The sequence below is a fragment of the Fistularia commersonii genome, chromosome 12 (assembly GCF_037954325.1).
Source record: "Fistularia commersonii isolate RoL2024-O1a breed Wild chromosome 12, RoL_Fcom_v1.0, whole genome shotgun sequence".
Classification (NCBI taxonomy): domain Eukaryota; kingdom Metazoa; phylum Chordata; class Actinopteri; order Syngnathiformes; family Fistulariidae; genus Fistularia; species Fistularia commersonii.
Window position 1 is genome coordinate 13,864,380 of NC_141295.1, and position 53,656 is coordinate 13,918,035.

At 41.6% G+C, this 53,656-nt stretch overlaps 1 protein-coding gene across 4 annotated transcripts; it reads left to right on the plus strand.

Moving 5' to 3' along the window:
* Positions 1 to 277: 277 nt before the first annotated feature.
* On the plus strand, positions 278 to 53,447 carry npnta (nephronectin a). Of its 4 annotated transcripts, XM_086157244.1 has the most exons (14): positions 278 to 733; positions 13,107 to 13,207; positions 20,197 to 20,247; positions 25,839 to 25,931; positions 30,039 to 30,134; positions 35,992 to 36,111; positions 37,314 to 37,433; positions 39,986 to 40,120; positions 41,034 to 41,156; positions 42,472 to 42,873; positions 48,647 to 48,736; positions 50,011 to 50,109; positions 51,359 to 51,618; positions 51,868 to 53,447. In XM_086157244.1, the coding sequence occupies exons 1-14, from the start codon at positions 663 to 665 to the stop codon at positions 51,976 to 51,978; spliced, it is 1,872 nt and encodes a 623-aa protein (XP_086013370.1). In that variant the 5' UTR covers positions 278 to 662; the 3' UTR covers positions 51,979 to 53,447. The 4 variants fall into 4 exon arrangements, with proteins under 4 accessions (XP_086013370.1, XP_086013374.1, XP_086013371.1 ...); XM_086157248.1 differs by lacking the exon at positions 30,039 to 30,134 and having other exon boundaries at positions 279 to 733; XM_086157245.1 differs by lacking the exon at positions 20,197 to 20,247 and having other exon boundaries at positions 279 to 733.
* Positions 53,448 to 53,656: the final 209 nt, after the last annotated feature.

The window sequence follows — 53,656 nt, forward strand, 5'->3', positions numbered from 1 at the left end:
CGGATAGATGTCTCTGTCTGGGTGGGCGACGCTACACCTGCGTGCCCCGGCAGGCGCGTTAATTCATTAACCCACTCCCCCCACTCCACTCCCTACCCCCCCCCCCCCCCCACACACACACACACACACACACTCCCACACCCCACGAGACATGCGCGGAAGTGCGCCTGCGCGCAACATCTGGCGCTGGGTGACGTCAGGTGCGAACGTCCCGCCGGGCCCGGTGTCCGCGGTTATTTTAAAGAAGGTGTGACGCGCGGAGGAGAGAGGCGAACTTGGAAGGAGAGAAAGAGAGAGAGAGTGGGAGAGAGAGTCAAAGAAAGAGTGAATGTGTGAGAGAGAGAGTAAGAGAAAGAGTGAGAGAGAGAGTGCGTCCAGGGCGCACGCACGATCCCGCGCACAGACGTCGGGATCCAAGCGGCGGAGCGATTTCCCCCCCCTCTCCTCCTCCTCCTTCTCCTCCTCCTCCTCCTCTTCCTCCTCCACCACCACCAACATCCCTCCGCACATGTAGGACGCGCGCAGAGTGAGCGCTCCACCTGCGCGCATTCTCCGCAGCTCCCCCGGTCTCTCTCCCACCCGACGCCGGGCTTTCGGATTTATCGGACCGGCGCGGGCGTCCGGCTGTAACACCCCCTCCACCCCCCGGCTCTCCTACAACCATGGACCCGTGGATAAAGTTGACGCTGCTGTGCATCTGGTGCCTCGGAGCGAGCGCGGAGTTTGACGGCAGGTGAGTGCGCGAAGCCCCGGTGCTCCTTCGCTGACCTCCAGAGTTTTGAAATTTTTAAAAAAGTGTGCGGATGACCATGTTAGAAGTCACTCACTCACAACTTTTAGCTCTCCGGACACGCACCGCTTTCCATTGAGAAAACAAACGGCGCGGCGCGACGCGCATCCAAGAAGTCTTTTTACGCGGGTTAAGAAAGAGCAGGGGATTGTTCGTCCTCCTTCTCCGTCTCCTGCACGCCGGGACGGAGCAGCGTGACAGCGCGCCGCCCGGTGCTTCGTGTTCCGACACGAATCCGGGGCAAGTTATGTAGAATCGGAGCGTGGAGACGCGCCAAACCCCCAGCAAGAATGCGCGCGTCCGTGATTTAGCAGCGTTTTTTTTTTTTCCTCCCACAATTTCTTAGTTGAGGGTTGATAGTTGATGCTTGTTTTAATTTCCAAAACCGTGAGGCGGGTTGTGATTTTAGGTCAAAATCCGGCGTGTTCCTGCAGAACAATCGTGCGCTATAAATAGTTTGAAATGGTTTTGGATCATTTGTTTTTCTGTCTGGGGGAGAAACCCGAGAGTTTCTGCAGCCTGGATATGTCCCGATCTCAGGGGCTCCGGGTTCAAATGAAGCGCATCCAAACTATATTTTACACAAACGGCCCCCTTCTGTTTCTCCAGCCGCCGCACCCCCCCAAAAAAATCCTCCCTCAGGTGTCATGATTTTCTTTTATATGAGCAAAAAGTTTGGTTTTTGAAAACAAGTGCCACCAGTGTTTGTATATCTATGTGTGAATTGCTATCTCGTTCCAAAGCCCTTTTTTATGGTTGCCACTTAAGGGTTTTCATCTGTTTTTCGTTGTTGCTGTTTTTAATTCAGCATTGCTCAAAAGTGTTTTCAAACGCATCTGTCTTGATATGAATGTATCAACAGTGAGAAAAAAGAAAACGAGAAGAAATGAGTTTTAGCGGAAGCGAGAGACTCAGAAAAAAATGTATTATGGAGATGCCAGCAAGACTGGAACAGGATTGCATTGTTATTTATGGTCATATATAGTTAATAGTGACTAATGTCTCAGTGGCAAACCGGGGTCCAATGATATGCAAAGGCCTTTAACTTTTATTCCATGCATTGTAATGATCATTTGCTTTAATGTAGCGGGAGCATATTGTACATTATTAACACCCCTGCTGATGGAGTGGCCTGTCAGCATGGCCATAATTTACCAATTTTTATGGGTATAAACTTTCCCAGGCCCGAGTCCCCCACTCTAATATTAATTCATTGAGAAATATCCCTTGAGACTGAGCACAACCAAAAAAAAAAAAGGCCATTTATTACCCATGTCACCGTCCCTTATTGCCTTTCAGAGAGCGTTTCTAACAGGCTTATCCATCCAGTCTTGAAAGGTCCTTTACAGGCATCATTGTCAAGATCATTTTCTCCTCACGCTGCTGCACACAGTACGCTCACCTGCAGCGTCGAACAAAAAGCTCTGTTGTGTGTCCCTTGTTCTTCACTCCTCACCAAGACAGCCAATTTCCTGTCATGTAGGCCAGAACGTGTTGCCAAACTCAAAAACAACACACTGTAGATACCCCCTCTCCGCCCCTCCAAGTAATGTCACTGGATTCTTAAGTCCACTGCAGCCAAGGGGCACATACCAGACTCCTTCAGTAATAATCCAAGGACTTCGGCCCGGTGCCAAACTGTGTTGGCATTGTATACCAGACCCACATTTTGGCTTTAGCAGGGTGAGAAAGGCTGCAGTGACCAAGTCAAACTAATCTTTTTAATAGACCTAATATTCCACATTCATAATAAATTAATGTATGCAGAATTTTTATTCTGGATTATGGAGATTAATGGTATTACCCAGCTGTAAGATAGCAGGGGCCTGACCAAGTATTGGAATTGGAATTGCTACTATATTTAGGTGTAAAGAAAATCCGTTTGATTTTAAAGCAGCATTTTCACAACCGCTTGTCGCCTCTCAGCGTGACATAAAAAGGTGTTTTACGTCCACAGTCGATTTGGAGTTTTCGGTTAACCTACTTTGTGCTTTTGGACCGTGGAGGGAAGGCAAAGCACCTGCAAATGAAGGTACTGAGAGAACATGCAACCCAACAAAAAAAGGCGCAGTAGACCCCATCGCCACCCCGCCCCGTTCCCACATCCCCATCTGCAGGGGAGAAAAAAAGTTATAGCTGGGGAATGACTGACTCAATAAATTGCCAACATCCCAATGGAAAGGTGGCACGGAGTATCATTGTGAAAGGAGGTATGACTGCCTCCTTGTTATTTGCTGCCAACCCGAACACATAAAATTAGTTACTCCTGTAAAAAGAATACATTAGGCGTTCTTCATGAAGAGAGGACGACGATCTGTGCCATTCACCACAAGGTCACATCTCAATTGGAACCGCTTGGCAGAGACAGGCAAACAATACCCTGCATGGCTACACACTTAAACAGTCCAATTGAAAAGCCATATAATAAATTCTACCTTTGTAAAATTAGATTTTAATTAACCGGTTCTAAAAAAAAAAAGGTGTTTCATTATCTCCCACAGAGGTGGATAAAAGTCATGATGGAGGTCAGGACAGCGGAGTGTCTGCAGGCTTATCAACCTCTCATTTCCTTTGAAACCCACAAAAGCAAGAGCAATAAACCTGCTCATATTGGTTTGTCTGGAAGGGATACACTCGCAGCCAGGGATGGCATCAGGCTATCAGAGCTTTGGAACTGATCCAATGTCAGTAATGACCAAACAAAAAATCACGTGAGAATTGTCATTTGTTTTTTTTTTGTTTTTTTTCAGGATTGTGACAATATTTTCTATTGCAGGACTGTCTGCGATCTTCATAATCTGATATATTGTGTAAATTCACCTGTTGAAAAATTACACATGAAAGCAGCACAGCTTGAGACTAACAAACATGAAGAAGAAGAGGCTCAAATAACTCAAGAAATAAATACATAAATACATAAAATGGATAACATAAGTAAATGAAATTACTTCAACTTTCTCAAGGCTTTTTACATAACCAGTGGCTGATCTATAGATCATTTTCTTCACACCATATTTATGTATTTATTTATTGCAATCTATGCTGATCCCTTAAGGCTATAAATGTTAAGTATCAAACAAGTAAATACATTTGGGGGCAAGTAAATTTTGGGGGCGGTGTGGCGTAGAGCAATCGTGTCTGGAACCGAACATTCCTGGTTCGATTCCCCGCTCCTCCCCGTGTGTTTTTGAGTAAGACGCTGCTCCCCTGGTGCTGGTGGACAGCATGCCGACTGCGCATGGTTCATCCGCGATGGGTTAATTGCAGGGAACGAATTTCCCCAGGGGGATTAATAAAGGATAAATTATTATTAAGCTATGCCACCATTGTCTTTGTAATATAATTTTATTTCATCAGTTTATTCGAAGTCTACATTAGCTAAGTGTTTCTTCAGTTGTCAATATTATATGGGTCAATTGTTCTAAATATTGATCATTTAGCAGACGTAGCAGCACGCTTGCTGATCTGTGTCACTGTTGGGTCATTACTAAACGTGCCCCCCGATAGCGGCTAAAGCTCACGCCTTCAGCTGAGCTCCTGCAGGCCCGTGCAAGTCTCTCACCCCCGATACTACAAACACGGCAATCGACATGTAGTGGTGTTGGCCGGGAATATCCATTAAACGGCCAATGATTTGAGAGAGGACAACTTTCATGGTCTGAATTATCATGCCTCACCCTATGCTACTACACAGGCTGCATTGTGGACTGGCTGCAACATAGTGCCGGGAGAGGAGGATCAGCTCGATGTCCTTCAGTGAAACAAAGGGATTCATTTTTTTCCAATCTGATAGTCTTAAGGGGAGTCGTTGATAATGTAATGACTTGAGGTTTTTCAAGCCATGGATAATTATGACTTTAGTCATTTAAGAAAAAATCATGTTAATTCTCATATTCTTTCAATATATCAGCTCTGCGTTCAGTCAAACTTCTCTTCTTTACTTTTTCATCGTTGCACACATTATTAAGGATGCAAGGGAAAATATCCAGAGAGAGAGGGCGATATCTGTCTTTGGCATTTTGGGGTTTATGTGCTGCATCAGTGTGCAGATGTATATGTATGTTAGGGCCCGGAGCTGCTCTGAGTTAAATTGGGCATGATGCGGACCGAGAGAAGCAGTAGGAACATGAAATGTGACTCAACGTTCACTGTTTTGTGCTTTTTTGGGCTCATAGCTACTGCCACAACATGTGCCCAAAGTCCAACGTCCATAGAGTAAAATATCATGTACTTTTGATCCTGCTACTACACTTTTATTCGCCGTACCTTATTGTTGAGATCTCAGGAGCGAAATAAGTATCAGCCTCTACACCATTTTTATCTTCCCTACAGGGGGAACGAACGAAAGAACTGAAAAGAAAGAAATTATCACATGGGTCCGAAGGAAACCGCAGGTGTAATTGTTAGAAAAGCCAAATGATTAATGGCGGCTGAATTCCATTTAGCCGTTTTGGGCTCCTACTTCATCACTGTCCGATGTCATGGCTTAGTGAGCCACTTGTACAAAACACAGCCATTGTTTGGGTTTGAAGTAGCTCTTGTTATTTTACCGCAAGTTTTAATTTACATTTGCATATTTTCTGCAACGCTATGAAGGACGTCTCATAGAGTTGAACACACACAGAAATAAAGGTGCTTAGCCCCGGCTCCACGTTCATGTAGGAACTGTTTGGAGCACCAGAATGACGAGAAGTTAGTCACTTTCAATTCACAGTGATAAGCTCACACATACACCGGCCTTTTATGCTTTCACATATTACATTAGAATAACGTTTGCCACATGAAACGTTTTCTAAAATGCAGCCTAAGGGCGGCACGGTCCAGTGTCGCCTTGAGCCGGTCCCAAGCCCGGATAAATGCAGATGGTTGTGTCAGGAAGGGCATTCGGCATAAAATTTTTGCCAAAACCAAACATGCAAATCAAACCTAATAATCTCATTCCAGATCGATCGAGGCCCGGGCTAACAACAACCGCCATTGGTACCGATGACCTGAAGGGTACCAATGGAAACTGAAGGCGTGTTTGGAGGCAGACATAAAAGAGGAAAGGCAAGAGTCTCGGACTTAGAGTAGGACTTTGAATATTGGGACTATGACAGGGAAAGGTAGAGAGTTGGTCGACATGATGCAGAGAAGGAAGGTAGATATCCTGTGTATCCAGGAGACCAGGTGGAAAGGTGGTAAGGCTAGAAGCTTAAGAACAGGCTTTAAGTTGTGCTATAATGGTACTGACAGGAAGAGAAATGGAGTAGGAGTTATCTTGAAGCAGGAGTTTGTTAGGAATGTTCTGAAGGCGAAAAGACTGTCGATAGACAGTACGAAACTGGCAATTGAAGGTGTGATGCTCAATGTTGTTAGTGCCTATGCCCGGCAGGTGGGATGTGAGTTGGAAGAGGTGGAGAAATTCTGGATTGAGTTAGATGAAGTGATGCAGAATATCCCCAGAGATGAGAGAGTGGTAATTGGTGCAGTCTTCAATGGGCATGTTGGTGCAGCCAATAGAGGGGATGAAGAAGTGATGGGCAGATGTGGTATACAGGGAAGGAACGCAAAGGGACAGATGGCGGTAGACTTTGCAAAAAGAATGGAAATAGCTGTAGTGAACACTTTTTTTCCAGAGACGATAGGAACATAGGGTAACTGATAAGAGTGGTGGTAGGAGCACGCGGGTAGACTACATCTTGTATAGACGAGGTACTCTGGTGACATGGAAGATCATGAGGCCAAAGGCAGAGCAGAGGACAAAGTGGTGGAAGCTGAAAAGGGAGGAGTGTTGTATGGTTATCAGGGAGGAGTTGAGAAAGGCTCTGGGTGGTCAGGGAGGGCTTCCAGATGACTGGACAACTACAGGTCATGTTATCAGGGAGACAGGTAGGATAGTACTCGGTGTATCATCGGAAAGGAAAGGTGTAAAAGACGGTGGTGAGGCCTGTGGTGCTGAATGACCTAGAAACACTTACAAAGATTAAAAGACACGAGGCAGAGCTCGAGGTCGCAGAGATGAAGATGGTAAAGTTTTGTTTGGGAGTGACCAGGATGGATAGGGTCAGAAATGAGTCTATCAGAGGAAGAGCACATGTTGGATGTTTTGAAGAGAAGTTCAGAGAAGCCAGCCTGAGACGGTTGGGTCATGTACAGAGGAGGGATAGTGAATATATTGGTAGACGGATGCTGGAAGGGCAGGGGGTCTTGTGGAAGACCAAAGAGAAGATTTCTGGACATAGTGGGAGAGGATATGAAAGCAGTTGGTGTGAGAGAGGAGGATCCAGAGAATAGGGCTAGATGGAGAAGGTTGATTCGCTATGGCGACCCTGAAGGGAAAAGGTAGTAGAAGACGTCAAACGTTTTTCAGACAGTGTTGGCAAAACTTTTGTGTCAGATGTCACGACACTGTTGCTGAACAAAGGGATTGAAAAATATTGTTTTTTTCCTTTACAAAGTCTATGTACAATGAATGGCAACAGCCGTGTATCTACGGAAAAAAAACTGCTAACCCTGCTGTCCTGTAGCTGACGTCTCTTTGAAAAGTAGGTCACTGCAACACCTTCTTACTTTGGCCAAAATGAAACTGAAAATCTCTTTACACTATCATTGCTATATTTGCACCAAGAAGGTAGTAATCTAATGTGTTGACAGGATACTGTTTTATCTTACACTAAAAAATGATACGGATTTTTAGATTTATATAAAGACACAAAAGAGTCTGTCTGGCAAATACAATGAAACCCAACAAGTACACATCCGCCTTAAAAGATCAGCCGAGTTGTTTTTGATGCTTTGGGTGTTTCTATCTTCACCTCTAAATGTGACAGTTGTGACTAGTTTAGACTCCTCGCTAGAACATTTGTCCATGCTTGTTGAGCCTTACTCATGCAAAAGCAACACACAGATGGGCTCTGAACTACGATGTCAAAATAAAAGCATCACTACACGCCGTATCTTAAGAATTTAAAACAACTGCCGTATATTATGTATTCCCTGGCCGTCAGCATTTTTAGATGCCAAAACAAAGTGTAGTTTTTGATTTTTTTTTCTTTAAACTATATTACAAATATTTTCCTTAACACATCTGTCTAAATTATACAGACTATTAGGGGCTTGATCGACCTCAAAATGAAAGACGCCTTATAGCAGCTGCTGTACTTGGAAACAGCGATGAATAGTTAAAGAGAGATAAAGGAATCGTGGGTGTCTGGAAATGTTTTTATTCACAGCCAACACTTTCCAAATTTTACAGAATGTTCTAAAATACGGGTGGCCTTGTGCGTTCCATCCATCCCTTGTCTCTGATATTTGTCATTCATTCATTGATTATTGAAACTACGTATCCTGGCTAGAGCCCAGCTGTCACTGGGCAAGAGGTTGGTTTCACACTGGACCGCCAGCCAGTCGATTACAGGGCCGCATATAGACGCGAACAAGCATTCACGCTCCCGTTTACACGACATATTTTTTTATTTATCATACTTTATTAATCCCATTGGGGGAGAGTAGTTAGGGATTCAGTGTCTTGCTCTACCCCCTGCGCCACACCACCCCACACATTCAGAGATAAGCAACCATTCGCTATCATATTCACATAAGAGAGAGACATGAAACCATTCACTGTCTCATTCATGTGTCATATAGACATGCTACCACTCATGCTCTCATTCACAGGTCATAGACATACCACCATTGACCCTGTCATTCACATGTCATTTAGAGACATGCAAGTGTTCATTGCCTCATACACACGCCTGGAGAAATTTGGAGTTTCCAATGAACTTACTGGGAGGGAGCCGGTGAACCCGGAGGAAACCCACACAGACACTTGAGAACATGCAACTGCCAAATATAAAGAGCCCCCTCCAGATTCCCCTGATGGAATTGAACCAGGGAACTTCCTGTTACGTACCCCTGCACCGCAATCTGATATTCATTCCTCGCAGAATGCATTTTCGCATCCGCCGGCTCTCGTTCATCATCTCACTTCACCAAAATGATGAACTGTCTAATAGTAAATATGGATAAATGAACAACTGGGAAAGAATAATCATTAGTCTTCCGTTGGCATTCCCTGCCTGTAAACACAGCTGGCCACAATGTTGTCCCTGCTGCAAGAATCGAATTACCATACAGATGTGAGCTTTGTCCTAATTTTTTTTACATTCTTCCATCCTTTCCATCCATCCGTCCTTTCACCATGAACTCGGTCCACACCCTCAGGCATCCCAGCACACAACGAATTAGTCAACCTACCATAGAGAGTGAATGAGTGTGAGTTTTATCGCCAGTCAGGCCACGTACAGTGGTGCAGCACCGTGACTGTGAGTGGTCGCCTAGTTGATGGAGCTCATTGGCATGGTAATGCACAGTGTGCTTGCGGTGGACACCAGCTGATTTAGACGTGCCATATAAATACAAATAGACGGTCAGAAATATATGTTATAATCATACTGTCTGAGTTCTCCTGATAACATATTTGGATTCAAGCTTGTTTCTTTAAAATCCCGAGATTGTGATCCATCTGTGTTGTGTAGAGGCACACATGAATATTTGTCAATTAAAAGTCATCCTATCTCATCTTGTTTTTTTATGATAATTGTTTTTCAATACAGATGTTTCCTAGAATCACGGAACATGAAATACACAAGCGAGAAATGACAGTGTATTATAAAAAAGGAAGAACAATCAGTGTACCATTATAGCTGTTTCTACGGGTAGATGTTTAAGATTCATTGTGATTGATAGTGTTCTTTTCATTCATTCATTTATTTAATGCTTATCCTGCAGGGACCGGAGCCGATTCTAGCTGTCGTTTGGCGAGGGGGCGGGGAGGGGGGTTTCCCCCTGGACCGGTCGCCTGTCGATCGCATTAGCACGTATAGGGACAGCTACACACTCTCTTTTACAAATCAGTGCAATTTTGGGTCTCCAGTGAACCTGCTGCGTGTCTTTGGACAGTGGAAACAAATCCACACACTGAATGGCCAAGTGTTGGAATGGAACTGCAAACTTTCTGGCCGTCAGGTGGATGTGGCAACCAGCCGTTGTGCTGCCTAGTGTTGTTGTTTCTGGTTTTTGTAAGCGAGTCTTATTTTGTGACATTACACATATTACACATATTTTGAAACCAATCCTGCTCCACTACTCATCATTTTCTGGCCAGAGATTCAATGTGTGAAATAACTTTTTTTTAAAAAAAGCACGCATATATTGTGGGATTAATTTAACTGGGCAAAGTAATTAGTACTATTTATTGTGGGATTGCAATTCATTTCCTTCTGAAAGTCACTTCAAACATGCATCCAAGTTTTTCCCTCATTTGAATTTCCAAGAGCTGTAGAGTGTGTCATTGCTTTTAATCCTATTAATTCAAAAAAGGTCTTTCTAGTGAAATACGTCTTTAGATAAAGTTTTTAAAATTTATATGCAGCAGTTACTGTCTCCCATCCAGCTCATTTTTAGCTTTACATGTCCAAATCAAGATGTGTCCAAAAAAAGTTGATAAATCCCGATACACATAAATGAAATGTGTTTTCCATTTTAAAGATCACTAAAAATGTCACTGAATATCACATTTTCTCAAAAATACCACCGGTATAATCCAAATGATGGTGTTTTGCTTCAGGCAGATTGTCTCTTGTGCCAAGTTTACAGTATCTAGGGACAATAGGTGGCATGTTTGTATCTGTGTGTGCGTGTGTTTGTGTGTGTTGGATGGTGTTTTAGTTACAGAGATAGCGGCAAACTTGGCTGCCATCTCTTCTCTTCTTCCTCCCTCCACCATGTGACTGGGCTTCCTTCTTTGCCTGTCTGCCCTCTTGTTTGCCAAATAGCAGACAAACATTTTCCCTGGATCTGCCACTCTCACTTAGGATCCATCTGTTTTTTGTTTTTTTTTCCAGTAAAGTGATTGACAGCGAGGCCAAGCATTAGCATTTCCTCATCTTGGCACGGAGACACTAACAGGGAGGGATAGCAGTGAAGGATGTGTCGTGCATACTGAGTGACAGGCATTCTGTCTTTGAGGCACAAAGACAACATTATGCGTAAAGGAAGTATATAGAGAGAACTTATTTTGTAACATCCTCTCTGCAACTTAAAACCAGCATATAGTTTTTCACAAGCTTTTTCTTTGATTGATTGAGTAATCTTTTAAAAACCTTTATACTCCCAAGACCTCTTCCAGTAAAAATAAAAGGTACACACCAGGTTATAGATAGTTCTTTTTTGTTGTGTTTTAGTGAAATATAGCAAAACTGGCCTTTCTTTGCCCCTGATTCATGTATTATTTGATGAATTTCAGCCATCCCGACAGCACCAGGCTCACAAAATATGCAGCTTGGATTTCGATATCCTTAAATGGACTCATTCCTTCACCGTTTTCCTCCACATAAATATGTGGTGTGTCTTAGTTCTGATAAAAAGGTTATCCATATGCGGATGTCTGCCAAGAAGCTGCAGCCTTCCTCGAGTGGAATGGAACATGATGTAACAGAAATATCCAACAATAATTTTTCCTTAGAGGAAGTTTATTGTTTTTTTTTAAAAAAATGGCACAAACAAATACTGGTGCATTTTCTCTGTAACAGTCATTTTCCTCTCCTGTGAAGAAATGTGGTTAAGACTAAGATCTCCAATGAAAAAGAAAGTGGCATAAATGAGACAAGATGAGTTTTTCAAGGGCACAGAACATGTTTTTTCCTCGTACGGCTTATGAATAAACAACCGCAATCTCAGATTTCATTGCCACTGTGTGTGCTGATCAACAATGACATTTATATTTGAACGGGCCCCGGTGGGCTCTCATCAGAGAGATCCATTTTACATCACCGTCCTCGACACGAACCGATGGTCTTCCTACTTCATTGACAGAAACATCATTTATTCAGCCAAAACGGAAAAATTCACTATTTGACAAACAACTCTCAGTTCTGCCTTGTATTTTACCCTGTGCATAATACACACAGCCATGGATGAAGAATGTGTGAAATCCCAGAGCAAGGTTGTAGCTCTCTCAGAAAAGTTAACTGAATGAAAATGAATCAAATATCTGCAAGGCATTATGGAAAAAAAAATAAATAAATAAAAAAAAAAAAAAAAAAAAAAAAAAAATATATATATGAACATTAGCCAGTAACATATGGTTGTTTTAAAAAAAAAATCTATAATGTGCAAATTGGCCAGTGTTTACTCGAAAGTTGTGTGTAACTATCAGAAAATCAGAAAAGTAATTTATATTTCTGTGCACTGGAAAAAAAAAAAAAAAAATCAATATATATATATATATTATGATTTTTTTTTATATTATTATTGTGTCTGTTAGATTTATATTATTTATATTATTTTTTGTGGCGCAGCTCTTCCGCCTCACAGCACTGGTTCGATTCCCACTTCAGGCCTTTCTGTTTGGAGTTTGTATGCTCTCCCCGTGTCTGTTTGGCTTTCCTCTGGGTTCTCTGCTTTCCTCCCGCTGTCCAAAAACCTGCGGGAGGCTAATTGGAATAGACTCGAAAAATTTCCCAGATGCATGAATGAGGGAATGAATGGCTGTTTGTGTCTATATGTGGCACAGCAAGCAACTACCATGCCGCTCATCCAATGACAGCTTGGATAGACTCCAGCATCCCCGTGACCCTTAGTGCAGAAAAAGCAGCAGATAACATATATATATGTGATCTGATTGGTAATAACTTGAAGGCTCGATGTTTTCATATGTGTGTATTTATGTATATATATATATATATATATATATATATATATATATATATATATATATGGTCTGATTGGTAATGACCCAGAATGTATTTATAATTTATGTATTTATGTAATATAACAAACAGAATTAATTTATATGTGAATGACCAATCAAAGCAATGATTAGGCATATTATTTTGATTTCCATTAAGAATGTATCATGTTTTCCAAGTAAAAACATCTCTTGGTTCCAGGTCCTTACATAGAAGTATGCGCTGGTGCTGTTTTATTAACTTTAAGTTATATTGAATTGGACTGTTGACATTTGCTCTTTGTTAAGGGGGATTTTACACAATTCCCCAATAATCACAGAAATAATCTACAGATTAGAGCATCTGCTTGCATATATTTGTTTGTTTCAAACTATGAATGATGTCACTGTCGCTGCAGCACGCTAATGTGTGTGTGACAGAATCTGGCCTTCCTTCAATAGAACACGGCACACTTAAAACGTACAAAGTTGCGTTCTCTCTCCGCAGCCAGGAAAAGAAAGTAATCTTGCTCTGAAGCCTCCCTTTCCATTTCAATATCTTAATTGGCCATGAACTAATTATCCCATCCAATTCCGTCACAGGTGGCCACAGCAGATGGCGTCGTCCAACGGCCTGTGTCGATACGGCGCCAGAGTGGACTGCTGCTGGGGATGGACACGCCGCTCCTGGGGTCACTGCCAGCGTGAGTGCTGCCGTGCCTGCGCTGCTGCTGGTGGGGGGCTAACGGGGTCAGCAGATTTCAAGCTGGGGCCAAAGATGCTTGTAGCCACAGAAGATGCTGCAACATTACCACAGTAGCCACACACATCACATGCGCATGTTGTCACAGCACAGGCACAGAGACCCAATGGTGCGTCACACCTGCCACTATCCTTCCATGAGGATTGATCGTAAAGGCTGGATTGTAAGGAAATGCACATTCATAATGTGAATTTCCATTACAAGGAGGAGACTATATCTGTAGGTGGACACATTGGAGGGTAGACGGTAGATTGATTCTGTTACAGCAGCTACTGCGCCACTGCCACATGCAGGAAAGTGGCAAACAGAGGTAGCACATCATGATTTTCACGTGTACAGACAGCTTCATATTCAGCAACACCATCACCGGCACATGGATTATGTGTCCTGCTACTTTCTCTTTTATCATCCCAGCACCAGACTCCAGTCCCAGTAACATTTTTTTCCCCCACATTAAATATTAACAGACATGTTGACATATTTACATTGTGTAAAAATGCTCCGCTCTTTAATAACTACATTGAAAATTCCCCAGGGGGCAATGAAGGTTTCACTCATTCATAAATTCAGGCAGTGTTTGTGGTTATAATAACACAAGTTCAAGACTGCCTCACAAATATGAGATCCTTTGCATGGCTTGGTGTTTATGTTGGGGTACAGCGGTTGCTTTGCTATGGAGCTCTGGTCAATGAGGAGTTTACTCACATATAGACCTTTCCCACTGCAGGAAATTACCAATACAAAACACAAAGTTAGGCCTTGAAAGCCAGAGAATGTGTTTATTGTATTTTGTCGAGAGGATTAGTTGTGAGCTGCCACCTTTTGTGGTGGAGAAGGCTTTGCGCATCCCAGTGATCCTGTGAACTATGCTGCCGGAGGCTTTATGCCCGTGGAAGGGTCACCCAAAGCAAACAGGTCCCAGGTGAGGGACCAGACAAAGTGTGGCTCAGAAGCCCCCCATGAAGAAGACAATCATTGGACCCAGTTTTCCCTTGTCTGAATGTGGGTCAGCGAGGCCTTGTTCTGGAGCGAGGCCTAAGGGCGGGGCTCGGTGGCAGGCGCCTGGTGGCCGGGCCTTCACCCATGGGGCTCGGTCGGGCACAGGCCCAAGGAACAACATGGGTCCCTCTTTCCCTTGGCTCACTACCCACAGGAAGCCATGAGGGTCAGTTGCAGTGTGAGCGGGGAACCTTGGGGGTCCGATCCTCGGCTGCAGAAGCATGGAATGTCACCTCTCTGGCATGGAAGGAGCCCGAGCTGGTGTGTGAGGCTGAGAGATTACGATTAAATATAGTCGGACTTGCCTCGACGCTCAGTGTTGGGTCTGGAACCAGGCCTCTCAAGAGGGACTGGACTCTTTTTTTACTCTGGAGTTGCTCCCAGTGAGCGGCACCGGGCAGGTGAGGACATATTGATTGCCCCCTGTCTCAGTGCCTGCACGTTGGGGTTCAATTCAATGGACGAAAGGGTAGCCTCCCTCCGTCTTCCGATGGCTGCCCTTCTTGGGGTTCCTAAAGGGGCTGCAAGAGAGCGCTCCTACTGGGCAGACTTCCTCGTTCTACTGGGAGACTTCAACGTTCACATGGGCAATGACAATGCAACTTGGAATGGCGTGATAGGGAGGAGCGCCCCCCCCCCCCCCCCCCTCCCCCCGATATGAACCCAAGCGGTGTTTTGTTAATAGACTTCTGTGTTCATCACAGATTGTCCATAACAAACACCATGTTCAGGCATAAAGGTGCCCATATGTGCACTAGGCACTAACACACCTTAGGCCACAGATCTTTGATCAACCTTTTAGTCATGTCGTCGGACTTTGGGCTGCATGTCCTGGACACTCGGGTGAGGAGAGGGGCGGAGCTGTGAACTGATCACCACCTGGTGGTGAGCTGGCTCTGATGGTGGGGAGGATGCCGCTCAGATTTGGCAGACCCAAACGTAAGATGAGGGTCTGACTTCATCAGGCCATGATCTTCAGCTCTCACTGGAACGGTTCGCAGCCGAGTATGAAGCGACCGGGATGAGGATCAGCACCTCCAAATCCGAGACCATAGTGCTCAACCGGAAACGGGTGGAATGCCCACTCTGGGTTGAGGAAGAGGTCCTGCCCCAAGTGAGTGAGAGAAGGATGGAGCAGGAGATCAACAGGCGGATCAGTTGCAGCATCTGCAGCGATGCAGAATCTGTACTGGTCTGTCATGGTGAAGAGGGAGCCAAATAGGCGAAGCTCTCAATTTACCAGTCGATCTACATTCCCACCGTCACCTATGGTCATGAGCTGTGGGTGTTAACCGAAAGAATGAGATTGCGGATACAAGCGTCCGAAATGAGTTTCCTCCGCAGGGTGGCCGGACTCTCCATTAGAGATAGTGTGGAGGAGGAGCCCGGCGTAGAGCCGCTGCTCCTCCACATAGGGAGGAATCAGAGGAGGTGCCTTGGGCATCTGGTCAGGATGCCTCCTGGACGCCCCCTGGGGCAGGTATTGCAGGTATCTCCATCTGGGAGGAGATCACTGGGAAGACCCAGGACAGGCTGGAGAGACTATGTCTCCAAGCTGTCCTGGGAACGCCTTGGGGTGCCACCCAGAGGTGCTGGACCATGTGGCGGGGGAGAGGAAGGTCTGGACCTCAGTGCTCCGGGTGCTGCCCCCAAGATCCGACTCCGGATAAGCGGGGGAAGATGGATGGATAGATGGATTATTTATTTTTCCAAATTTTGTGTGAAAATCATGAAATTCTGAAAATTTCAAAAATTCCAACTCGATCAAAATATTGGAGAGGAAAATGTATCACATAGCTGTTATGGACTGAAACCTGTAAACATTCATATTCCATTTTGCTGACTTCCTTCAAATTTGGTTGAAATTTGCTGTATCTTTAATGGAAATCCATCAAGTGAAAATAACTTTGAAGGTTATTTGCACCCTCCGGAGCCTCCTCTGAGTTTGAGGCAGGATAATTACTCCCCCATCTTAACTCAGCCAACCTATCACTGTCTTTATATTTACATTTGGCAGGCAGAGTAGTTGCTATCTTCTCACCTCATTTTTAAGAATAGTAACTAAATACGATTAATTTTGTGTATATAAATAGATCCTTTATCTCAAGTTTTCAACAAAGTCAGCACCCATCACTTCTCTTTATCCCCGAAAACAAGAAAGATAGCATCTGTTCTCCTCCCTCAGAACATCCTTAGCACTAAAACACACAGTTAAACAGTCACTCAAGTTCAAACTGGAGCCCCTGCAGTGGAAAAGGTCTTTGGATTCATAAAACTGCATGTTGTTTTTTTTTTATCATTTTGTTGATTAATCCACCCGTTTTCTGTTTGAAATGACCAAACATCGCCGATGATTTATGTTTTGATGTACCAAACCTCATGATGTGCAGTTGTAATTTTGTTTTCACCCACTTTGTTTTGTTTATTTGTGCTTGTTTGTGTGTGTGTGTGTGGGGGGGGGGGGGATGTCATACACTGGTTGTTTGGTCTAAATGCTGCAGTTCACACTAAAGAGCTTAAAATATACTTTCAATCTTGTCAAAATCAGTGTACAAGCAGGATAAACAAAACTTATCAACTGACGTGACCTGGAAGTGGAGTTTTTGCTCAAGTTCATGGTCCCAGTGTTTGCATTCCTTTTAGCTCAGCAATCTAAGTGAGAAGAATCTCCTCTCGTCTACCCTGTCATGTCTTATTTTCAGGGAGAAAATTTTTATTATGGCATTCTTCCATACCCTGCTGGAGTCAAAAAGGTGCAAATCTTAAACAGACCTCAAGGTTGAGTTTGTCAATTTCATGGCTGAAAATCAGATGCCACCTGCAATTGTTAAATTGAACCATGAACCATGCAATCGGCCTGAAACAATTTTGGCAAATTGCAAATCATTCATGCAGCAATTTATATTATTTACTTGTAAAACATGTTTTCAAAGAAATAGGTCTAACTTTGTCCGCAGCCCCTCTTATTGCCCAACTGGCTCCCAGTCCATCTGGACTGGGCTTTACGCTATCATTTGTTCAGAATGGAATAAATCACCTTTTCTACCCGGATCTTTAAGAACTATATTACAGAATGTGTGATCATTTTGCACATTTAAAAATTAAAAGGAATGCTAAAATGTTTTATTTGGTCTTTTGAAATTAAGCATATTAAGCAATATCTCTCTTCTAATTTGAAATAAGGTAAACAAACCAAGCAGCCTTGTGTGAAAGTGTATCTGAGTTACTCTGGAGTCCCATCTGTTCAGCGGCAAGTATGGATATATGCGTTTTTTTTTTTTTTTGTTTTTTTTTTTGTTTTTTTACTTTAAACTTCAAGCTTGCTTTCTCACTCAACCGTCTTTATTTTTTTTCAGCAATAACATATTTCCTCTGCGAGTTAAATCGCTCTGTGAGTGCTCACCTTAATACTTTCAAATGCGCCTGCCCAGCTGCACCACTCAAATCCACTCACTTGAGACTACAATCAGTATTCCATCAAGTCAGTGAGGTGCCGATTTAAGCCTCGGAGGAAGGAGATTCTGGGAGAAAAAGGGAGTGTGTACTTCTCGGCCAGTCTGCCTTTGTCTGCATGCTTGTGGGAGTCTGCAGCCACCGCAGATTTCAGGTCTTGGTAAGGTTTTTTTTTTTTGTGGCGATGGAAGAGATTAGACCGGAGCTATCGGCGGCCATCACTTTGGCCAACTCCTCTCAAAGAATGAAGAATATACTGGATCAAGGTCGATATATATATTTTTAAAGCTCCCATAACCGAAAGAGTGAGGGGAGAATAGAAAAAGCTCTCAAAGTTTTTGGAAAGTAATTCTAAAGGCTGAGAGAAATATTTCGGCGGTAAGGAGCTATAGATAGGAACCGCTGCCCGGGAGAGATGACAGGTAGTGGCCAGGTGACACAATCAGGTTTGGGGGGGATAGAGAGAGAGGAGAGGCTTTACCTTTTTTTGCCGCCTGAAACTCAGCATCAAACGCTCAGGACACTGACAGGGCGAGCACTTGAAAGATCTCACGAAAACTGCTGCGACCATGAGCGTGCAAGGCAGAGTCCACTAACTGGATGAGAAATTTCTTGAAGATTAAAATGAAGTGGTCAAATCAAGACACTGATTGCACCAGGGTGCAGGTGAGCTCAGCTTGATTAAGAAGTAGCGATGGGAGGCTGCATATTACAGCTGTTAATTACGCATTCATTCATGCATTATCTATACCAATTATCATACGCTCAGGGTTGCAGGAGAGCGGTAGCCTGTTCCGGTTGTCGATCACAGGGTCGCCAACCATTCACTCTCTCATTCACACATCAGATAAAGTCAAGTTAGATTTTTATCTATGTGGCGCCAAATCCCAGCAGAGTTGTCTCACACCGCTTTGCATTTAGAGCAGGTCTGGACCACACTCTTTAAAATGATTTACGCTTCCCCCATGAGCGGCTAGGAGAAACCGCCCTTGACAGGGCAGAAACCTCGGACACATCCACAACAATAACAGTAGCGCTAACGGTAAAATGGTTGTTACATGGTAAAAACATACAATTATTCACTCTCTCGCGTGTTTGGGTAATTGGTAGTTTTCCATTAACCTACCCACACACAGACACAAAAACATCATGCAATCTGGTCCGAAATCCGATTGGCTGAGGAGCTGATCTCAGTTTTTGCCAAAAGAAGCAATAACGAAGGCTTATACAATGTAGACAGACAGTCACAGCCATTTACCTCTGAGTGTGTTGGTGTTATCCAAGTTAATATGCAAGATTTACTTGCAAAAATTATTTCTTGACACATCCTCTCCCTTTAATTTCTAGCTCATAGTGACATCATTATTTTCAACGCTCCATGTATCAATTGGCTTTTGCCTGCCTTTTGATGAGTCCTGACCAGGGTCATGAATAAGTATCATGAAAAAGCAATATTTAACAAATCTTAAAGTGTGCATGGACAGGGAATGATTGTGTTCACAGATGATTTTTTCAGATCTTATTTTTATTCATTGATTTATAGTTTTTAATATAACTAAAGCCCTGGTGGATGCCGATTGGTGAGAGAATGACTGTGTTGACATTTTATTTTTTAAATATATATTTAAAAAAAAAACCCTGATGGAATAGCAAATGTAGATTTCTTCTGCATAGCTCTGTCCGACAGAAGACCAGGTTTTAATATCACTTCCGTATCAAATCGGTCACACTTTACAATTTCCTCTAAGATCCTCGTGGATTCTCAAATCCCCTGTGACCCAGAATTTAGCTCAACTGACTGCAGTCTTTGTTTGGACAAATTCTCAGGGCAGGATTATGGCAAGACTTTTGAATTGGTAATTTGAGTTAACCGTAGAGCAATAAAAGGCGAAAAGTGATACCTCAGTTTAAAGTAACTCACTTTGTCATTAATATCGGCACAATTTTCTTATCTGCTTTGCTTTTGTTCCCGATTACTGAGCTGTAAAAAAGCCCTGGTGAAAGTCTGTCTTTTTCATCTTGTGTTTTAAAAGCACCACGGAAGGCTTTCCCTGTAAAATATGAAAAGGATTCAGCATAAGAATCGACAACCATTTTTATTTGATGTTAATTTTGGATTTCCAGCGTAGGGTAATTTCCATTTTAAGAACCTCTAACTCGCTGAGGTACTGTTTTATTCATATCCATTTAGAGGTGCCGGGCATATTGAGAAATAGCCGTTCGCGATAGTTTATATTGACATTTTCAATCGTATAACTAAAATATCATGGAGAGGCCAAACATTTGGGACTCCAGACAAGAGTGGATGTGGTAAGTACGGGATGGATGGGTCGTTTTTTTTCTTTTTTTGTATTTTATTTTCTTTGCTTGTAAAAGTGACCAGATTTTGTCTTCTAACATCATGTTTATTTTCTTTCTGTCGCTTTAAAGACTAAAGAATGCCTGCAATCTATGTTTGTTCGGCTATTTGTTTTGCAGCTCTCTTCGCCTTAACTCACAGAGTAGTCGGGATAAGGTGCCGGCCCCAAGGTTAGCTCACCATGTTTCTTGAAATAATCTTGCTCGACATGTATTGCTGGGGGCCCGTCCTCTGAATCCCAGGCCCGCTATCCTATTTTTAGAGCTAAACCCTCTCAGCCCTACAGATACCTCTAACATCTCAACCCCCAACTCCCTTGCCTTCCATCTGCGCAAACAGCTACACTCTTGAGACCCAGGTCCACCTTAAGCCACGTATGAATTATGCCGAAGTTCTTCAGCGTCTCATTATGATTGATCTTCCCCTGCGGTTGGACACCGATGAATCTTTCAGAGATGAAGTCCATACTTTTTTTTCCAATAATGAATCAGTATCACATCCATCTGCAACTACAAAGTAGGACCAGGCCTTTTAGAATGCGTGAGACATAATTTCGTGTTGAGACATCAAATCGGGTCCAGACAGCTGGGTAAGTCAAGACCATCGTTTTTCATAACAGACAGGACGGAAAAATGAATGGAAATATTTTTCTCTTGATCAATAATGTTTTCAGTACATATGAAGAAGAGAAAGAGGAAAAACAAATTGAGATCCCATCATTTCTTTCTTCCACTCAGTCACACAAAATGTGTGACTTGGTCCCAAGTTTGGTTTTACCGCAATCCATGTTGCTGTGATGAATTTGGAATATTTTTATATATAGCTTTTTAACATCTAGTCGTTTTGATGACAAAATTATTAACACGTTTATCAATAATGACAGTAATTATCGGATGTCCAGAAAACTGGTCAGCGGTGGCGAAGTCGAGCAGTTTTTGATCACTAAAAATGTATTATCATTAGCCGACCAAATTTAAAGCATCTTACAGTTGCCGATGGAAGAAAGGAGTATGCAATGCGATGAGAAATTAAAGCTGATGCTTTTCAGTCCTTTACTCTCCCATTTGTGGATTTATTTTAACTTTTTTTCGATTCAGTATAGCCAATTATTTTTCAAAGCAGCGAAAAAAGGTTTGCCAGTAATTGTTAGAAGCGGCCCTTATCTCGTGTGCAAGTTACAATAAATACGTTATGACAACGTCCCTACGCTCCAATGAGGTCACGGCCCTGCTATAAAAATAATGCGCAACGTCAATCTGGGAGATGTCACGGTGCCTTTGTGCAAACAAATAAACCCTGGGTCGTACATTTAATATCATCAAATATCATCATGCAGATACAAAATTAACTCAAATTTACTAACATCAGTAGCTGCTTTTTGACATCTAAGGGTGGCTGACGTACATGGAGTGAAAAGGTGTCATCACCCCGGATGGTGTTTGTGAAACGGTTGGGGGTCACGTATGCTATATCTGGCTTTCCAGCTGGTATAGTCATTTTTAGTTCCGCAGGTCCTTTGCCATGTTAATAAACACGTGTCATTTCCCTGATCTCTCTGCCAGGCCCCAAACTTAAAAAAATGATCTCAGAGGTAAAGCCTGTTGACAGCCTCTTCTGATCTGCTAATCAACTTCCTCCTCCACGCCGGAGAAAAATAAAGCGTTCTTTGGCACACCGACGTATCTCAGCTCATTCGTTGCTCCCGATCGCACAGAAACATCCGTCTGACAAGACTGAGGTCTGAGAGAGGAGACAAAATAATAGTCGCACTTTATCTTCAACAAACATATCCATTTTCGAGCAGCCATTTGAGGTGGGGAAGAGTCTGTAGGTCTTATCTTTTGTAGGAGAATGATTCATGATATACCTTTGTGGTTTTGAATTCAGAACAAACAATGTTAAAAGAAACCTGAGGAGCCTCTGGATAACCCTGCGGCTGCAAGTGTTTCTCCGTATGAAGGGACATATCCTAGATTTCAAATTAAGTTTGAAGCGTAGGAAGTTGTTTTTCGACGGCTGTTCTTTGGCTTCATTCGGATGATCTTTAGTCTTCAGCTTTTTACCACCAACTATCAAAAATCAGTGACTTTAGGAAACAGTTCAAGATATCAATATTGAAGGTTCACCTTTAAAACTTAAAAAGTATTAGCTCACAAGTTTGTGAAACAGTCTGGAAACCATTTCCTTGTTACTAAAGGATCATTCATTCAAAACATATGATACCAGGAAATATATTACGGGTAATTTTTAATGCAGTTCTGCCCACACAGTTTCATTTTGTTTGATAGTTTAAGGTTGTTTACAAGCCTGTCAATAAAATTGGGCTTCAGTCTGAGTATAAACGCCGCTGCAATTAACCCATGAAAACCAAAGGATAACTTTTGAGGACGAGCAAATAGATCCAATGATTTAAATGAAAGATAACACATTAAAATGTAGGACTTTAGAAAGCGATGAATACAAAACAGATCACTAAGCGAACAAATAAAAGATTAAAAAGAAATAACTTTCAGTCAACAAAATTACCAATTAAACCCTGGAATTTTAAACAGCGGGATTTGATCCTCTGCTATTTTCAGTCGGTCTGGCTCCCCACCAATTTCCACCGGCGCTTCCGTCAATGCTCGTTTTATTTCTATTTTTGTTACATTTTATGACTTGACAAGATAACCAGGCTGGGGAGAAAAACGAGACAGCGCGAGGGTTGGAAGGGATGCGGCCACTCATTAAAACAGGCATACTGAATCAAGCCTGACCTCCGGGACAAATGCGATCATTAACTTGAATGATGCTGGGATGCAACACGTGAGGCATCGCTCACACTTTCATAAAAGAGTAAATGAAAACATACCCAATGTACCAAGGCGGATGCAAACACCTTGGTTTGTGTGATAAGAAAGCCTCTCTCAATCGCGGTCTCTTCCAATGGAGTGATAATTAAAGCCTCTGATTGCTTGTATTTTGACAGAATTAATGAAGCCTTTAATGAAAATTAGTAACACTTGGCTAAGGGCCAGTGTATCAGACATGCTTAGCGACAAGCTGGAGAAAAACACGGCTAGATAAGCGGAGCGAAGCTTCAGCTCAGCCAGACAGAGCGCATAAGAGTTGGTGAGGCTAAACAAATTTCGCAGCTGTAACATCTATGCACGCTCTCAAAATATCACCATCCTCGCTGTGCTTATGATCTGCAGGGGCCATTATTTTCAGGGACGCTAATTATGATGTACTATTTTGGTTTCGTAATTGTTCTGCATGAGTCCAACGGGAAAACATTATTTACCAGACTACCCGTGCTGTATTTCAGCGTAATTGTCTCGACGGAACTTTGCGACCAGAATAACTTGTCTGTCTTTTATTCGTCATCATATTGTGTTAACGTCGAAATATGTTATCAAGCCTTAAGATGATAAATATTGAATTGAAAGTGTGAAGCAGGCTTCCCAAGAGATCAAAATATTTTCAAGAGAGGCTTAGTCAATGGGCGTGAAATATATTGCTTAATTAATGCAAATTGAATATATAATAGTCTTGATATGTGGCATTGTATTAAAGATATTGTAAAAGGTCACAGTAGTTCGTAGAGAGAATGTCAGAAACGAACATTCTAACTGGCTCACTTCCCACTGCTGTTTATTTGCCTATTTTGTTTTCTCCAATAATCATTCGATTGTGTGTTATGATGAGGGATCTTAAAATTCAGTCTCAAAAATCCCCAAATGTTGACTCAAAATGTAAAAGCCATTCATCCATCCATCAGTCCCTCCAACCATCCATTCATCTCATCCCTCAAGGGATGGACTCACGTTCTTTCAGGCTCGAGACTCATCAGATGAAGCCAAAATAAATTGAACTTTTATTGACATGTTTTGGGGGTATTCCTTCCAGATGCCATAATCACGTGGATCTCAGCTTTTCAGCCTGAAAGAGCAGCAGCTCCACTCAGTATCCTTCCCGTGGATGTTCTACTTGCGCTTCCTTTCTCTTCGGCTTGGCCCCATCGCCCTACCGTGGATCTCCTTTCTGCCACTTGAATCTACCTCCGCAGTTTTTCGAGTCCTTGCCGAGAGCTCTTGACCATCAGTCAGGGCTGGCACTCAGGTGGTTCAGTTCCTCTGCAGAACAAGAGAATCACAACAGGCCCGAGCAACACATCCTCACAACTGATGCCACACTTGTGTAACTCTGCGAGAGCTCTCTATGAATGGTCCAACTCGAATTTCATTCCGGGAACTCTTCTCCCCCAAGGGAACTTTTTAGTTTTGCAAACACGCAAGCAGTGAGGGACCACGGGAGGGACCGGTGCAAGTGTCTGCGACGCGCACCTAAAGCACTGCACTCAAAGCAAACTGCAAAGGAAGGGACAACATGGGGAGCGAGGTTGCCACGGGATTCATGCATGGCGGGAATAATGGCCGTGGACTGTGGGTGAAAACCCAACCTTTAGCTAACTCTCAAGTTATTTTAGTGAGAATTATGTTCCACTTCAAGCCCTGGAAATCTCACTGCATCAGAAGATCCTGGACCTCTTTGTTGGTCCATTTCTTACTAGTTTTGTCCATTGTTGCAAGAAAACAGCTAACCAAAACGTTTTTTAGAAATGATGAGCCACAATCTCTGATACTAAGGCTATGTATGGCTATGAGCAAAAGACTGTCCCTGTAAGGAGGAGATTGAAATAGTTCTAGGAACTGAGGTCTGGTTCTTATGCTTTCTGAACGCAAAAAGAAACTGCCTAGTTTCTGAAAAGGTTCTAGCAGCTGCAAAAAGTTCCTACAGTGCAAAACTGGCTAATGATTCCAGTCCAACATTCTCCCTCAGCAGAACCTCTGCACTTCCTGCAAATCAACAAAACACATGTTGACCAGTAAAGGACAATGAGCTTGACACCATTTGATTCTTTCATAACAAAGACTGATTCCACAGTGTTCCTCCCGAGTCAAAGGGTGAGGCTGAGCAGGCTCCCTTTCAAAAAGTGGGAATGAATTCCCCAGTCGACCACTCGTACCGTCCCCAACCTCGGTGCCATGTTAAAGAGGCGTGTCAGCCAAGACAGCCTTGCAATTTCCAAAGTCTTAAGCCTCTCCGGTGTCTTCCAGCTCTTCCCCCTCTACAGAGGAAAACCTACTTCGGTTCAATGTGTTCCTCAATATCCACCTTCTGCTTTGAGTCACCTGACAATATACCTTTCAAGGCCATTTTATATCATATTTTCTGCCTTTTTACTTTTAACTAACAGGTACCCTTTGGCACTTTCTGGATTCTCACGGGCCTGGGTTCAAAAAGCCTCCTGCTTTTTGCCTGACCTTTTCTCTCACCACCCATATCCACCAGATTACCAGGAAAATCAATTGTTCTTGACCCCTAAGGTCTGCTGGTCTCCATTTGAAGAGAAGAATTTTACAAGGAGCATGTGATATTCTGTTTTGCTCTAGAATTCTAGTTTAGAGATTCAGGAAAAGCTAAACTTTGTTATGCCAACTGTTACATTAATGGATGAAACATGAAAATTCCAACAACTTCACTTATTTTACATTCTCTGCTGAATTGAATTATGTTTTGCCTGTAACATGACACTTCTCATAAAAAATGTTGCATTGTTACTCATTAGAACAAACAGCCATCTCCTATATAATTTAGGTTTCATACTGCAGTGTGAAGTAAACTATGATTACCAGATTACACTTCAAAGAGGTCATGAAGCCATAATGTTTTGTCGTTGTCTGATCCGTCTCTTCCTCTTTGAATCCTCCCCGAACAGCTGTTTGCCAGCCGGGCTGTAAGCACGGAGACTGCGTGGGACCCAGTAAGTGCAAGTGTCACCCCGGATTCACCGGGAAGACCTGCAATCAAGGTGAGTCCTGGCAGGGCACGAGAAACCCAAGTCGCTCAAGTGACCGAAACACGCACCGAAGTAATCAGTCGCGTGACCTATTTGATGTTCGTTCAATGTAAATAACCTTTTCGGAGGCTTTTTTTTTTTTTTGTCCTCACAATGTTCTGCTCTCAGCATATCGGGATTGAAAAACCTGCCATAAGCATTTCTCAAGAAGCGTTTCTACACCGCAGGCGTTTTAACGTCGCCACCTACTTATGGAGCGGTGGCTGTTTTTTGTCATGGGTAGAAAGACGATTTAATCATGGGGGAGGAGAGAGAAAGCTGAATCAGCCCGAATGGAAATGAACGCTGAGGCGATGTTGAATGATCCGCGGCGTACTCCCACCCTTCTGAAGGAAGGAGCTCAATTACTGACCTGAGAAGTCCTCGTCTGGCAGAGCGTGTTAGTTCGGATGTGGCGTGAGTTTGCACTCGCGCCGACGGATAAGACGTGTCGAGAAGCTTCGTTTTTAGCCGTAAGTCAACGTGCGCGGAAACAGTTTGAAAATACTTCAGGAATTCACACCCCGAGACAGGAATAGAATAGTGTGTAATTAAAAACAAGGTTGGCGGAGGAGGGGACATGTTGAAATCCTTTCCGGAATGTTTCAAATGACTCATTCTGTGTGTCGGGTGTATTGGTGGCTCCTGTCGGCCAGGCCAGACGGCTCTACTTTGTCTTAATCTGCCACAAAGAGGAGATGAAAAAGGATCTGCCTCTGATATCCAACAGCAATAGACTTGGCTGCCAACGGTTCGGCCAGACATTTCTGACAAATGTGAATCCAAGACCTTTCAAGATCAAACTGCACTTTAAAGTGTCCATCGAACCCCCATTTGTCCAATAAGTCCGAGACATTTAGACACGAGTAAACATTTTATTCACTTTTGAACGGCAGATTTGCCTTTTCAGCCGATTCTGGCGGCAAGTAACCTTGGTTGTTTCAAGCTGGCACGCTCTGTGAAAACCAGTTCAATTATTCATAAGCAATAGATTAGACTTTCCCATTTAAATTCAGTCCTCCGTTAAACATCGACTTGAGGTTTACTATTGATGTACCAGGTGGCTAATGTTTCAGTGCATCCAACTATCCTTTCCCTCTGCAGCAGCATACCCGCCCCGAGGTGTAAAATAAATTGCCCACTACTTTTCCCACCTCAATTCCGCTAAAGGTCAATTGGTCTTTCTTAAAACAGATAATAATCTGTAAATGTTTTTGTTGTTTTTTTTTTTTTTTTTTTTTTTTTTGGGTGCGTTGATGTCTCCAGCAGAAATTGCTCAAACGCGATCCTGTCTGATGTCGGCCGGGCGTGCGAAGGAGCACGCAACCGCCGCACATTCCTCAGCTTTAAATGGAAGATGAGCACGATTTGACCCTGTGGGCTTTGCCCATTATCAGGAGTGTCCAACACATTAACGGCTCTGTTTGTGTCAACTAGAAACAAACCAAATGTAACACAAGTGTTTAGCAGATATTGCAGCGTATTGATTTTATCACAGCCATATTTTCCTCTGTGAAACTGATAAATGCCCGCGCCGCTAAGCAGAAGGACAGTATTTTTTTTTGCCAAATAATCTCACTTTAGTCAAATAATTTCCACTTAAGCAGAGGGACGGAATTTTTTCCAAAAAAAAATCACTTTTGTCAAATAATTTCCATTTTCGATGCCGGTCCCGTATGGGAGATCTTAAACACCCGAATAGCAGGGGCGTTGGAATCATTGTGATTATTTTCTCTGTTAAATGAACGTGGCTGTCGAGAATAATAAGCACTCCTCCGAGAATCCCTATCATCTGTCATACACCATGGCAAGGATGGATGAACATGCTCTCACTACACAAATAAACTCATTACAGCGATAATCTGTGTAACAATTTGGCAGCACAGTCTCGCTGCTCAAGCAGTCATTTCGATAGGGTGATTATTCCATACAGGTGGATATAATTAGGTGTAGTTGACCCGCTGTTAAGACACTATTTAAAGACTTAGTTGTCTCGTAGCCATCTTAATTAATACCCTGCAGGGTATAATCCTGCGTAACACTATTGTTGAAGCAAATCCAATTTCTTTGTGTTCTTTTTACAACATTATCTCATTTCGTATCCCTAACTGCCTTTTCTCAGTAAAAAGGCCCCGGCCGCCTCAGAAGATCTCGATCAAATTTTCTCGACTAATCTCAAATTTGACCGAATCGAGATGCAGACCAAAGTGTTGTTGGCACAGAAACCTGTGTCCCCGCCGGCGCTTCAAGTCAGGATTATGCAATTTTTTTAATATTGTTTACCCTAAAATGACTTCATCTGTTTTCAACTTTTTTCATGCTTTTCTTTTCAAACAAGAGCTCTTAAAATACATCATCAGACCGATACGGCCGAGTCCCCCCCAAGTATGGTTTGGTTTGCAAAGCATTTGGCTCCGAGAGGAACTTCTCAGCACTCTCACCTTAACTGAAGGTTCAAACCTCATTTGCTTTGTTTTTTAATGCTCATGGGTGGTGCGCAACAGTCTTAAAAATACTATTTCTACTATTTGACCAACTTTGATTGAATCCCGATCTCAGTCTCATCGGATCAGATAATCGTGGAGAGTGTTCCTCCTCAGGCAGATAAGCTGTGGGATAAAAGGACATCTTCAAGTTAAGCTGCTTAGTCTTCCGTCTTTGCCATCAGGGTCTCAGGCATGGACTTCAAAAACAGCACTGAGCTCCATGCAACAAGGACTTTATTTTGTTAATTTATTGTCATTTTACACACGCTGGCAACACTCTTGTGTTGAATTTCTCATTCAGCGTCACTTCCCGACTTTCTTCAGTTGAATTAACTTTGTCATTTAGACGAAAATATCAACTAGATCCTCCACCTTTTAGACTATTTGAGGCTGGAAAATTCATCATCACACATTAATTGTCATACTACTGCGATGTGATACAGTGTTTCACAATTATATAACATGCTGGGAAACAATGTTATAAAATTCAAACATGGCCGAGCCTGTAGTTAATCATGTTGTTAAGTGAATGTCTTTGATTGTTTTCAAAATGATTGGAAAAGTTATCAGAAACTGCCCAAAGATCATGAAGACATGACCTTCAAGTCACTTACAATGTAGCCAGAACCTACAAAATCAGATATCAGGAGCAGAGCAATTTGGCAGAATAGATCCAAGCAAAAACCAATCGAAACAATTCGAGAAATACATGTTTCTGAAAATTATATTCATCGGACTCTGAATGCATCAGATCGTAGGCTCCAGTGAATGCACCGATCCAAATTAGAACCACAGCACCCTTCTAATAAGACATCGCCGAACCGCTGATTGGCCGATATTTGTTTCTTAATTACTCAAACATCCAACACCAGAGCATGTGTAGTGTCTAAGATTTTTAGCAGAGCGATCCTTTCCCTGTGTGTTTGTGTCTTGGGCACAGCTGGTAAAAATGCACACCTATCAGTTTAAATTACTGCTTAAAGCCTGAATCACCCAAAGCGTGCAGAACAGTCAAACATGGCTGTATCATCTTCTTGGCACTTAACAATGGGTGTTGTCAGCTTACTGCCAGACGAAAGGTACCAGGCAGATAAAGGCGTACACGGAAAGGGGAAAGGCCTAAATTCTTGAGGCTTATGGGTTTGTAGCCCAGCAATAATATGTTTCTTTAAATGGAAACTCTTGTCTTCCTTTTATCTGTCGATTCGCAAAACACGACTCCTCTGAATCTGTGAGATACTGACATTGGCTGAGATCCCGTTCTAGTCGCACGGCCCGAAAAGCATTGAAGGCAAAAGGGGGGAAAAAAAAGGACACTCATCCCCCCCTCCCCGTTTCTCCTGTATGCCCTTTTATTGTTTGATACTCAGCTCATGTGCATTCTCACAAGTGTAATCCTCTTTACTGCATAATGTCCCTTTACTTTCCAGGAATGCGGTGTGGTCAGAGGTGTTCTAATCCATTTGTCTGTCCTTTCCATTCTCACGTCATCTCTCTCTCTGTCTCTCTATCTCTCTCCACCTTAAACTACTTTATCTCAATTAAACTATCACCCTCTCAACCTCCAACCCATTCCCCCCCCTCCTGTCTAAAGAAGAACCACTGGATTATTTGACCCCACCATTGTGGGCCAGTCACCTCCCTCTCTTTCTTCCCACGGACCATCAGCCGGCGAGGGTAGTGATGGATGGTGAGATTTGTCGATCTTCCTCCGCAGTCTTAGCCACATGCATGGTGCTGCACTGCCGGACCAAGGAACTCCTTTCTCGCTATCTGTCCTCCTTTAGCAGAAGAGACACCAATCGGGAGCAGCTTTTTCAGAGAAATGTCAGCATGAATGCCAAGCATGCCACAGTCTTGGCTACCACTCTTTCTTGTACTCTTTGCTTTAAAAAAAAAAAAAAAAAAGACCTCAAAAACAAAGAGAGGGCCTTTCTTTTCATTGCCTCGCCATTCTTCTCTTGTCCACTCCAGTTTTTCAAGCACCTGGGACAAAAAAAAACTCCACCTTCTCTTTAAGACCGTATTCGACACGGGCACGGCGCTCATGGCTCAAAACAAACTAAAACAGCCTGCAGTTCTAACCAGTGTTATCTTCTTTTAAGACAAGTATATCCCCGAGAAAGAGCCTCCTGCTAATCTCTCTGTCAGTGATAGAGGCGTGTCGGGAATGCGGCATACCTCAGTGGAGCTGACCCAATAAATTACTCCACTTTGCTTCCCTTCAGAAGTGTCCCAGCAGTTCATTTACCATACAGTGAACAGCCCAGAGCAGCTATTCACCCCTGCCATCACGCAGGCTTCCACAGTCCCGGGGCCATGCTGAATTGTCGGTCGGTGGTCATATTTCTCTGAACTTTCTATTTCATCCCCCTGCGTCCCTCTCAGCCATGTCTCTTTTTTTTGTCAACCTAGAAGGAACTATGGCTGTGCCTTGCGTCTGGCATGTGCTGATGCTGGCAGTGGTGCTTCTATCTAATAATGTGACCATTTCAATAATCCCACATTTAATGTTAAGCTGCTTTTCAGGGCAGCGGGCAAGTGGAAACCTGTTTCTCTGCTACATCAGCATTGGACAGCGTCACCATGGTTCTCCTCCTGCAGTAATGACAACACCACTTATTCACCAAGCAAACCAATTTCAACATGGTTAACAACAAAATAATATAAGTGAAGAGTAAAGGAAGGCATGTATTTGGAATGGACGGCCTGTTTTTTTCAAGTGAACTTTACCAATTTAGCCAAAGTCATTTTACCTAATAACCATGACAACGGGTATATAGGATTAATATCTGTCCAGAAAGAACATTTGCGGCCGGGGGGGCTTTGCAACACCCTGCAAAAAAATTGTCCCTTGTGTTAATGGGTAGCAGTCCTCCTCCAGAGGCTCAAATGGAGCCAGAATGTCTTTTTCCCAGCAGGGATGTAGTGTGAATGGCCCTCCCTGCATCATGGCACTGCAGAAGTAAATAACATGCATAGAAAGTTCTTGACGGATTTTTTTACTTTGAAATATCCGTTCCATCTCTCGCCATCCATTGCCCATTTCATATTACTATTTGGTTGATGGTTATGAGCACGTTGTTAGCTCTTTTCATATGTATATTAGAATTACAGAATTGGATATTAAACCCAATTTAATACCAGTGGCTGCCATGTAATAGAAAGATTTTAGTAATTTTTTATTTTAGTTTTACAAAGTTAATCTAGATGGATATACTGTACTTAAATATGGAATAAGACTAAACTAAGATCGCAGAACATTATCAATGATGTAGTGTGGACCTTCAGATGTCACAGACACCCACGTATGTTGGCGGGATAGTACATTCAGTTTGCTAGTAACCTAGCTTCAGTCTGTTATATCTTATAATAGCCCCTTTTCACCTTAGGAGTGGATGCCTCTTGACAAAGTGGCACACCCAAAGGTAGTGCTATCCAGCAAACCACGTAGGGTTTCTGATCTTTTTTTGACATTTCAAAGTGATATTAACGGAGATTCTTGACAGCCCCACCTGTACTTCATTTTCTACACGATAACCAGTGGATCCACCTCTGTATCAAAGAGCAATTTATGTGCAACCTTTTGAGTGCGTCTGGGACATGGGATATCTGACAATTCTCCATTTTCAGGGATCAATGAGCAAAAAGTCAAACCAATTCTAGCAGTGGTCACCAATGCTGCAGCCAAAGAGTCTTCCTGTTGGATCAGAAGCTACCATTAATAGAAGGCCTGCGGATAAACAAACCAGGCATCATCTCTATCATTCATCCATATCAAACCATGGTATTTGCTAAATGTAGGAGCTATGCGGAACTCAAAGAATTCCCCCAGCACATGACTATGGTGCTAAAAATGTCACCATTTACAATTTGGCCAAAATGAAAATGAGCCTTCCTCTCTACAGTGTGATGGAATCTATTTGTGATCCCACTAGGAGGGTGTCATATTCACAGGTCAAGTTATTTTTAATTCTTGGGACAGATTTTCCACTTTGGATCTTGGTATCTCTCTCCAAATAGAATCTGCATTCAGGATAGCGGGAGGATTTCTCGACATTTTTTGAAAATATTCTGATAACTGCTAAGTGATATATTGAGTCAATACTCAGCAGAATTAAATGAGGACAAAATTTCCTTTGTGTAATAGTGAAAGAAATGAATGAATGCTCTTTATTGTTTGTCAGGATCAAAGTTATTCATTTCAACAACAGATAACAAACACCACTTTTTTTTAACTTCACATCTGATCATACAATATAAGCAGTGAATATGACACCTATGGTACTGTGTGTATAATGTGACGACAGCGGGAAGCAACTGCTTGACAAAGAATCCCCTCGGTGTGATTTGTTTCTATGGGTAGCTGAAAAATAAGCTTCTTACGCTTTTGTCAGTTACCCCACCCAAATCCGAGAGAACCCCAACAAAAAATGAAATGCACAAATGTACAATAAAGTAACCTTTATTTTTTTGTCCACAATAGTATTATGAAAATATTTTCTAGCAGATTTTAGCTCATGCACTGTCTGATTTGCTAACAAAACAGGGCAAGTGAGTACACTCTTGTCCCTTTTTCGGTTTGGTGATGCTCAGCAAGAACCCTTGTTCCTTGTTCCTTTTTTTCTCGTGAGTAACCTAAATTTTAAAATCTGCTTGAGGAGAAAAAAAGGTTTTAAAGCAAACTGAAAGTAAAAGTCTGTTTCTGTGCAAAAGAGTAGAGTAACTCCAGGCTATGCTGTGATATTGTTTATTTTCAAAGTCAAAGCAAAAGGGAAGAAAAACTCAAGAATCTTTTTAAAGAAATGATTTGGATTGTAGAACAAGCACAGGCCAAAGAGATTTTCAATTACCATAATAAGAGTACGTACTGTATTGTGATTAATTTTTAATTACACTCTGGCAAAGTCCATTTCACACTATGTACTTTAATTTTCCTACCACGAAAAGCAAAAGGGATTTTGTATTTGTCAACCTTGGAAATTGGAGTTTGATTGTTATTCTTAAGTATTTCCATGGTCACATAGTGCAGAATGTCATTACAGTTTAGTGTCGTCTCAGCCCCAAACTACTATTTCTCCGAACAGTAATACAAGACTGTAGGGCAATGTGAGATTTCAAAAACGTAGAGAATGAATGAATACATGCATGAATGATACAATCAATGCTGAAAATCATAACAAAATATACAAATCAAGGTCATTCGAATTAAATCACCTCACTGTTAATAAATCTTGATTTTAGTGACTGATGATTGATTTATGGGCAGCTGTGGTAGAGCGGTTGTCCCTCTAATCTGAAAGCTCTTGGTTTAATCTCCAGTTCCACCCGTCTGCATGACAAATTGTCCTTTTGCAACACACAGAAGTCCAAGTTGCTCCCAATGATCTGGTTATCCCCTTGCTTCTGCTGGCATTGGAGGGAGTGAGTGTGTGAATGGGTGTTTGTAATGTGGTGTAAAAAAAAGAAATTGTTATTGATATTTCTAATAATGAATCTGTTTTGATCAAATTCATATAATTGTGCTATTAGATCATTGGTGGGCAAAAGTTTTGTCTCAGGGGCCGCATTGACTTTTAAAATTTGGCAGACGGCCCGGGTCAGCACAAGATACAATACATATAAAAAAAAACAAAAATAACGCATTAACCGTACATATCAGACTCGTCTGACATTTGCTTGGAAAATAAAGCCAGCTTAATTTTGAAGGCTCTGACGTTTGCTTGCTTTTCATGCACAAACTGTTTTTTTTCCCTCGTAGCTTCATGTCCAGCTCATTCATGTGTATCAGTATGTCCACAGTAAAGGCTAAATCACAAAGCAAATCTGTGTCATTCAGTCCGGGAAAAATCTCAAGTGTTCTCAAGTAGGTCCAAAAATGAAATAATCTCTTGTTTGAGTTCCCACATTCATTGATCCAATCATTCAATCATTCACATCAAGTATGAATTCTGCACCAATCTTTGGCGGGCCACATTAAAAAGACCAATGGGCCGGATTTGGCCCGCAGGCCGTAGTTTTCCCACTCCTGCATTAGACGATGAAAAACAACAATTCCACAAACATTTCATATACTGATCAAATCCCTAAGTGCTGAGAGTATATTGTTGCACATATTATCACATGATTCACCAATGATTAACAATTCTTCACAAATATGATATGTTGAAATAGTCGTGGGACATCTAAAACATCCCATAAATAGAAAAATGTAAAATAATATAATTGATATCAAATAAATCGATAATCACTTATCAGCTGCTGGATGGTATTTCATTGTCTAAACTGAAAAAAAATTAAAAAAACTTTTATAGTCACCTTTTGACTGTCATTGGAGTCAAGTGGGTTGCTGTCATCCTCATTGATTTAATGTGTGGTTCCCAATATGATTTAACAAATGTCATTTGATACAGATTTATTTTTATCATTGCTTTGAGTGCTTAAATGAGAGATATCCTAAATGTATTCATAAAAAATACTCAAAAAAATCTGAGAGCGAAGGTTGTTCCATTGCATGTGGACATGCAAGTCAACCAGCATTCATTCAAATTAATGCCAAAAATGGAATGCAGGCACCCTTAATGTTATTAGTTACACCTCAGCTTTTCACACTTTGAAATGTCAAAAAGTCAGACGCTAAAAAGACTTATGGAACTATTAAGTTTATGGGAGCTTGCTCCGGTGTAAATAGTGTGAACGTCACTAAAGGTTAGTTAAATTACGACCGGTTGACAGTTGTGAAAAAAAAAAATCAGCAACATATCCTTGTTGCCACGGAGAGTATGTCATGTCATGGGTCGAAAAAGCAGAGGCGAAACGAAAAACATTAATACCAACTTCGTTTCTATTCACGCGCCTCAGTAAGTGAATGCAATGAGATGACATGCACCACTCCAGGGCCTTTCAAAAAAATATTTAAATAGAATGTTCGTAATGGAATTAGTTACACCTGTGTTTACTAGTCAAACTGTCTGCTGTGAAAAGAAAAAAATGTAATGGCCGGAATTCGCAAAATACTTTGACAGGTGTCAAGCTCACGGCATCTTCCTTCCCCTCACACCCTGGTCTGAACACCAGTTATTTTCTGATAACAGACCTTTTTTTTTCCTTACGATGTCTTTATATAAAAATTATAAAACAAGAAAAACACTAACCGCTATGTGTATCAATGAAAACCTTTTGGATGGTGCGGTGACTTCCTGGCGGTGAGTCAGAGGGCATAATAACATCTTTTATCACATGGCGGTAATAGGCAGGCTGACAGCTGACACCGGCTCCCTGTAAAATTACCAAAGTGGCAAGTTAGAGGCTTGTCAGAGCATGGCAACATTTCCCAGCACCCCGCACCCAACCCCCTCTCTAAACACACTTAAATCACACACACGGACAGACGGATGGACACCTCGATCCACACTCAACTCGACCGGTTGAGTTTGGGTGTGATTGACCTCTTCACCTTTGTCCCTCAGACTAATTTCAGCCGCTGTGCAGGGAAGCTTCTCTCTTTCCGTCTTCCAGGCCGCTCAAGCTTCTCTGTCTGTGTGCAGACCTGAATGAGTGCGGGCTCAAGCCGAGGCCATGCAAACACAGGTGCATGAACACATATGGGAGCTACAAGTGCTACTGCCTGAATGGCTACATGCTGATGCCTGATGGGACCTGTGGAAGTGAGTATGTCTGTCAGAAACACCCTACTGTTGAAGGCAACACTTGCATTATCAGTTTTCTGTTTCACACTTGGGCTTGCAAACGGAGGAATGTCTTCACTACAGTTGTAATCATTCGAATGCATGCACATCCTTTTATGAAATACACAAACCCCGCTTGCACAAGTGCCCCGACTGCATCTGTGCAACCCTTTGATAGACTGTTTTGATTAAAACCCCATGTGATCCACTTTATTATCACACCTCTGTGGTCTAAGAGACGCCTGTGAGGTACAAAAGTGAAAAATATGAAAAAAGCACAATCTCTCACATCCTTGAGCAAAAACGCAGTTCTCATTGGTTGCCCTGGGGTATTTCCCGGAATGGGAGCTGATGCCTGTGCATGCCTCCCTGTAAATTCTGTTTCCTACCTGATAAGTATTTTTTCCTTGCAATTCCACTTGAGGATTGCACGGATCCCGGTATCTCAGGTTAATCTTTCTTATTTTATCCCCTTTTAAAATCAGAATTGCTCCCCTCTCGAGGCAACATTGCGCCAGCCTAGGTGTTGTTGTGCGATAGTAGCTTGATAATGTTAAACACCTCACCTCTCTTCTTCTCCACCCATGCCACATCTTTGATCAATAGATCACTGTAGCATTAAATCTGTTTGGTTTGCCTCAATCATCAAACTGCCCTGCAGGATGCCTGGCAGAAGCTGGTGTAGCCATGACTGCATGAGCCTTATTTTTAATTCTCTCTTTAGGGTCCACACTTAATAATAAAAAGGGTGAACACGGTCCGTTCTTTTATATCATTATTCCGTAAACACTTGATCTGCTCAGCGTAAGTCAACAACCGAAGAGTTGCATGGGTTGGGTCGGGGTGGGTAGATTAGTATATAGGTGTAGAAAAGGAACAAATATTAAACAGGGAGGGATTACGGTGTGGGCGGAGGCGTGACCACAGTGGATGCAAAGCAAAGGAATCTATTAATGGCACACTGTGCAGCTCTGTTGTCTGTAGCCGAGGATCAACCTGGCTAATATCACAAAAGGCTGCTGAGCGGCACATTGGCGGGGGGGGATAAGCCTGAATGTGTGTGTGATTAGGAAAGAAAGAGAGATAAGAGAGACAGAGATGAGGATAGTATTCCCTCAGCTGCGTGCCCTTGTCGCACCAGTGCGTGTTAATATGTGTTGTGTTTCCTTTGTTTGCATCAGATACTCGCACTTGCGGCATGGCCAACTGCCAGTACGGCTGCGAGGTGCTGAAAGGGGAGGTCCGATGTCAGTGTCCATCACCGGGGCTTCAGCTGGCCCCCGATGGAAGAACCTGTGTGGGTAGGTTGATGTCAGTCTTAAGCTATTTCCAACGGCTGAAAAAAAACGACCTTTTGTTTCCACTCCCTTCTAAGAGAAACTCAATCTAAATGGTTGTTGGGTGCTTGAAAGGCCTATTCAAGCATGTTTTTATACTTCTTTCATTCTTTTCTTAGTTGTAAGTTAATGAGTCATATTAATTTATTGTCTTAAGTCAGTCATTTTCAAACCCCAAAAAAAAGGAAGAGCCCGCGGGAACTCACTTATTACAATTCCGAATACTATTAGTACATCAACAACCTTCCCTAAGTTAGTTGCGCAAGTACATCATAACTCACCAAGCTTGCTGTTATAGTAGAACCAGAACAAAACCACTAACTTTTAAAAATTATTAGAAACATATAAGGTATGCTAAAATTCATCTTTTTCAAATCAAGAGAATTAGCAATATTCTTTCATTTATTAACTATTCCGCTTATTCTGCACTCAGGGTCATGTAGAGACTCACAACCACTCACTCACTCATTCATACAGAAAAGAACAGAGGAGAACATTCAAACTTCAGACAGAAAGCCTCCACATTTGGAATTGGACCAGGAACCTGGGTGCTAAAGTGTCATCCAGAATTAGCATTGTTTTGAAAAAAGGCTAAAAGTAGAGAACCCACCCCCACCCCCCTTCACAACCACTAAAATCCACGACAATCACATCATCTAAAAACAGTGCCATGTACCTTATCCAGATAAAGTTGTATTATCATTAAGAAGAGCTGGCTCCCTCCTGCATCTCCCATCCTCATTTTGGGAACCCCGGATGTAAAGCATCACAAAAACAGGTATGCTGTTTTTACACCACACTTTCTAACTTGCATAATCAAAGGCAAATGCTTTGGCAGATCAAGAAAGAAACCTTTGGCAGAGGGAAGGCGATTAGCAAACTCAAATAAATCCCGGAGCAAGCAGATCTGACAAGTATCCAAAAGTATTTAGCAACTTTTTTTTTTTTTTTGAGATATTTTTATGCAATGATGAACGACCTAAAGGCTTAAAAATTCTTTGTCAGTCATGTGATGACTTAGCCCCTTGTTCCTCTTTCAGCTCATGAAATGTGATCAGGGAAAACCTGCCCCTTTCCAACTCTTCTTATTTCATTAGGTTTTTGGCACAGCCCCTCTGATGCAGCAGATGGAGGGGGCCAGTCAAGGCAGTTAACCTGCTTCAGGTTTAAATACACGCCGCTCCAGACGAGACAGTTCCCGTTATGCTGCATAATAGTCCCACTTAACCTGAGGAGGCTAATTGGGAGTGGATATACTGCAACAGTACAGGGGTGGAGGTGGTTGGGTTGGGGGTTAGCTGCCTGTCACAGATGCCAAGGTTTGCATTAGACAAGAGGTGGGGGTGAAAAATAGAGGAATTAACAAATGCTGTTAAATAAGAGGTTCCACCATCCAAAAGAAAAACTTCTCCCTGCTGAATGTTCCTAGGATTCAGGAAGTGGGACCGAATGAGTCTCAGGACTTTACACTTAAACTGTGGGTTTCAACTCTTAATCTGAATAAAATAATGGAAAAAAGTCATCAATGCTTTTTACATATGAGCATTTCTTTTTGCCTTCACCATTGTTCATAGTCAAACAATTTGGATATCGTTAATTTTTTTTTTTTTTTTTTGGGGTGTTGATGTTTTGGGACGGACAAGGGTAAATATTCTTTCCAGTAATAAAGCTCATGTCCTAAACTGATTGCGGTCGAGGAATTTGTGTTTGGTGGGGTGTCATTGATCGGTCCGAGCGATACAACCCGACCCCACTTTTGTTGCTTTAGATCGCTGTTTTGCCGTCGGCATGGCAGCGGTAAAGGATGCAACGAGTTCACATTTCATATTCCCTGTTCATCCAGGAGAGCTCAAAGAAGACTCGCCACGTGAAAAGGGTTTTGTGAAAGGGATTTTTATACCTCACACACACCACTGGCCATCAAGCAACACAACAGGATCAGTTTGGGATTAAGTGCGTTGCTGATGAGATCCTCAGCAGCCGTTGTTAAGGCATGAAAAAGCTCTGCCCACTTACCTCACTTGCTTATTTTCACAGCCGGTGCCGGCGTCTCACTGTTTTCTGAGTCTTTTTTTCAATGAAAGGTCCCCGTGGCAACAGTGTGCTTCAGCTGCATAATGCAGCAAATAAATTAATGATTTTAAGGCAAATGCTTTGAGCCTCTCCATGTCTAAATATTAATGCCCACATGCCTCTAAAGGTGATCAACAGAGACACTTAGAATAGGGCTGTGAATAATGAAGCAAGGTAGTTTGCATTATACTCCTTGCAGAATGGCTAATGAACTTTATTCATAAATTAATACTAATGAGTGAAGGTGCACAAATCTTTCAGTATGACTACAAATCTTTCTTTAGTTTCCCACTGTACTCCTTTTCTCAATGCATTGTATTATTTTGAGCCGTCGGCCTTAAAATGAAGCTCCGGTGGAAAAAAAAGGCATGAATACGTTACGCGTTCATTTGAATATATTCCCTTTGAGATATTCCATTTGAGATGCGTGTCTCCCTTTTCAGACGTGGACGAATGTGCAGCGGGAATCGCGAACTGTCCGAGGTTCAGGAAATGCATCAACACCTTTGGTAGCTACATCTGCAAGTGCCACGAGGGGTTTGACCTGCAATACATCAATGGGAAATACCAATGCATAGGTACCATCAGCCGCTCTCCGCAATGAAGCTTTTACTAACCTGAGTTAGGGGAGCCCCGGTGCACTGACACACCAACCTGCTACCCAGTTCATCTTAATGTTGCAGGTCTTCTTTATCGACGAGACTGCAAGCCTCTTCTCGTAAAAGTCTGGCGCAGTTACCCTTTGACTTTTCATTTCGATCTTGTTTGATTCATTGCTCCACTCTTTTTTTTTTTTTTGTTATAAAATTCTGATAAAAGAATGAAATGAAATTTTGTTGAACTAGAATTTTCTTCAAAACTTAAAATACTTTTTTTACATTGCTCCCAACTAGGAACAGGACTGTGAAAAAAAGATACTTACTTATGTTCTCAGTTAATAAGGTTTGAAGATATAACTATTAATTCAATTTGAAGTAGACTTAAATCAATGAAGAGGGTTCTTCTTAAAGCACAAAAATGATTGGAAAGGATTCTTGCAAATAATGAATTACCCCCAGGACTCTGTAAAACTAACAGAGGCTGTTTTATTCACTTTGATATTCATCTTTACATTTTGGCAAATCCTTATGATCGCCTCCCATCTGTAAATTCAATCTACACTTTGAACCCTAGCAGCATATGATGGAAAATACACATACAATATTAATTGATTTATTTTTGAGCTGTAATTGAATTGAATTTTGTGTTTCTTTTAAGTGCCTCAAAAGCAAACCTCTCAGATTCACAGCTGTCTTAATGACTGCCCTGGCAGTCATAGAGGGACAACCATAAGTAATTTCAGTTATTTTCCTGTAGGTATGCTTGACTTATCTTTGAGAATGGCTCCAAATGCACATCAGCCACCGGCCTTTGCTATTCTTTTGTTACATGTGAGGCCTCTTACTCTTGCAGCCAGTGGGTGAATGTTATTATGTTTCCGCTATCTTTCAGATGTGGATGAGTGCTCCTTAGATCCAAGTCACTGCAGCCGCTTCGCCACCTGCTTCAACACACCAGGCTCCTACAAGTGCAAATGCAAAGATGGCTACAGGGGGATGGGCCACGACTGTAAACGTAAGAGATGACAGCGAAAGCCGCAGTTGACTTTCTCTTGAATTAGTCACACATTTTTGTTTGTCTTTGCTTGTTTTTTCATTTTTGAAATGTAGAGAAAGGACGAATGATGTAGGGGTAGCCTTGCAAACTATGAGGCGGGACTGAAATGCTATTCTTTGTAATGGCTGTCGCTCATTGCATAAATTGCGCCGCGCCTCTTCTAACAAGTCTACAACCCTGGCTCCGTTTTTGACATCTGGTCATTTCAATCTGGCGTATAAGAGGAGTCCTTGTCAGATGTGAAATCATTCTTTTCCCCGGTAGCTTGTCTCATTCTCCTCACTGACACGCAGTTCATTACTCTGCGCATCTACGGTTTTTACAGTGGTTCCATAGACAAGAAGTAATTTATTCTCCACAGTTTAATTTAATCATCTAACAGACACAAATGGTGTAACAGTCCACGGAGCAGGGATGGTGCCCGCTGGCACTGTGCGCTGCAAATACCTCACACTGTCATCTGCCCAAAGGGCGTGAGCCACAAGTGCTCCGGGGAGTCGAGTCCCGATATCCAATTTGTGAATCACATATCAAAGTCCCCTGCAACCTGAGAAGGCAATAACTGAGTTCAAACCGCTCGGCTTTGTCCACTCTCATTCCTCACTCATGAAACCCTTATCAATCCCTCACCAACACCCCTATCACTACCCCCAAATTAGATCTCTGCTGGTGGTTGACTTGGAGAATGTAGTGGAACAAAAGGAAATGGAGGTTTAACTTTGATGACAACAGCATAGCAAGGGGGATCTCCGGGGCAACAGGAGCCTGTTTGTGAACACGGGATTGTACACTAGCATCATTCTGCACACGTGCGCACTTGCGCCCACTCACACACACACACACACACACACACACACACACACACACACACACACACACACACACACACACACACACACACACACACACACACACACACACACTCACACATACACAGATAATGCAGCCTCGGGCTGTTGGTGCATAAAGAATTATTCATTTGGTATGATTGGAAGAAATAATCAACAATCAAAACGCATTTATCATTGATTTTTGACAAAGGCATAAAATTACTAAATGTGTCTTTGGTATTTTTTTTTTTAATCCAATATAATTTGTATGATCTAACACTTTGAGGCAAATATTTACTTATTTATTTGTTACTGATTTCTGAAGTCCAATCGTATAAAATATAGCAGAAGTTGAGCTAATCATTGCATTCGGCTGGCCATTCCTCATCAACTGTTAAGTGTTCATACTTTATGGGTCCGTCTGCCTTCTCTTATTATTCCAGCTATTCCGAAGGTGGTCATTGACCCGCCCCCAAATCACAACCTCTTGCCCGACTTGGACCAGAGGAGGACCACCACCACAACTGTCCGTCCACCGGTGACGCAGAGGAGAATCTTCCCCATCATCACCAAGCCCACGCGGGCCACCACGACAACCACAACCAAAGCACCGCCAAAGAGGATCACATCACCCCCGCGCAAGCTGCCAATCCCCACCAAGAAGCCGCCAGTCCCTACTAAGAAGCCATCGGTCCCCACCAGAAGGCCGGCCCCTCCCACCCGCAGACCTTACGTACCACCCAGGCTGTTGATTCCCACCAGACGGCCCACGCCCCCACCGCAGGTCACACCTGTGGACAACACCATACACAGAGAGGTCGCCAAGCACAGAGGAGATGTCCACAGTAAGAAACACAAATTCATTTTCTTCTGTTTTATTATTTATATAGTAACTGATGTTCAATTGGAGTCTATGTCAGACTAATGCTGGGGTGTCATCAAAAGATTTTCATGTTTACATACAAAAAATTTTAGTTAAGGAGTCACATTACTGGAGTCACAGCGCACTCCTGTAATTTAAATCATTAAGATAATATGATAATCTGAGCTGTTTCAGATTGATCTTTTACTAGTTTTGGGCTATGACAATCTCGAACATGTTTGATATTATTGCAAGTCTTTAGTCTTTATGGTGACATCAGCAATAGATGAGCTCTGACATAACCTTAAACAGAAAACCTGTTACACAAAAAATCCAGTATGGACGAATTTAATTGGCGGTGTGGATGAACAGGAACGGCAAAGGACGTCCCGATCAATATGGTCCATCCAGAAAGAGGAGCGGATGGCCGAACTCTGGGCAGATCAGCTTGACTTGTACGATGTGAGCTTACAACGACTATCGCAACCGCGTTGAGAAGGAAAACCAATGCACTGAAATAGCTGAGACGAAGCAAATACCTAGCGAAAACATTGCATGGTGGGAAAAAAAAACTAGTTTTAAAGAATCTAGTTGTAGTCTTTTAAATCGTTTAACGAGATTTAAGATTCACAGTCATAAATCAAGTTTAATATAAACTAAATGGCCAGTTAAAATTCCCTCACATGATGTCTTAGTTCATATTAAGATGTAATTTCACTAACATGCAGTCTTAGATGATCTTCACCTATTGTATTTACAAGAGATGAAATAAGAGGCACATAAAGACATTTTACCAGCTCCGACAGATTAATTCAAGTTGGTTAGTTTGTTAGTTGGAAGACTAATGTCAGGTCATGTTGGCCAAAAATTGTTTAAATTCCTGTGGATGATTAGTCTCTATCAGAAAGACGACACGCCTCTGATGCAAGCACAGGTTATTTTCATTAGGGACAGTAAAACAAAATAAACATTCAAGATGTAACTTATGATTCACTTAAAAAAAATACACAAAAGCAAAATATCCATTATATTCAAATATAAGTCAAGGCTCATAGATTTGATGGTTTACACAACAAACATTATCAGCATGCCAAGATGCTTAAGTATGAAGAATTAAACAGTCATAACCCATCAACTTGATCATTTTGCAATTTATAGAGCCACATAGCTTATCAAGTAATAAAAGAGGAAAAATTGTAAGTATAATATACTTAGAATTTAATACATCATGTTTATTTGACACTGACAGATGAATTATACTGTCCTATTTATTTTTAAATAAAACAAATGATAACATTTGTAACATTTCAACAGACAAATGGACAATAATGGCAGAGAGAACAGAGAGAACAAAATGCTTATTGCTATTGCATCGCCTCCTTATGAACGCTTTAGACAATATATAGTGAAATCAAGTTACTTCAGTTGTTTTTGGCCAAGGCAAGTACAATATCAAATTAATCTCACAAATTACAGTTAAACATTTAATGTCAAACAATTTCCCTCCCATGGTAATTATTTGGTTTGGCTTCGATAAACAAACACAAAATGTTCCACACCAGTTTCTTATTCATCCATGCATCGCTCAGCTCTGTCTGCCAACTATGGGCCCTTGACAGTTATTATGTTTATTGTGCATCATCTATTGTCAGTTTTATTTTCATATTAAAAAACCTAGAACTGTAGCAGAACTTCAAGAGTTTCAATAATTTAAATGGAAATGAGAGGTTGTTTTCTTTCTTCAGGAGTTTTGATTTTTTTTCTCTTTGTTTACATTTACAGAAGTCATCTTTCCCAAACGATACACGCATTCTGAAAATTGTTTTTTAAAGCGATAGCTAGCTGTTATCTCGATTGTGTAGGATTTCTTTTTTTGTTGGATTTTACTTTATTTTTCCATTATCTGTTGCTCATTCAAATGTAACATTTGCTGATTTCTCGGCTTCAAATGATTAGGAAAATTATGAAACATATTTTGAGGGATATAATGTAGAGATAAATGTATATATCACAGTTTTTAATCCAAAAAATAAAGCAGCGCACAATGAAATAGCATTGAAATGATCCAAAACAAAATATATTATATTCTATAACAGATAGTTTTTATTTATTGACGTGTGTCTTGTTAAATATTGCCTGCATACATTTTGTATTCTTTGCCTGACGTTTGGAGCGAAACAAAACAAGTCACAGTTTTCATATATTAGATTGAATTGACCATGTTACGCAGATTTTTGAGACACAAAAAAATCATCGGAAATGTAATAGAAAGTTTGGCTACAAAAACAAATGGCTCGATCCCATTCCTTCTTGGCACAGCATAAGCCAAATGTAATTAAATACCATTAAAAAGATCCTTTCAGTCTAGTAATTACAGAGATCCTTCTACAATGTTCAGGTTAAGAGCTGAGAGAATGTGGCTGTTACTCATATTTCCAGATGGCATCACAGAATTACAAACAGGACAGAGCACAGTAAATTGCATTAACACCTGTTTGCTCTGCTTGACGGAGACATCAATCTAATAGTTCACGCCGGTGCAGAGGGGTAGAAATCAGATCTTCCTGAAGTCGGCTTGACATGCGAGTTGGGAACCACTGCGCAATTATTAGAATAATGACACTGAAATACAAATCCCATGAGAAAGCACACTTGCAAAACTTCGAAAACACTACAGCATCAGGCATGCTATATCAGTGTCGAACAAAGTAGTGTACTAGTAAGTACTTGTATTTCAAATTTCACAATATAGTATTTTAAATACACCTAGTTACAAACTAAACGTCCTTAACTCGAAACCGATTCAAGAACCATTAAACCACCTCTAAACAAAATTTACTTAAAGTGTCTAAAGTAAAAATACCCACGTTATGTGCTGATCATATGTGCCATACGTATAGGTTGGCAGGGCATTTGATATTGCTTATGTATCATTAATAAAGCATTTTCACTGTGCATTTGCTATTAGATGTAGCGGCGTCGAAGTACATTAAAATATGTAATCAAGTACACCACTCGATTCATTTCTTTACTGTGGTGTACCGTAAAAATGTACTGTAACTACTGTAACTGATACCCTGATGTAAGTGTCAACTGAAAAAATACCATAAAAAATAAATGTTTGTGCTAAATCACGGTTTTCACCAAACTTTAACCTCGAGGGAGAGAAAGGTAGCACGCTGAGGTGTGGTGAATGGTGGTGCTGGTGGTGAGGGTGCTTCCAGTTTCCATGCTAAGCTAAGCTAATTGCCCTCAGGCTTTAGCTTCATACTTAACCGCAGACATCCCACACAGATAAACCCACAACCATAAACCCTTTCAACACCCTCTGGATTTAAAATACATTCAGAATAAGCTCAGAACAAGGCTGCTCTCCTAAGCTCCATAAAAGTTGTCATTTGGAGATTCAAGGTTTTCCACCCACTGACAGTGATATGAATATGAGGATTATTCTGTCCACAAAGGCCAATGCAATGCAGAGAAAATGTGTTGTATTTTAAATGCATTTCAGTCAAGATAGAAAGGGAGGGTGAGGATTCTGCAGGTTGATTATGATTTTGTTTCCTCAATACCAGGTTAAGAGGTGGTAGAGTGTCTGGTGACAAACAAGGGCCTGTTATCAAGTCCGGTGATCCAAGTGATAAACTTACTTCCAAACACTACTTCCAAATATTTTGGTGATGAGACATTATAGTGGGGGGGAATTAATTTTATTTAATTTTATTTTTAAATAATTAAAAGTGAACCCCTAATCGCCTCCTGGCGCTCAACAGCAGCCTAATGCTCATGGTTCATCCCTGATAGATTAATTGCAGAGAGCGAATTTTCCCATGGGGATTAATCAAATATTAATTATTATTAATCAAGATGAATCACAACAGTGTTTGTCTCGTCACTAATAACTAATAACTAATAACTTAACATAAGGAGCAGGTCTGGACGATATTCAATGTGGGTGGTCTTCTGTTTCAACCGGTAGAGGAGGAAAGTGAAAGAGAAAGAAAGAAGGACAGCGAGACAGAAAGCAAGTATGTGATAGAGACAGGAGGGAGGGGTATGCGGTTGGCACAAATGATCTTTTACTTGTAATAACAGGATAACAATAACATATTCATAAAAGAAATAACAATGGTGGACGCCTGGCAAGACACTACAGTAAATCACCCCTGGGAAATGAGAGAGCCCAAGGTCTCGGGAGAAGATATGAGGTTAGAATCAAGCGATGATGAAGGCACATGAGTCTAGACAGGATCGGCAGCGTGGGAGGAATGAGAGAAGTGCATCATGTCAATGACAGCTACTTTAGGATACTTAGAAAAACATTAAAAAACACAAAAAATTACTTGAAGCGTGCATGTATTTATTCGATCACCCTCTGCTTTCATTAAAGTGGACTTTTTTTTGTTTCTAACATGATCAACTCTTTTCAAAAAATGTGTTTAATTGCTTCTTTGACCAGGTTCATCACTGTCTTTCTTAATGGTTATGCAATTAAAACATTTTTTAATGCCACTACAGTATGTTGATGCTGCCAATCGAGGGAAAACAGAGCAGCAATTGAATGTCGGTGTCAGTGCGTGTTCAAATTACATATTACCATAATCAGTATCATTTTATATATCATTATATATATCATTTCATATATATGCCACTCGCGCCAGGCATTCAGTTCCTGGGTCTATGGGTCTGTGTGTGTGGCTGTCTACCGACCCCTCCAGAAATCTCCTACCAGCTCATTTGTTGGTGTGTGTGCATATATAAATTTTATATATATATATATATATAAATGTATAAATGTATAAATTTATAAATTTATATATATATAAAATTTATATATGCACACACACACACCAACAAGTGAGCTGGTAAATTTATACATATATATATATATATATATATATATATTTATAAATTTATATATGCACACACACACACCAACAAATGAGCTGGTAGGAGATATCTGGAGGGGGTGTTAGACAGCCACACACACATAGACCCAGAGACCTGAATGCCTGGCGCGAGTGGCATCGTCTTGCTCAAATTCCTTCCTCAAAGTCTCCCCAGTCTGTATGACTCAGTCGAGTCCTTTCATTCCTGAGGCTGACCTGAGGGCGGGGGGGCTATTTCAGCAACTCAATGGGACTCAAGGTTCAAGTACAGGTTAGAGCCCATTCATGGCTGGGGAGAAGAGGATCTTCCTGTGAGGGCTTGGCATGATAGTTTATATTCTCAAATATCACCGACTTGACACAACATACTGAAAAGATAAAGATTTTGTGTAATTTACTATTTTGATACTGCGATTTATGGCATCAGCAGCATGTGAACCTAAATAGAAAAAGGCAAAGGGTTCAAATTTCTATAATTGCAGAAATGAACACATCACCTTAATAAGACCTCTTGTATTTTGGGATGTATGACACCATGAGAAAAATAAAACTGCCATTTCAGGACAGGGTGTGTTTATGTGCGTGTGTTTTTGTCCCTGTGTGCTCCAGATGAACGATCAAAGTTTTGCTATTCATGGTTCACCACTATCCTGTGTTCACCCCGCTGCCTTCGATGAAGTACTGTCAAATGTGCTGACCTCAAGTTATGCAGGCTTAAACTTGATATTGATTTCTCCTTGTATGGTCCACTTATCACTTTGCTGCTGAGAATACAATAGTGATAAACATGGATGCTTAAGAAGGAAAAAAAAAAGGAATATAATTGTAAATGCTTTATGAAAGCCTGCCTCTCTCCTGTCTCTCCAGTCCCCCGGAACCATGACCGCAACACCATCCTGGGCGTTGACTTTGACATTGAGCTGGGCAACACAGCAGATGAAGCCAAAGATGATCCAGGTGAACAAGCGAGAGTCGCTCCCACGGCTCGATGTACTGACCGATGGGTCGCATTAGCTGTGGGCGAAATGAAATCTCCCGCATGGCTGCTGCAGCGGTGACAGCTGGCCAGATGTGTTTTCGTGAGACCCCTACTGGAAGATGACACCTGACATCTGGTTGTTTCTGTTAAACTGACACTTCACATCTTGAAACAAGATGCCTCGTCTCACATTAAGTCCAGTCAGATTTTATTTGTGTCACAAAAAAAAAAAAAATTACAACACACTCGTCGCATGACACTTTCCATGTATTACAGGTTTGGATCACACCCTGTTATCAACATCAACAAACCTTATTCACAGAAACCAAACAGTCCCAAAGAAAAGAGGAAAAACTGCCTTTTTCCACGCAGAAACCTTGGACAGATCTAAGCTCGACTTCTCACTTCTTTGCATAAATTATCTAGTTATTTATTGTTTTTCTCTGACTCACATCAGGGTATTGCTAATAAGTATGTGATGCTAATTTGTTAGAAAATCCCATGAGAAATTTCCTGCATTGGCATTGTAATTTGAGGGATCGACACCAATACAGCTACGCTTAAATTGGCTAATGATTTAGCTGCTGCTTAGGTTTGAACTACTCGCTCCCTGTACGTGGCGTGAACAGAGGAAGCTTTTTCTTCCGGCTTCTGGCTCTGAAAGTAAGCCGAGGAAAGGTTTGTAAGGCCGGGAAAAAAAACAAAAAAAACATTCGAGGGTCAAGATGATGGATGCTGCTCTTGTTTGTGAACCAATTTGTACGGCAATGCATGGATAATGCTGCAGTTGTTTTGCCCACGCAGCCCTAATGTTATTTCTCTGCATCTCCACTAGGAAAGACATCATCGCTCACTGAATACTGTGACCGAATTGTATTTATTATGTTGCCACACTTTCTCATATATGCACACGCTGTGATGTCAGTAACCCCGCTCACACAAGTATTTGTGGTTTTTATGTGAATACACACAATGTCTGTGAATTATTTTGCTCTGGATCCATTTTTTTTTTTTTTTTTTTTGCTGCCTGAAACCTCAAAACAATGCATCACAAAACTGCTGGCACTTTTTGGTTCTATCATTAAACTCGTCATCAAGAACATTGTCTTGGGAAGGTTAGCTCACTCAGCAGGGGGGGAGTTAGGCTGAAGCCTAGAACACACAATCATGTGCATACGTGTGTGTGTGTGTGTGTGTGTAATCTACCTCTCTGAAAACTCTCTTTTGTTTTGTTTTTTCAACTTCTCTGCAGAGTCTGGGTTTCTCAGCTGCTCCTTTGATGGCGGTCTTTGTGGCTGGATCAGGGACAAAGACGGAGACTTGCACTGGGAGACGACGCCTGATCCATCAGGTAATTGAACAGTTGGAGTCTGACTCACACACTTTAATTAGTGTTTATTTTAGTGTCAGCAAATGGAAATGTGAGTATTCACACTTGTGACGCTCCTAATGCAAATACCTCCGTGTGGCTCTTCTCGGTCGCCCTTCAACTCTAAAACAACCCGTCTTATCTTCAGATCGGTGGTTTGTGCCACAAAAGCGATGCAAATAAGAGGTGGATCTGTGGCCAGACTGATACTTGTAGCTCCTGTTAAACAGAGGCAAAACCCTCTTTTTCTATTTGAGATTCAGTCAAGGAAAACAAGAGAGTGAATTATGCAGAGGACTCAGTAGAAGGGCTAAGAGACCAACAGTGTAGCATACTAGAGCGACTGACTATATCTTGCTTCTTCAGCCAGCTGGATTAATCCTGCCAGTTTAGTCGGGTGTATTTACAGAAACCCAATCCCATTTTGGATTTAGTCCTGGAAGTCATTTAGCAACTGTTACTGATGAGGTGTAATTCCACGTTTCGGGCGACATGTTACAGTTGCCTGTGGCAAATATGTTAGCTTGTAACATTTGAATAATGGTACATATATAATACTGATACAGTGTTTGCACCCTTTTTTATCCCGGCGACAGCAACTGGTCATCACTGTGAGAGCTTTGCCACGGATTTGGAGAGGGTCATAATTTATTCAGAAAAGCCTCTGTGGTTTGCAAATACTTATTGCTCCCCCTGGGTCCTACTCCAGGAGTTTTGCAACATAAGCAAAATGCATTTGCATTTATTAGCCATTACCAGAAGCAATTTAACTTTTTAGTTAAAAAAAAAAAACATTAATTATTTCCTTTTCGAAACCCGCCTACAAGTCCATTTGCAAGTTTAAGTTTCATTCATTCACTCACTCATTCATGAATAATGCTCAGGGGCATTTATTTCTCATTATTTCCCTTTTGAGCACATCTGCGCTCAGCGATTAAAAACTGGCATCCGATAAAACACAGCGGTGAATGGATTCATTAAATTAGGAGTTAAGTAGATCAAGAAAACAAAATGTTAAAAAGGAAAATTAAACTGTCGTAATCAAAGGTCAAGGTTTTTTCAGTGCAACTCAACAGCAATCCGGCCTTTTCTGATGAACAGTAAAGAACCGCTTTTCACTCTTGAACATACAGCAGGAAGACAAATTTGCATTTTCTTCATTTTGTTTTGTCAGCTTTTCCTAACAAAGGATATCTAAAAGCTTGTAATAAATCATCATTTTTCACTTTAGGTGGTCGCTACCTCACCATCCCCGAAGTAGGCAATAAGAGGAACGGACGAGGGGCGAGGCTGGTTCTCCCGCTGACCCCGCCGTGGAACGATGGCAATCTGTGCCTGTCATTCAGACACAAGCTGGACGGCCATCACGTGGGAATGCTGCAAGTATTTGTCAAGAAGGGGAAGCAGTACAGCCCGGCAGTGTGGGGACGGACAGGTGGAAATGGCTGGAGGCACACCCAAATAACCCTATGGGGAACAGGCCTGGAAAGTGTAAGTATGAAAATAGTGCAGTCCTATAGCAGATCTGAATTCTAAACAGTTATAAGTACCAGTTTCTACTGCAAGATTCAAGATTCAAAAAGTGAAAAGAAAAAGAAAAATAAGTCACCCCAGCAGTCTGCATTTCAGAGAAGCAATGCCAACCTTGCATATAGAAAACAGATTACACTCCTTTTATCATAAAGCAACATGTTTTGATGGTTTCCACCACCTTGATTCAATGTGCGATGCACTCGACAGGTGATACTGAAGGGGGAGCGTGGGCGAGGCAGGAGCGGGGAGATGGCTGTGGATGATATCACCTTAAGGAAAGGCGCCTGCACGGAAGAGCACAATCTGAGGAGACTCTGACTGATATAACAGGGGGAGCGGAAAGCAAATAAGAAGGAAAATCATCTCTGAGAGAAGTGACTCTGTTGTGACAACCCCTCTCTCTCTCTCACTCTCTCTCTCTCACTGTCTATCTCACTCTCTCTCCCGCTTTCTCTCCCCCCCCCACCCAAAAAAGAAAAAAACCTGTGAACATCGTGCATCTACAAAGCATCGTGTCTCCTTTTCTTGACCGTCCGTGATTAAAAAGACTGAATGGATTATTGTGGGCGCCTCTCAGCTACTCAACCCTTGGCCTCCTTTCAAGCTTATTACTCCTAGACCTGCATGCGCCGACCAGACCACAGACTCGTCCTCCACCCCACACAACCCCGGTAGCACTTCAACAACACTGCCGAGAAGCCTACATATAATTGTCAATGGCTCCTTGAGAGCAGTCTGCTCCCTCCATTCGGAGTCTACTTTTACTTTTGTTGTGAGCCTTAAACAGATTTTTTTTTTTTTTTTTTAAGACAAAACTTTTGGCCAATTGTAAATTTTATGTCTGTTTTGATTGGTACAAATTTCAGAGGTGGTAAATTTTCTGCAGAAGATGAAATATCAAGATATGTAATTTAAAGATTAATCAACGTAGCCCTGCTTTGTTGGGCTATTCGGAGTTTGTGGGTTTTGCTACTGATCTATAGAAAAGTTGCAGCTATTTATCATTTGCATTGTCATTGAATTTTAAAGGTTGGTCAGTGGAGGCATCACAATGTTCTCCGTTACAACCCTAAATGTTTAAGACACTCCACAGTCCTGATTTTCAAATACTTGAAATGCATCCAACAAAATCTGTTAAATTCTATCATAAGACACTTTTTACATTAAGTGCGGTTTGTGCCAAAGGCACAAACAGGCTTTCTCAAAATATTGTAAATGTAGTTTTTGTGTACATACTCATGCCAATTCATGATCCCCATCAGTTGTGTGATTTCTTATTTTATGTAAATTCATGGATTATTAAGTGGATTTTAAAGTGGTTGATATTTCACCTTTTAATTGGATATCATGTTTTTATCGAATTGGAGCCTTGTTGAATGCAAGGTTCTGTTTTATGTGCACAAATGGTGTTATGGTATAATGCTTGGTAACCTGTAAAGCACATAATTGCATATCGTATGCTGTGATTATGAAGGGCACGGGCTGGAACTTTAAGGTTTTCTTTATGCATGGGTTCATTCACCATACTCAAATAAATCCATAGCAGTATGTAAATAAAAAACAAACATTTAATTGATATTTGTATAATAAACAGTGTTTTATTTATTGGTTTTGAAACTATTTTAGCTTTCGAGGCCTGAGATAAGTGATGAGGAAAATAATTGCGGGTGGGTGGGTTGATAGCATAACAAACAAAATATGCATGCATATATAGCCAAGTACACGAGGCCTTTGCCCAAATCCATGTGCTATTTATATAAAAAAATAAAGAAAGAAAGAAAAACAAATCATATGCTTAACATTTTCATGAAAATGAACAAATCATTTCCCACTTGGACTGATACTTCTTTCTGTGCATAGAAAACAAGAGTCCATCACTACAAGAGAGCCACAATGAGCCTGAAACTTAAATAATTTTGACAGAAGCAGGTGAATCAAAAAACATCTAATATTTTAAGGACAAATCAGACGGTCGGAATCAGTAATCCTCACTACT

Coding starts and splice junctions, on each gene's coding strand:
- npnta (XM_086157244.1), top strand. CDS start 663: ATGGACCCGTGGATAAAGTTGACGCTGCTGTGCATCTGGTGCCTCGGA. Junction 40,121..41,033: donor TGGGAAATACCAATGCATAG/GTACCATCAGCC, acceptor GCTATCTTTCAG/ATGTGGATGAGTGCTCCTTA. Junction 50,110..51,358: donor GACGACGCCTGATCCATCAG/GTAATTGAACAG, acceptor TTTTCACTTTAG/GTGGTCGCTACCTCACCATC.